The sequence below is a fragment of the Jaculus jaculus genome, chromosome 6 (assembly GCF_020740685.1).
Source record: "Jaculus jaculus isolate mJacJac1 chromosome 6, mJacJac1.mat.Y.cur, whole genome shotgun sequence".
In the NCBI taxonomy this organism is placed as follows: domain Eukaryota; kingdom Metazoa; phylum Chordata; class Mammalia; order Rodentia; family Dipodidae; genus Jaculus; species Jaculus jaculus.
The window spans coordinates 22,316,390-22,388,478 of NC_059107.1; the positions used below are offsets into that span (position 1 = coordinate 22,316,390).

At 36.4% G+C, this 72,089-nt stretch overlaps 1 pseudogene; it reads left to right on the top strand.

Moving 5' to 3' along the window:
• The first annotated feature begins 23,075 nt into the window (after positions 1–23,075).
• On the top strand, positions 23,076–51,878 carry LOC101610721 (annotated as a pseudogene).
• Positions 51,879–72,089: the final 20,211 nt, after the last annotated feature.

Sequence of the window (72,089 nt, forward strand, 5' to 3'; positions counted from 1 at the left end):
TTCCACACAAGCATGAGGACCTGAGTCTAGACCCCCAGACCCCATGGACAGTGTAGTATGCAAATAAGGTGGAGAGTAATCAAATAACACACTGGACCTCAGTCAATCTCAGGACTCCACACACACATGCTCATGCATATACATGCACATGTACCATACATATATTATTATACATGTACATATGCATGTACACCACATATACAAACATACCCCCCAGGGAAAAAAAAAAAAAAAACAACTGAAGAACAAACTCCAATCCATTTCTGAATGTCAAACATAAAAGGAGACAAATTAAGCGCATGGTTATGCTACAACAGGAAAGACATTGAGAGTTACTACCATTAGGAGGTTTGCATGAGGGACTCTCAATTCAAATAAAGGCGGAAATAAAAAAAAATTAGCTATAATGATAGGATAAAATATGAAATTACATTTCTTGATGACCAAAACAACATAAATAAAGGCAGATAGAGGTCACTACATGCTTTCATCATTCACGTTTTATGCTGCTATAGCAAGCTGGTTTTGTTCATCTCCACTGTATTACATTTGGGGTTGCTGACTAAATAGAGGGGTGCCGAGGCATTAAAAGTTTAAAATTTCACTTATTTTCTTAATTGGCCAGCAGAAACATACTTAAGATAACTATTAATTTAGATATTAAGCCCATTGGTGTCATTTCCATCTTCCCTCTCCAATAACTGTCCACATATTTTTAATGATAATTAGCTACCCATTGTTATTTATCAGTGTGCAATTACAAAAGAGCTTGCAGTGATCATGTAGTGATTCCTAACATCATTCCATGAAGTGATTGGATATCGATGCTTTGTCTGCTGTTGTGTAGTTATTTCCTGTGAATTGAAACATTCTTTCCCAGAAGGGAGGAAGAAGGGTGGTAATACTCAGGAAAGGGACTCTTACAAGTTGCAGGAAGCCCCGGAAATTACAAGACTCAGGAGGGCCTGCCTCAAGCTGTCATATGCAATAAACAATTTCTGGTACATAGGAGACCCATAGGTGCAGCAGCTGCCTATAAGTGGTACAAGTCTGGTGATGTCTTTTATTTCTTTTAAACTATCATGTGCATCTGGCTTTATGTGGGTACTGGAATTGAACTTGGAAGCTTAGGCTTTGCAGGCAAGCAATTTAACCACTGAGCCATCTCTCCACACCCTGGTGATATCTTTCATGTGTTGTTACCCATGTTGGGGTGGCCTTTCCAGTGACATAGTAACTAATAAATTCTGGCTTACTATACTATGCTCAAATGGAATTGTTTCTTTGGTCTGTTGTTGGTGATCTAACCTGGAATATCATACCTTCTCCAGGTAAAGACACACTACATATTTTATCTTAATAAAATACTGCATCGCTCCCATATTCTTATTGAATGTTCAAGTAATTTCTTGAACTGCAATTCCATCCCTGTACATGATACTCAAAATATACTTATTTGTATGCCAAAATACGTTTGTAGCCTGATATCTCATTAGAGGCACTGTTTTTAAATACCAAAGTTATTCCTTTATGGGAATTGAACTCAGGCCAGCAGGCTTTGCGAGCAAATGAATTTTTATTCCTGAGCCATCTATGCAGCCCTCCCATTGTTTAACTTTTTTTCTCATCCCTCATTATATCATTTCATAATACATGATGTGCCATAATTTAAGTAAAATTAAAAAATAGTTATACAGTGAAATCAATTGATATACCTGAAATTCACAGATATAATAATTATAATTGAAAATTAGACTGGAATAGTTTTGAAATTAATCACGCTTACTTAACTTTGTGTTAGCTTGGGTACATTTGAAGAAGGTGTGGTAATTCAGAATTAGGTTCTTTGAATCTCACATTTTCCATTTCCTACCCAATGCACTAGCTTTGTGACCTCCTCAGTGTTTTAATAAACACAACAGGATTAACTAGACTACTTTCTGGAGAAGGCCTCCATGAAAAGATTCATGTCTGTTGAAGAATGTTCCTTTTATGCTTTCAAAAATAAAATAGAGCTAGAGAGATGGCTCAGAAGTTAAGGTACTTGCTTGCAAAGCCAAATGACCCAGGTTTGATTCCCCAGTACCCACGTAAGCCAGATGCCCAAGGTGGCACATATGTCTAGAGTTTGTTTGCAGCTGCTGAAGGCCCTGGCATATCCATTCTCTATCTGCCTCTTTCTCTCTCTCAAATAAAAAAAAAATGTAAAATGAAATAAACAGATTAAAATACAGAAGAATAAAGGAAGACTTTTCCCCTAACATTAGGTTATACAGATGTATGACATATGCAGAATATATCTCAGTAATAAATGATCATGGTGAGGTGGTTTCTTGCTAAAATGGGTGGATGGTGCAGAGAATCTATGACAGTAGCAGCCTGGACAGCTAGCACTCTGCCCTTGAAAGCCAACACCCTTTTATGTATAACTATTCCCAAAGAAGGAAAAGATTTCAGAACAGAACCTTGCAGTTCACTGAGTCGCTTATGTCTCTATTGTATTCTTAGACCCTTGAAGCTCTTGGTAATAAGCCACTTCTGTGAGTCGACAACCTTGCTTTCTGTGTGCTGGCAGCGACCCCAAGTGAATTGGCCTGTCTGGAGATGGGAAGAAAGGAAGCCACCCAAAGGCCCTTTTTTGCCTATGCAAACTGATGGTTTCCAAGCAGTTTTCTGGTGTTTGGAAACACTGTGTAGTAACTGGGGGAAGAGGCAGCTGTGCTTTGGCCCACACGAGGTAATTTGCAGACACATTTTAATTGCCTTTTAGGGAGCATGAAGGAGTTCCAAATAGTCTAATGAGTTCCAGCAAACACCTGTGAAATGCTTTAGACGGCCATGCAATACTGAAATTAAGAATGTAATGCTGCAATTGGAGTCATGTTTTTTTTTTTTTCTTTCCCTTCACTGAAGAGGATATAAAAAGATATTTTTTAAAGACCCTTTTTGCTTGTAATATGTTTTTAATACTTGATTTCTCTGACTCAAATAATGTATTTCATTGAATAAATGAAATACATTGAATAAAACCTTCATGTCAAACCTTACACTAAAACATAGAGATGGTCAAACCAGTTAAAACAGGATGATCATCAGGTAGTTTTAAAGCTAAGGATGTACATTTGTTAAATCAAAAACAAAACCAAAGCACAATAGTACAATGATTAATGGAGGTACTGGGAGATACACTACACTTTCTTCTGTTCCTGTCTTCTTTCCTGTTTTCCTTTCTTACCACTCTACTTTCTTCTATACTTCCTTTCTCCCTTCCTTCCTTTTTTTCTTCCTTCCTTCTTCCATTCCCCTCTGCCTCCCTTCCTTCCTCCTTTCCTTCCTTCCCACCTTCCTTCCTTCCTGTCTTCCTCTCCTCCCTTTCTTCCTCTAGCCTTATTCCTTCCTACAGTTCTTCCTTTCTTCCTTCTTTCCTCCCTTCCATCCAGGGGCTTCTTGGTTATTTAAGATATTTAAAGTGATACACACTATTCCAATTTTTGAGTATGTACTTAGAAGACAATGATCTGTCCAAGAGGGAGGATAATTTGAAGGCTAAAAGAAAAGTTAAAAGTTCACTTCTACCCTAGTTCATCACTTCACAGTATTTTGGCAGGATCAGATCTCAAAATTATGCCCTTATTCCATCTCAAGTTGCACATGACTAGTCCATATGTGTATCTTATGGATTTACAACTATCTACAAGTATTACTATCCCTTCTAAGAATTATCACTTTTGACTCTATGTTCATCATTTTAAACACATTATACTTGACATATATATGATATATAATATTGTACATGTGCCCACCAACAAAATCAAATGCTTTTAAATAAAATCATGTAGCAACATTATTCTATAGAATTATTTTCTTAGTATAGTTAGAAGATACATTGAAATTTATGAATGCAAAATTGTTTTTCATCTTTCATGACTTCATGGAAACTTGATGTCTTTGATTTTTTTTATTTCTATTTGAATTCATCACATAATTATTTATATCAGTCTTCATTTCTAAATATTTTAGCATTCTGTTTTGACTTCCCACATTATCATGATGTAGTTAATATAATTATTGAACTTTTCAAATGCTTTTTAATGATTTTGATTTTGTATTCCTCCATTAAATCTGATTTTAATATATTTTTCATGTAACTTTGATAATTTTTAAATAATGATGATTATGTTTTTGAATGTATACATTTTTAATGTATAGGTTTAATGTGAATTTAAGCCACAATCTATTATATAATTTTTGACAACAGTGTTATACAATTTTTCTATGAGAATTAGCTAGGCAACTCAGTTGCTAAAATTTTCTTTTCCTTTGAGATTTTAGCTTTTCTTTTCCCTCTTCTGTTTGGAAATTTCTATACATGTTCTATTATACTTATAAGTTGTGCTTATATTTTGAAGCTATTAGATTAAAGCAATTTCATTTCTCTTTACTATCTAGTGAATTATCATATTTTCCTCATTAGACAGAACTCAGTATTTGCAGGAATGGTTTAACCTTATTATTGAATATGTTGACATAAAATTGCTACAGGATTCCTTTTGAGTACTATTTACATATTCAATTATTACTTGTTTTTCTATAATTATTCCACATTCCTCTATTGATTATACATACACACATATATATATAGTAATGTTACTAGAGATCCTGTGTGTTATTTCATTTTTAAAATCTCTGTATTTTAACTTGTAGTTTAAGTTTCATTCATAGTTATTATGCCTGTTTTAAAAGTTTGTTTTATTTTTACAATCACCTTTTATTTTGTCTTAAATTTTATTCTTTTTTTATATTTGTAATTGAATTAATTAATTCTCTGACATATGTTAAAGTAATTTAGGTAGCATAGCCTATTGGTGCAGTCTCTAATCTCAGCAACTTGACAGGCGAGACAAGAAGATCACAAGTTTAAGGCTTCCCTGGCCTACAGTGTGAGTTAATGTCCAACCTAAGATATGTAATGAGATTCTGTGTCAAAAGCGAAATAACAAAAAAGATTTGCAAGCCCAACACACTACTTATTGGAAAATCATTAATGAGCAAAGCACAGTGTCTGTCTTTAGAAAGCTTACTGGGCAAAAAGGATGTTTGACAGGCAGTGTATAAGGAATGACAATGGTGACACGCAAAGAAGAATATAACCTAGGATAGTTTATTCAGGAAAAAAAAATGAGGGTGGCCATCAAATTCAAGCTGTTGAGTACAGAATAGTCAGAGATTCTTTCCAGTAAAAATATCTGTTATAGGGCAAGTGCACAGATGTGGACTTGACAATTTCTTTTGCTATTGTGTGAGATTTCTATCCACATTTTCTCTAACCTTCCTCTTTTTAATGGCAACATGATAAAATCCTTTCATTCAGCCCTGTTGTTTTGAGCATTTTATATACAGCAAGGATGGCTGCCAACTGTCAGTACTCTTAAATAATGATCACAAAATCCCTGGATATCACTTTCTATCCTCAGTAGCTTCACAATTTACAAATTGGATTTCACAAAATATTTACTGAACACCTATTATAGGAAAGCCATAAGTGGTCATAAATTATACTGGCATACCTTTAATCAGTAATTGAAAAAAATATTTTTTGTTGATTTTATTTATATTTTATTTGAGAGAAAGAGAGAGGTGAGAGAGAGAGCAAGAGAGAATGGGTGTGCCAGGCCCTGCAGCCACTGCAAATGAACTCCAGGCACTTGTGCCACCCTGTACATTTGGCTTACATGGGTCCTAGGGAATCAAACGTGGGTCCTTTGGCTTTGCAGGCTAGTGCCTTAACCATTAAGCCACCTCTCTAGCCCTAATCAGTAATTTTTGACCTTAAAACATGGAAGTGTAATCTAGGCCAATCTTATCCAATATCTCATAATAAATATTTAGATTTATTTTATGCTAATATAGAGTTGATATTTTTTATCACTTGAAAAAATCTTAGTTTCATTTTTATAATGTCAATACCATGTTTTACTTTGTGTTTTCTGCCTTATTTGTGCCAACTGACGTTTTCCACATCAAACATCCAGAAGTATTGCTTGTTAGTAGGTTGGAAAAAAAAAATAAATATGGGCATTAAATATACCAAGAATGCTATCATTTTAACAGATGGAAGTGTAGGTTTGACATTTCATATTTGTCACTTGATCTACCTGGATTGATTTATGACAGACAATAACGTTGTCAAAGTTCTTTTGTTGCCGGCAATGTTTTAGTTTTCAAATTATGAGAATGCAAAGTTTTGCTATTAACGGAAAAAGATTTTTTTGACTGATGTGAATGAAATGGCAGTTCACCCTGAGAGTAAAACTTGCCACTGTGAAAGTAGGATGTCACTTTTTCCATAGCAATGAAAATTGCATTAAAAAACCCTCTATCATGTATTTGTACATAATATATAGTCAGTTTTGCTAAAGTGGCAAAACTATTTAGAAAATGTAGAAAGGATTAGTTCAGTATAGTTTCTACATAATAAAATCTATTTGACCTTGCAAAGGAAAGATTTAATACATCATATTTCTCTATTCTTTACAATCTAGTAACATGGTTTAACCATATTTCAGGTGGTTCTATCTCCAGGAATCTTAGTTACTTTGTTTTTCTTCTCTTGATACTAATTTTTGAGGAGAGAAGACACTTTCTTTTTTTTATTTATTTAATTTTTATTAACATTTTCCATGATTATAAAAAAAATCCCATGGTAATGCCCTTGACATTTTCTTAATTCCACTTACAATTAACAAATAAATGCTCTTAATTACACCTTTAGTTCCAGAACTCAGGAGGCCATGGTAATGGTATCACTGGATGTTTGAGTCCAGCCCGGGCTACAATGAACCCCAGCCTTAACTTAAAAACAAAACAACCCAAAATCTGTATGAATAAATAATAAAATCATACAAAACTACTATTTCTATTTGTTTTTTACTAAAAAATAAAGTTGCATTTACAGAGCACAAAATGACTACTGGATATTTAACAGCATGTTGCCGATTACATAAGGCATGTGGATAATTTTTTGTTTGTTTGTTTTTAAATATATATATATATATATATATATATATGTAATTATTTTTGTAATTAACAACTTCCATGATTGTAAACAATAAATATCCCATGGTAATTTTTAACACAGGGAAAAGGATTCTTTGGTAATGGCAAGTAACAGGAGGCTTAGAACCTACTATAGTGTTAAATTTGGTTAAAATTTATTCTTGTTATTATGAAAGTAAGCAATTTACTAGAAAATTTTCTATTTCTTGCCATAAAATTATGTACCCTCCAGTTTTCTGTTATATTAAAGCATTCCTCCCACTTCCAAAAAAAAAGTGACTAGGGAGTTTAAAGATAAGGTCATTTTTGGTTTTGTATGTAATGATTATAGTAAGGGTGGTAGTGATGACAGGAAGGAACTTTGTTATCCTAGAATAAAGTGGATCTTAATAATCTTAGACCAGGTCCATGATACTTTCCAAAATAAACAAAGTTGGGCATGGTTTTCTAATATTTCACCATACCTTCTTCATGAAGTATCCTCTGCCTTTACACATTTCTGTTTATAGTTTTCAAAGGTATGTTGTTTTCCCTCCCTGAAATCAAGCTGTGATGCTCTCTATAGACTGCCTTTTAATAAGACTGCCTTTTAATATTAATTACTTGTAATCACTTTGCAAAGCACAGGAGTGTAGAATAGAGTTGTGAGGGTGTTTATATGCCATCACTTTGCAAGCAAAACACTGTGCTCCTATGCTATCATAGCATGGGAAATTGACTCTAGTCTCAAGAAGTCAGTACTCTCCCCTGACTCAGAACTCATTATGTAAAGTTGGTAACATTTAAACATCAGGTGTGAGCATGTTACACATAATAATTATCCTCCATGATAAAGTACCTGTGTCTTTTGTTTATTTCTTTTATGAATGTGCATTTGCATTTCCTCTGTCATATATAAAAAACAAGTTGCTTGAATTTCTTTCCTCATCAACAAATCTTGTTTTTGTTTAACTTAAATATTTAGTTATTTATGCTTAACACAATCACTGATATATTTGTATCTAATTATCTTTTTATTCTGTGTTTCACTTTTTTTCTCTTTTTTTCTCCCATCTTGCCTTTTGGTAATATGCACACAGATTTTAATTAATTAACTTTTCTGTACCTTTTGAAACTATATACACTATAAATTTAAGCAGGATCATCCATCCTTGTATTTATAGTATTAGCCTTTAAATTATATGTTCAAAACTCCCTGTCTTGTGTGTACATGGGGAGTGTGGCTTCTGTTATACACTTCCTCTTGATTATTTTTATGTTTATAAATTCTCAAATAAAATGATGGGTTTACTTATGCATTTTCATACATACTTAAATTTGATTTATGTTCTTCACATAATTCTCCCTTCCCTTTCCACTTGTACTATTCGACTTTCTTTATTCTGCTTCCTTCTTGTTTTCACTTTCATGCCACATTTAGTCTATTACCTTCCTCATCCACTTCTTAAAATATATTTTGTCCCATCTCATGGGCCTCTTTCTAGCTTCCTCACCCTTATGTATATTGTTTCTCCATAAATACAACATGTTTTAAAACCTGGAATCAAGGATCCATATGACAGAAAACAGAATATGTGTCTTTCTGAGCATGAATTTCCTAACTGAAAATACTTTACAGTTCCATTCACTTTTGTTTAGTTTTCATAATTTCATTTTTTAATGAAAAGTCCATTGTACATATGTATTCCAATGTCATCATCTGTTCATCTGTTGGTGAACATATAAGGCTGATTCCATTTATTTGATCTTGGAAATACAATAGTAGTAAATGGATGTAAATTTCTCTATGGTATGATATAGCATTCTTTGATCATACGTCCAGGAGTGATATATCTAGGTCATATTGTAATTCTACTTTTAGTTATCTAAGAAATCTCCATAATGACTTCCACAGTGGATACTTAAATATACATTTCTACCAGAAATGAACAAGGTTTCTTCTTTCCTGAGAGCCTTGTCTGCATTTGTTGTCATTTGCTTTCTGAATGATAGCCATTCTAACTCCACATGAGATCAACTCTCAAAGTAAACTCAATTTGTATTTCCCTCATACGTAAGGATGTTGAGTACTTTTAAAAATATTTATTGACATATATGTTTCTTCTTTTGTGAACTGGCTATTCAATTAATTGATTTATTTACTGATTGAGAGTGTTGATGGTGTTTGTTTTAATGTTTAGACTTTTTCAATTCTATATATATTCTAAATATTAACCTTTTGGCATAAAAGATTTTCTCCTACTCTATTGGCTGTCATTCATTCTTATTATATTATCCTTTGCTATGAAGAAGCTTGTCAATTATTCATTACCCATTTGTCATTCCTGAGGAGATATATATATATATATATATATATATATATATATATTTTTTTTTTTTTTTTTTTGCACTATCTGAATTCTATACAGAAAGGTTTTGTTTCTTCTTATATGTTGAAGTATTTTTCCCATGTTTTCCTAGAATTTTCAGCATCTCAGGTTTTAGGTTAAGGTCTTTGTTTCATGTGCAATTTGTTTCTATGGGGGGGGGGGTCGGTGAGAGAAGTAGATCTAATTCCTTTCTTCTAGGAATGGATAGCCAGCTTAGCCAGCACCGTTTGTCAAGTAGGCTGTTTTTCCAATGTATATGTTTGACATTACTGGCACAAAATATGTGTCCATGGTTATGAGTATTTACTGCAAGTTCCTATAGCATGTTTCATTGAGCTACATGTCTGATTTTGTGAAAGTGCCTTGACTTTGCCATGGTAATCTGTAGTGTATGTTGAGTTTAGGTATTGTGATACCTCCCAAAGTGTTCCTTCTACTTCAATATTAGTTTGGCTATCTGTGGTCATTGTACTTTTATATGAATTTTGAGATTATTTCTTCTAGCTCTTTGAAGAGTGTCTTTGCAATTTTGATGAGAATCACATTGAATATGTGGATTATTTTTGTTAGTATAGCATTTTCATAATATTACTTATATCAATTGGCATCATGAAAGTTTTCTCCTACCGTCTAGTGTCTGCTTCAATTTCTTTTTTAAAATTTATTTGTTTGAATTTTTATGAGAAATAGAGAGAGAAAGAAAGGGAGAGAAGTGGCCCACCAGGGCCTCCAACCCCTGCAGTTTAACATGAGATGGTGCCCCACCTTGTGTGCATGTACAACCTCGTGTGCTTATGTCACCTTGTGCATTTGGCTTACGCGGGATTTGAAGAGTTGAACATGGGTCCTTAGACTTCATAGGCAAGTGCCTTAACTGCTAAACCATCTCTCCAGCCCTGCTTCAAATTCTTTTTTCAGTATCTTAAAATTTTCCTTATATACATCCTTCACCTACCTGATTATATTAATTCCTAATGTTTTTAAATCTATTGTGAATGGAATACTCTACCTAATTTATTTCTCAGCAGGTTCATATTTGGCATATATAAAAGCTTCTCATACATCCTCATGGACATTGGATTTATTTTATTGTTTTGGTTTTTCAAGGTAGGGTTTTACTCTAACCCAGGCTAATCTAGAATTCACTATGTAGTCTCAGACTGGCCTAAAACTCACAGCAATCCTTCTACCTCTGCCTTTCAAGTACTGGAATTCAAGGCACAAACCACCATGCCCGGTGGTTGTTGAATTTGTATTCTGCAACACTACTGGGTGTTTATGAGATCTAAAATTTCTAGTGAATTCTGCAGGTTTTAAATGTCCTCTAGAAAAATGGTAGACCTGGAAGACCATGGAAGAGCCATTATCTCACAATTTATTTCTAGAGAAGAAAGCTTGGGTGGGATTATGTTAGAAGTGAAGCAGGAAAGAAAATTTGCTAAGGTTATTAAGCAGTCCTTTAATCAGAGTTACCTTAAAGAGACTGTTCTCCTATAGAAGTGTAACTACCTTGGTAGTCATGCAGACTGTATTAGTCAGGGTTCTCTAGAGGAACAGAATTACTAGAATGAATTATTTTATGAAGGGAATTTATTGGATTAGCTTACAGTAGTCCAATAGCAGTTGCAGGCCTGAGAATCACCGAACCTGGTAGCTGCTCAGTCCACGTGGCCAGATGCCTCAGCAGTCCCAACCGGCACTGCAGATGGTGCCGGAAAACCTGGAGGCCTCCTGAGGAGCCAGAAAGCCTGGAGGCTTCCTGAGGAGCCGCTGGGTTTCGATCCACGTGGGTCTTCAGTTGATGTTGGTCTTTAGTCCGCACTGGTCTTCAATCCACGCTAGAAGGTAGGGAGCAGCTCTGGCAGCCAAGTGGAAGGAAGGAAGGAAAAGGGAACTCTTCTACCCAGAGCTTCCTTATATCAAGTCCCTCTCTGAGCGGGACCACCCACTCTGGGGGAAGGGCTCACCCTGGGAGAAAGACCTCCTCCTTTAGTTGATCCTTCCTAGAAGCAGCCTGTGGATTACTAAACAGATCAAGTTGACAACGCCTTAACTATCACACAGACATAGTAATTGAGATCATTCTATAGTTACTGTGGCCTTTGCACCAACAGTATAATATATGTCAGACAATGGTGGACCAATTATGCTTCTTGCAGTGAAAGACGTGACAGGAACACACGACTACAGTGTTACCTTTTCATATACTTCATATATTTCATTTTGTCTGTGATGGATAGCACTTAAGATGGTTCCCATTGACCTGTTTATTGGTATTGATAATATTGTATAATTTGGGTATGGGTAGTTCATGGTGGCTTTCTTTTAATAATTGGAATGTAGAAATAATGATGGGTGGGCATTTTGAAGATTAGATCACAGACTGTAGCTCTGGTATTGGCCACTTAGAACTTCACTCTCATGTCTTCCATTTCAGCTCTTCTTGTGTATTCTTTAACAAAAACAGCTACTATGGAAGGTGTTACTCTGAGAAACAACATATCCTAGGTTGAAAAAAATACTGAGCAAGGCTTTCAGCCAATAACCAGAAATAGATTCATTTAGTCCACAAGTCCATGAGGAATGGAATCTTGACAATAACCTTGACAATGAGTATGGAAACATTCTCCCTAGCCAGGTTTATAGATCACAGTGAAAATCTGGCTGTCACTAAGAGAGAAAATGAGTTAGAGACGTGAAATATCAGTACTCAAGTGATTCTTATGCAGATACTGATTCATAGAAATTGAGACATAATAAATTACTGTTGAATTAAGCCAGTAAGTATTAGAGCAGTGTGTTATACAGCAACACACCATTCTTTTGGGAGACTGCAGTTATATATATGGCCTTTCATTCATGGTCTATGTGTTCCTCTTTTTTAAATCATTTTTGGTTTTTCTTATGCATTTAACTGTGAATATTTTATTTTTATCCATATGTCAATTTACAATCCTCTCTTCTGCAGTGTGTAATCAAATGCTGGTTATATCAAATTTTAATTTTATAATTTCTGTTTAATTAATTTATATCAATTCTACTTACTCAAAATTTTGGTTACTTTTTTAGAAAATTTGAATTATCTCATGACCCCAATTTTGAGACCACTATGGTTTTGTTTCTGTTCATAATCTCCACAAGCAAAATTGATTATTTGTTTACATATATGATATGCTTGCTAATTCTTATAGGATGCTTCTTTCTCACGAATAGTTTTTTTTTCTTGATGTCATTATGTATATGTTCAAATATCACATAATAATGAGCCCTTCTCATATAGGCCATCTACTACTTTGAAAAAGCTTACCACTTTGTTTTGGATAACCAGAATCACACTGTGTGTAGGTGGGCATAAGTATATTAATCACTTCTTAATGATTAATCAAATGTTTTAACCCTAATGCACTGAAATTAAAATATAATTGGGACTTAAGAAAACTATAATGGGTAACACAAAATTATTCATAATAATAATAAAATATATTGTCTTTTAAGTGTTGTTCTTTTAAAAATTAAAATTTCCCACTGTAGTAGATATGTCTGATACTAAAAGATTCGCATCTTTAACATACCTGTCATATTATTTGTCAGTCAATATCTCTAACAGTGTGTCCTTAAACCTAAGATGCAATTTATTCTTTTTCCTTCTTTTAACCATCTATAATATTGCCTATCCTCTTGCATATCTTCCATAAATTTCAGTATAAGAAATTAACTTTACAAGAGAACACAAATTGAAAATTGTGCACTGGACTTAGATCAAGTTAAAAAGGCAATAACATGGTTATACAATGGGTTATGAGTTCCTCAGTTACTATTTCTTCCTGACATAGGGTCTCACTATGTAACCCAGATAGACTTCTCACTCACACGTCCCCTGGCTCAGGCTCCTGAGTGATTGGATTGCAGTCAGGCTTCATCATCCCAGCTTTTCTGTCAGTTTTCAATACTGATTTGCTGTATTGTGGCCTCTATTAGTTACTAAGAGTGACAAATGCTATAGTTTTCAAATGTCTATAATGGGAATAGCAAGTATATCTTTCAACTAGGAGTTTTGAGTTAATGAGATAACTCATGCAAATTAAGAATGTCTGAAGTATCAAACAACTCATTAATTTTAAAGAACAGTGATATTATTAATGGTATTACTATTAATATCATTAATATGTGCTCAAGAATTCCTTGGGCCTAGCAAATTCTTGAATACACTTAATTATTTTCATGAAAATATATTTTAAGAAGATCATTGCAGAATGTGAATATCTATACATTTTACATTGATTTCATCATTTCAAAGAATGCAAAAGAAGTCCTTGACCAGGCTGTAAAGAAAATGTAATTGAAGAGATATATTATATATCCTCAGTTTAACATAACTAGATGCTTGTCTACTTCTTAATCCTTCTATCTTGGGACAGTATGTTCTGCCATGGTTAATGATAACTATAGGCTTGACGTCAAGACAAGTCTCTTGAATAACTGCTGACTTGTCCATCATATACACTTTTCATTTTTAGAGTGAGATGTCCACAATAGCATGGTACCCATCATTGATTACCTAATTACACAATCATTGCATTAGTAAGTCAGCACAACATCTGTGACCCTAGATGTCACCACCACAACCCCCTCTGTGTATTGCCTGCTGCTGAGGCGGTTCTCCTGACATAATATATTCATTATCCATTAGATCTGGCACATGCTCTGCAGTGCTCAATTACGATACAATCGAGCGGAGGGTCTGGTGTCAGCCAATGTAATGACTTTCTGATTATCTGTCTTTAAATGATGAATGAAATGAAAATGTACTGCTCAAACCAAATATAAGATTGTTAGGATGCCAAATGAAAGTTGTACGTAGTCTTCTTTATGACAGAATGGCAGACACCTGCTTTTATTCAGTGATAGCTCTTTAAAGACACTTTTCCTAATAATTCCTATCTTTCAGTTACAAAATTACTGTGATTCCACCAAACCCATGATCTAAGCCAATATTTTGGGACCATGGAAATTGTCTTGACTGAAGATTAAATTCATAAGAATTTATAATACTTTCACATTATTAGTTCAGTATGTCTACTCTACTTATACAAACTGACCTCCAGGTAATAGATTTATTGCATCTCTTTTGTCACCTGTATCAAATTACTTTTTGAGCTGTTTTTGTCTCATGGAGAGCTGTAAAATAATTAAGTGGATTGATACATAGACAGGAATTTTTAAAAGCATGCCAGCATTCTGAATAAGTGGGAGACTCAAAAACAATTTGTTGTTCATATAATTATGAAGCAGGTGTTTGATAGTATAGTCATTTCTGTTTCTGTTTTGGTCTTTAGTTATTAGTTTGTTAATTGTAATTGAAAATCCAGTAAAACTTCATATTGAAACACTTACAAATCTGACTGAAATGACAGTTTATTGTTTTACTCTATCTCTCTCTCTGTATACCTATCTATCTATCTATCTATCTATCTATCTATCTATCTATCTATGAAACAGAGAGAAAAGAGGCAGATAGAAAAGGAGAGAGAGAGAGAGAGGGGTCCCACTGGGGTCTCTAGCCACTTCAAACAAAGTCCAGTTGCAATATCACCTTGTGCATCTACCTTTATGAGTATACTAGGTAACTGAACCTGGGTCCTTAGGCTTTGCCATCAAGCACCTTAATTACTGAAACCTGACATTTGACTTTTGTTTGTAAAATAATTTAAAAAATCCAATCCATTTTCTAATTCATTAAATCTTATATGGTAATTAAGTGTTTTGAAAGACTTAGAAAAGAAAGAGTAAGGAAGTGTTATTTCCCAGGAAAGCTTAGAGAATCCTGTTTGGATATTTGAGTTATCCAGGCAGCTGTCCCATCTGAGTGAATTCTTGCTGCACCAAGCATTCCACTGGTGTTAAAGAAGGTTGGAAAAATATCAGTTTTCCAAAATTAAAGTTGCTATAATTAATATTGATTTTCTTGCTTTCATTTCCCTTCTTCAAACACTTAGCCCAAATTTGCTATGAATGAAGTTTGTTTGGATCTCATTTCACTAGAATAATTTGAGAGTTGACACCCTGTTTTTTGTTTTTTTTTTTTCTTTTTCTTGGATGTTTGAAGTAGGGTTTCATTCTAGCATAGGCTGACCTGGAATTCACAGTCTCACACTGGCCTCAAACTCACAGATACTCTTACCTCTGCCTCCTGAGTGCTGGGATTAAAGGCATTGCACCACGTGCCTAGGCTACATTTGTTTTGTTATTTGCAACAGGATTGAATGCACCCCAGGGTGAGGAAATGTCCGTTTGTCTATGAGATGTTCTCATTACTAGGATGATGTCAACTTTCTTATCTTACTGTAAATGTGAATGCATGGAATATTGGTAAAATGTCCAGAGACCTTTTAGGTAAAGTAAAATGTAAAACTAGAAAAAAAAAAATGTCTCCAAGAGCAACATCCAAATGAGTTCACTAATTATTTAAGTGCATCTCAGCATTCTAGTTTTGCAAACTCTAACACGAGTTGTATAAGCTCCCATTTTCAAAACTAGTTCAGATAGATAAGTATGTTTTTTTATTTTCTTTTTGTTTCCAGCCAGATTAGAAATTATTTTAGTGGGGATATATTGAAAACCCTAGAGAAAAGTAGATTAAATAAAAGGCCATAGGCTGTCTTATTTTGATTTCAGACTTGTGTATTTAAGAATTAAATTTTAATTTGGAGGGTTTACTGATTTGGGTTTTGGAGGCAGGGTCTCACTCTAGCCCAGTCTGGCATGGGCATCTAGAGCCCAAGCTGTTTGTAAACTCACTGGGTTCCTTCTATCTGAAGAAGTTTAAATTTTTCTTTTACTTCATAATGACTGTTTTTGAGGCTAGGGTCTCATTCCAGCCTAGGATTACCTGGAGTTCACTTTGTAGTCTCAGGGTGTCTTCGAACTCCTAGCAATCCTCCTACCTCTGCCTCCAGAGTGCTGGGAATAAGGACATGTACCGTGCCCCACTCAGAGTTTTCTTGGCATGTTTTCAATAGGGTGTAAGTTTAAATGCAGGATCCGTTTTCCTGCTGTCCTCAGCCTCTTGTCAGCTAGGGAATACATACAAAACATATTAAGACCAAAATCTTGAATACTTATTTCTTTTAAGCCCAAGACTTGACTATATTAGAGGAAGATAATTTAACAATATCAATAAAATATCTAAGGCTATGTGAACCCTAGCTTTCTGTCTCTAGGCTAGACTATACCCCAATTATTCCAGAAAGTTATCTGTTTACTGTCAAGAAATGTCAGATTGGCCTTTGTGTACTTTAATAGAAGGCATGGACTCCTGAATAAGAGAAAGTATTTTTTTTTTTCCCTGTCATAGCCATACCAATAGTCAGAGCACCAGCTTTTCTTCAGTCGGTTATTCGTGCTGCACAACTTACTCAGCCCAGTAGACTCTTGTACCCAAAGGTTGTCACTGAGTGGGATACTGGTGTTAGGGGATCCCAAGTATTTTATAGTAAGAAGTAAGCATGCTTATCTTTACCACAAAGGGAGATAGTACATTCCTAGGGAATTTCCATCAGAAAACATCTTTTCTACAATCTCAAGGCTGTTTAGTTTAAAAATACCCTTGAATTGAGAATCAAAAACAAAAGTGTGCTCCAAGCTGAATGAGCCACTCATAATTTCTTCTTAATATATTGGCTTTATGCTGTACAAGATATACTAGAAATGCTTTATAGTGACTTAGAAGTTTTTGTTTACAGTTTAGATGGTGCATATTGATTTATTTATAACTGATTGTTTTAGTTTTCACTAAGAGGTAACTGCATATTTTTGGAACACAGTGTTTTGTTTTTATACATGTACTTACAATGTGTACTGATCAAATCAAGGTTGCAAGTATTTTCATCTCTATGCTTTCCTTGTGCCTGGAGACCTCATCTCTCTTCTTGTGTGGTGGTCACAAGAGCTCTTCTGTCCAGTTCAGTTTCTCCCTCTTGTCTACTTCTGGTCCTCCAGTAATTACTCTTCTGTATACCTCTACATTGAAGTGAACTATTTTAACTCTACATGTGTCTTCTTGTGTCAGCCTTACTCCACCTAATATGCTGTCTACTAGTTCATCCATGTGCTTCAAATGATAGGATTCCATCCTTTACACACACACACACACACACACACACACACACACCACTAGTTCTTTTAATCTAGTCACCTGCAGTAGGCATCTAGGTCAGTTCCTTATTTTGGCTGTTATGACTATTGCTGCAACAGCATGTAATGTACCCTTGTTTCTTTTGCATGGAGACCTAGAGCTGGTATCATTGAATCATACACTACATATCCTGTTAGTTCATAATAAAAACCTTCATAATGTACCACAAATGGTTCAACTTATTTACCTTTGTACCCCTTTGTGTAATAGGTGTGTGTGTGTGTGTGTGTGTGTGTGTGTGTGTGTGTGTGTGCATTTTTTTTTTCCTGCATTCTTGCCAGCAATTGTTACCTTTTTGTTACTTTCATAGTGATCTTTCTGACTGGTTCTGTCTGGTATAGAAGTATAGAATGACTCATTCTTATGGTTTCCATTTGCAGTTCTCTGTTTTCCAATGGCATTGAAATTTGGATTTCTTTTACAAAATGTTAAGTCAGATCCAGGTGTAGTAGCACATGTCTTTAATCTCAGTGTTTGGGAGGCAGAGGTAGGAGGATCACCATAAATTCGAGGCCACCCTGAGACTGCATAGTGAATTCCAGGTCAGCCTGAGCTAGAGTGAGACCCTACCTTGGGGGGGAAAAAAAAAAAAAAGAAATGTTAAGTTAAGTCAGGCCGTGTCCTCCCTTTTTAAATTGCTCTACTCACTTTTCATGATTTAATTTTTCTTTGCTATACGGATAGTTCTTAGTTGTTGTTGTTGTTGTTGTTGTTTTTTTTATAGTTTCACTTTCTGTTTTTTTTTTTTAATGTCATGTGTTTCATGGTCTATTTAAAAAAACTCATTAAATATATTTATGTAGTCATTTATGCTTAAGGAGAAAGCTTATACACAGAAACAAAGGCATGGCTTAGGGTGAGGAGGTGAGGAAGGGGGTACAGAAAGGGTAGTGGGTAGGGAATGATCAAGTTACATTCTATTCATGAATTAAAATTCTAAAAAAAAAAATTTAAAAAAAGAAGGCATGACAAAGGACTGAAAGTGTAGCTCAGCAGGAGAGTGATTTCCTAAAATGCCCGAAGACCTAAAACAAATCATCAGCACCTTAAAACAAGAGAACAAACCATCTAAATTAGCACATCCTAAATTTATGGGTGAAATTAAGAGTGTGGTTCTACTTTTTTTTAAAGCACATAATTAAAATATAAATTTGTTGTTTTATAAAGGAAAATAATGAATATATTTCTTGGCTTATAATGCATGCATATATAAAGTAAATTATTATAATAAAGAAATGTTTGATGGTATATGTACAGTAACAGTCTTATAAGCTTCACAGAGTACTTGATAGAGATTGGGTGTTCCAGAGCCTTCAGCTGCTGCAAACAAACTCCAGATGCATGTTCCCCCTTGTGTGTATGTTTGATACAACACACTTGTATCATCACATGTGGCTTAGGTGGGACCTGGAGATTTGAACATGAGTTCTTAGGCTTTGCAAGCAAGCTCCATAACTGCTAAGCTATCTCTCCAGCCCAAGTATCATCATATTAATATATAGCAATCCTACATACACTTATTATAACCCCTAGAGCAATCACTGAAAGTTAGAACTTAGGGTTGTAGCTAAAATTCCAATAGATGAGATATAATACCTTGTTAAATTTTTCAAAGCTACTCAGTTCCCATCTTGGGGAATAATGAGAAAGAAATAAGAATAGCAATGTGAACATCTCAAAGTACCTGTCTTGGGTTATAAGTTTCCTATTGTTTCTCTTTTGTTTCAGATATAAGGGTGGTTTACTTTAAGTGGTTTTACTATACTTATTTTTCATCTAACCTTATTTCTTTTTAGTTTTCTGCAGGATATGTGTTTTACAGAACTAATTTTACCACAATTCTAGATTCTATCCTTGGTAATGGACCAATCAGACTGTAGGAAGGGGAAGTTTTAGGATAAATGGATCAAATTCACAGCATGGATATATTCTTCAAATCCTGATCACATACTTCAATTTTAATTCAACCATTGTGCTAAACACAACTTAAATTTTATTTTTAAAGCTTTGCTATGACAAATAACACTACATATTTTCTTTCTTTAGATGATTAATGTGACCAGATGTCTCAACCATTTGTTTGTTCAATTGATGGACTAGATTTTGCCTCCTACAAAAAAAAAAAAAAAAAATTGCATGAGTCACCTGTGTGTTTATTTACTTGACTATAATTCCCCAGATGTGAAAATCAGCTATCTTTACCCTTTCATCCACTGAATCACATGTTCCTTCCATGCTTTTTTAATTTTTGTAAAAGTCTTCATATATATAATTTGCAAGTAGAGAGATACAGAGAGAGACAGAGCCAGAAACACACATGCACACACTTACTGAGAGATAGAGAGAGACAGAGAGAGTATGGGGAAGCTAGGGCCTGTGCATCTGACTTATATAGACACTGGGGAATTGAACTTGGGTTGTTAGACTTGGAAGGTAAGTGTCTTAACCATTGAGCCATCTCTCCAGCCCCTATTCTTTCTTTTTAACTAGAGGACATTTATGTTATCAGCAGTAATATATCATGCTAGATAACAACATTTAAATAATACAGGAACATTATAGTATGTGAAAGAAGACAGTGGCCCAGAAGCATAACTGTAGGGAAAACTTGTATATTGGCATGTGTTAAGCCAATATCCCTTTGTCATAATGGTTTACTCATCTTCAACATCTGAATAGGATGCAAGAAAGATTTCAGATTTCAGAAACTACAGATCTGAGGGAAAAAAGTCACCATGAAGATGTCATCTGGTTCTAGAGAGATTTGTACAATTATATGCCAAGGACCATTAATGAAATACTAAGGAACAAACAGTTAAAACCTTAGGGTTTTCCTAATCGGGTTGAATTACATGAGCACACTGTGAATCTTGACATTTCAAGACAGAGATGCCATTCCAACAGGGGAGATGGGAGGGTAATGATGAAGGAGTCAACAGGGAAATATCACTGCCTGGTAAAACACTGTCCCCTGAAGGAAGCAGGAGATTAGATCCAGAGTCTTAATCAGGGCTCCTGATTTCCCTTTGTTTCCACTGCACCGATCACCACAGCAGGAGGTCCCTCAAGTAGTAAACATCAAGAAAGTTAACTTTAGCTGGGCATGGTGGTGGGCGTCTTTAATCCCAGAACTAGGGAGGCAGAGGTAGAAGGATCACTGAGAGTTCGAGGCCACCCTGAGACTACATAGTGAGTTCCAGGTCAGCCTGAGCTAGAGTAATTTTCTGGGGCACTTTGACTATTACAGAAAGGAAGATACATGCACACACGCACACACACACACACACACACACACACACACACACATTTTTGTATAGGTCTTCTTGCCACTATACTAAGCCTTCTAGTCGTGCTGAATATAACTGATGAGATACTTAACACTTTTCACACTTTAGAAAATAAACTTATTTGTGTTCTCTCCTTCCTGTTCACTTAATTTCCCTGTCTTCACTTTTTCTCCTTCTTCCTAACGATCTTCTCTTCTGACCCTATCACTCTGCCAATGAGTTTAAATAAATCACATTATATAAATGTTTGAAAACTTATTGTTGGATTTGTTCTCATTCAGGTTATTAATTTTTAAAATACCTTCTTACCCTTCATTCCCTGACTGTTTTTGAAACCACATCACATAAAATGTACTTTAATTGTATGAGACTCTACAAATAAGGTATCATGAATCTTGGAATATAGTTAATTTTAGTTCCAAAGTGATAATACAATTTTAAAAGTACTATTTTTTTCCTAATTAATACTGAAACAATTTACTCTCACATTAAGTAGAAGAACCCTGAACAGGATTTTGAATCTGTCATTGTTGAATGACTACATGATATATATTTCTCCTTATGTGTTTTATGAAATTCATGCTTTTAGATTTTTCATACCATGTTTTTATACCCAATTGGATTTAGAATAAAATCTCAATTTTATACTTAATTAAATTCATAAAAAAACAATTGCATTTCATGGGCTGTTCTTTTACTTGGTCTTGTTGGAGTAAACTTAAGCTAAAAAAACTTCATAGGTTTGGGCTAAATTATCTGAGCCACATACCCTCAAAATACCATAGATAATTTTACATAAAGAAAAAAAAAATGTCAGTTCAGACTGACTTAAAGAATACAGGTGTTGGGCTGGAGAGATGGCTTAGCGGTTAAGCGCTTGCCTGTGAAGCCTAAGGACCCTGGTTCAAGGCTCGGTTCCCCAGGTCCCACGTTAGCCAGATGCACAAGGGGGCGCACGCGTCTGGAGTTCGTTTGCAGAGGCTGGAAGCCCTGGCACGCCCATTCTCTCTCTCTCCCTCTATCTGTCTTTCTCTCTGTGTCTGTCGCTCTCAAATAAATAAATAAAAAATTAAAAAAAAAAAAAGAATACAGGTGTTTATAGCTTAAGGATATAGAAAGGGAAAAAAGATGTTAATTCTAGGCCTAGTTTCTCAGCTATAAATAAACTCTGCTCTTCTATGATGGTATCTGGATATATATTTTTTGTTTGTTTGATGATATCATGCTTAGTTTATTAGTTAGATGAAATCTTAGTGCTAGTAATCACATTCAGACATGATCATGTCCAGAGGACTAGAAGAAGTCACCATTTGGGGGGTTTTCCTCTTCTATAGTCTATTCTCATTCTGACATTGCTGAACATTGTGTCTCATTGTCCAGAGTTAGTTCACATATCCATTCCTAAACCCTTCAGTATCAAAAGGAATGGGATCATAGTATGTGGTCTCTATAAGTCAGGGTTTTTCCCTGGGTCAATTGTCTTCTGAGTCTCATGGAAGGATGAATGCTTTAAAGATTAAAGTTTCACTTAAAAATTAGAAAAAGAAAGAGAGGTAATTTTAGGCAGACAAGTGTTCTCCTTTCAATTTCATTTTATAACACGCACACATAAGAATTGGGTTTGGCCCAAAATGTTCCAAGTTGGGGTGATTCTTATGATTTTTAGAGAGAGAGAGAGAGAGAGAGAGAGAGAGTGAGAGAGTGAGAGAGACAGCGGGAGAGAAAATGATGAGAGTCCATTTGCAATATGAACATAGTCAGGCCTGAAACCAGCTTTAAGTCTAGAGCATGAGACATGCTAAATGACAAATTAGCTTTTATGCTTAACCTTGCTGGAGCTGGGTTTCTGCCCTTTGTCACTGCCACACACGTGTGCATCCACGCACACTCGTTTCTCAGGTGTACAAGGATAAAATTAGAAGAAATTATAAAGTACTTTAGAGTACATCATAGTCTGAATTTCTAAAATCTTAAGAAAAAAAGTTATGATGAACTCTAGAGGACAAAGCCACATAATTGTAAAAAAACAGCAGGACCTGATGTTTATATCCTATCACCATCAGATCAAAAGGCATGATTGCCAGTGAACCAAAATAACAAACCCTGGAAAGATGTTGAGCGAGAATTCTCCTGCTGGCAGGCTACAGATCTGGAAGGTACAAATTCTAAATGGGAATATTCTGTGGACATGTGAAGAATCAGACTGCTCCAACAACAGGAAGTTGCCAATATGATTCCGAGTTGAGTTTTAAGAAGAATCATTTGGTAAAATTACTTCAGAATTTATTTCTTCAGGAAGAGTCTACAAATAGGGGAGCTGCATTATTCCCTGCAAGCTGACTAACATACTTTAAAAAGGAAGTAAATATTATCATAAGAGTTAATTTTGTAGAATTTATTATAATAGTAAATACATTAAAATTATGGCCTCATGATTTAGGTTTTCGTCTGTTTCTGGAATGAGCTGTCTGATCAAAATTACATGCATAGAGATAATAAACAGTTCATAAATATCCATTAAACTTCCCAAGTTTTGAATTCTTAGATTGAATTTTCCTTGCCTATTATGATCTTCTAATGAGAGGATAATTACTATATTTCTTACACAGAAAATATAGCAAGTAGCTCAAATATTATGGCCCAACCACTTCCATCTAAAGGAGAACAGCAAAACAATTAGAGCCATTTGATGTGAGAGTGGCAAGAGCAACTATTCAAATAACTTTCAGTGTACCAAGAATAAATCCTGCTAAAATAAAAATACTTAGAAGGAAAATATGCCATTAAGTGAATTCATTGGTACTGCCATATTAATTTACATCTGTCAAATCTGCAATCAGATGTATTCCACACAAGCCAAATGCAATGTAACTCCATGGAGACTGTTATTTTTAAAAAAATATTTATTGTTTTCCTTTTTGCTCAAATGTGAAGTGAACTAGCTGGCAAAAGGCAGCATCTCTGTAAAAATTAATCGAATACACATATGCGGAATATGGCTTTGGTTGGCTTCCTGTGAACTAAAACCTGCCATTACCTCTCTAGAAGGTTGGATATAATCAAATATGTGTTAGTAACTAGGGAGGGATGTATAGCAGAAGATTGAAAGTCTTAACAGACAGTAAAATAGAACATAATTAAAGGTTATAAGGAAGACAACAGAAAAATATAAGCAAGCCATTGGTTAAAGTACTGAGGTCATGACTAGAGAAGTGTTAAAGAAACCTGGGGTATTCAAAATATTAATATATTACCATTGTCTTCCTTAAATAGTAACACTTAGTCCAATGAAGTTACAATGTTCACATAAATTGGAAATTCTCTTTTTAAATGGCTTTAATGCCTTCATGATATTCTTTCTGATGGTTCAGGGATGGTAAGTGAACTAGATATCACTAAGGAGAAGCATCTCTGATATGAAGAAAGCAAAATTCAGCCATATGCTGTCTATAATACATGAACTGGGTAGCTTAAAAATGCCTGGTCTGTTAATATGGAGGCTAGCGGGACCAGATCAAGATGTTGGCAGAGCCACACTGCACTTGGTGACTGAAGGAGGAATCCCTTTTACTTCTAATTTTTTGGTACTTGCTGGAAATCTGTGAAGCTTTTGGAGTGCACACAAGTTATAGAGCCACTCAGATATCTTCTTCTCTAATTGTTAAGTCTTTCCTTTCTGTATGGTCATCCACATTTCTCCTTTTTATGATAACATCAGTTATGTTGGATCAGGGCACATGCTAATCACCTTCTCAATCTAGTTGCATTGGTGAACACCCTAACTCCCAGTCACTGGCAATTAAGAGTGACCTGTTTTTTTGGTATATTATTGGACCCACCATACTGCCTTTGTCCCCTGCACCAAAACCTACAGATAAACCAAGAGGAAACACTTTCTTTTTGTCTTGCTACACCTCTAAGAAGATACTCAGGACTTGAAATTTCAACTTTTGCATATCTGGGATTTGCCATTAACTTGGGTTATGACTGATGATATAGGCCCATGATGGAGCTCTTGCCTGCCCCATAGAAGGCTCTAGACTTATTGTCCATACCACACAAAAAAAAATATCAGATTATTTGGGTTCAAAAATCTGTGTCCATTGCTAGGTGTGACCCAGGCACATTGTGAAAAGGAGGGACAATGTAATATTCTTGATAGGGTTGCTCTGTGAGAAAGGACACACTACTGGCAAGAGCAAATGATTGCTGTGCTTGCAATAATTGTTAACAGTCAGAAAATTTACTGTGTGTCACTTCACCTCTAGCCCAACTTCCTTTATACCCTGTTTGCAGATTTCATTGCTATTTGCGTATAATTTATAGTGAACTTGTCTTCTTACCTGCATCTCTCCACATTCTAATCCAGTCTGCAGACATCTCCCAGATTCATCATCCTGTACCCTAGCTCTGTTCATTCTCCAGGGCACCATCCTTCACTGACTCCCTATTGTCTACAAAATAAAAGTAAAACTTCTTAGATTGAAATAAAAGGCCCTCTGGTCCCAAACCTCCTTTCCAACCTCATTTTCCAGAACTCACCATCATATATCAAATGCTTCGATGAAACAGAGCTACTTGACATTCTTCATACATGCTGCATATTTTGGCACCTGTGTGCTCTTGTTTATGCACAAACCCAATCTCATTCAAATCCTGACTAGCCTTGCAGGCCCAAGTGAAATGCTGCCTGCTGCAAAAAGCCCTCCTTAATCATCCTAGCTACAAGAAATCTTGCTCTACAGAAACAGAGTGATTCAGGAGTCTCTTTCACCCATGTCCCAAATAGTTACTGAATGCCAATTATATAAGTTGGCAGTAAAGTAGGAACTAGAAAGCAGTGGTCACAAAAATAGGACATGGTTCTAATCTTCATAATAGTTGTTATAGAAAAATATATTAAAATAAGTTTGGAAGAGACATTATAATTTTAACCTGTGAAGTATATTCACAGATAACCATATAAAGTATATGCTTATTTTATTGATCCATTTGTTTATCTTCTACCCAAATAATAGAATATTTTTCACTTTAATACAGAAAGACCATATATACTGGCAGTATCTAGATCAGAGAAAACCTTTTTCAGGGTATGTATGCATGTATGTGTGTCAAGGAACATAGAAAGTGATATTAGACCTATGTTTTGATCATTTCTACCAAAAGAGATTTTTTTTGGAAATTAAGTTACAAAGTGTATATATAGTAATATATAGGTAAATAAATAAAATTATATATATATGTATATATATATAAAACTTTCTGGTGTATTTATAGTTTATATAAATAAAGTAAAAAACAGTGACATTGGAATTCAATTAACAAAAAGAGAATGTGGTAGCTTTTCTCTGAATAACTATATTTTATAAAGAAAAAAGAATAAGAACAAACTATAATGACTTATATTTACAAAAATTACACTATGAACCCCATTAGTTTGTATACTAATTTCAAAAGTACTTTTTGAAGAGGTGGAGAGTTGGCTCAGTGGTTATAATGTGTCCTGCAAAGCCTATTCATATAGGTTCAATTTCCTATTATCACATAAGTGAGATGCATAGAGCAGTGTGTGCATCTGAAGTTCATTTGCAGTGGCTGGGGGCCTTAGTGTAACCGTAAACTAACTAAATCTCTCTCTCTCTGCCTCTATATCTCTCTGCTTGCAAATAAAAATATTTAGAAAAGACTTCAAAATTTTTTGAGGTTAGCAGGAATCAACAAAATCAATTGTACTGGAAAATGCTGTAAAATAATACAAAATAAAATGAAATAAATAACAGATCAATCAGCAAATTTATGCACTTAAATGTTTTATAGTTAATATTTTAATATTTTTGCATAACTTATATAACAAAAACAATATAATTCAGTCCTTTGTGTGATGATTTTCTCAACTGTAGCATGAGGTGAATTTAAGATTGGCCTTTCAATTGTATCACAAAATGAAGTTACCCATCTAACATCATAATAAAGTATCTTTATATGGTTATTTTCTTCTTTTAAAATCAGTTTAAAATAAATTTAAAAGATGTCTCTGGAACCTAGTCTTGAGTCACATTGACAGTTACAGTGTAGCAACTAACACCTAAATATTTTATTTATTTCAGATAAGGAAAGAGAGCCTAGTTATATAGATTTTGAGATTGCAAGTGACATAATCTAGCTCCAACTAGTTTAAGGGGGAAAGAAAAAGAAGTGTTTCAAACTGAGGCAAACCTTCAAGGTTATTCACATTCTCCAGGCTTCTCTAAACAGAATTCATCCTCTCATAGGGAGAGTTATCTCATATTCTTTTCATTCTCTTTAGCCTATGAAACCCCCTGAGAGGGACATCAAGCAGCCTTCAGTGGGTCTCATAATTGCAACCTCAACTGAGTCGTGGAGTGTTATGGTGATCTGGGTTGAATTCCCATGGATAGTTGTATGTTAACAACTGGGTAAAAATAAAATAATTGGGTTAGGTGAGAGACAGTTCCCCAAATAGAAACAGATGATATTTTTCGGAATGAGGGATGGTACACCGTGCTGTCAAGTTAAGTAGTTCGCTACAGCATCTACTCACTTTCCACTGTCTAGCTACACATGTCAAATACTTCAACCACAGTGTGACCTTTAGTATTCTTCATCTGTGCTTGTGGCTCTGGTGATTTTGGCCCCTGCTTATGCTGTTCCCATACAAGCATGGTTCTCTCTTTGATCATGCTTATTATTGTTATTATTATTATTATTAATGTATTATTTTAACATATCTATAGGGAAGAGAGGATGGAAAGTTTCCAAATATAATCACCCTTGTACTAGCAATGATTACTATCTGCATGGGCTAGGGGATTAGCGGGTGTTAGAAGACACCGGAAAGCTAAGGCCATGAGGCCCGACAAAGCTGAAATTCCAATATTTTCATGTCATTCTGTGTCACAGTCAGAGAAACAAAGGCCTTCTTGGAGGACGAAACAGTGACCAAGGCATGAGAGCTGAGAGGAAATTTCTTAGGACATCCAAGTGCACACGAAGTGTGACTTTGCGGCTTTACTCAGACAAGAGCTGCTCAAGCAACCTGAGGGGAAGCTTGCGAGTTTTGCACACATCCCACATTGTTTCAGAGCAGAAACTGGGGTAAAGTGAGGCATCCTCTCGAATGGAAAGTTAAGTGTGGAATAAAAGAAAACATGTATCAATTGTTTTACTGTGCCTGAAACCAAAAAGTAGGTGAAAATCTATTTAAGGCAGCAAAAATTTCAGATATAGCTCTCCTGAAAATTAAATGGGTCTGGGCCCCTTCACAATGTTCTGGGAGACTTGGCATGTCATGTTTTAAGAAGCATATGTAAATCTATACAAGTTTTTGTGTGTGGTTGTGGGGATAGAAACCAGGGTCTTGTGCATCCTAGGTGAGCATTCTGTTACTAAATTCCATTTCTAGCCTGTGGTGGTTTGAGTTGGTTGTAGCCCATAAACTCATGTGTGAATTCTGAATTTGTGGTTCCAAGATGATGGTAATTTGGGAGGTGGATTCTTGAAGAAAGAGATGCGTTGTTGGGGGATGAGCTTAGGGGCACTGTAGCCAGATTCCTCCTTGCCAGAGCATGGCTGTCTCCTGTGGCTACTTTCCACCTGCTGTCGCATAGTGGTGATATCTAGCCTCTGATCATACCATGTTTTCCCCTGCCATTATGAAGCTTCCCTTTGAGACAGTAAGCCAAATCAATTCTTTCCTCCCCATCAGCTGTTTTTGGATGGGTTCTTTGTCCAAACAATGAGAAGGTAATTGTAACATAATCCTTCTTTCCTCCTGTCTCTACTGTCCTTGTGGATACAGTAAGTGTTGTGCAAAACAAACATTATGAGACTGGCAAATATGTGGGAAACTACAAGTGATGTCTTGTCCAAAAAGGAAATCATCAATAGAAACAGACCCAGAAATGATGTGCATACTGAGCCTATCACACCCCAAAATTACAATCACTGAAATAAAGATTTAAAAGGCTCGACAAATGATAAGTACCTTAGAGGACAAAGTAAACATATAGTGGCAAGTAGGGAACTTCAGCAGAGAGACTGAAATTGTAATGAAGATCAAAATACTAATATTAGAAACCAGAAGTGAAAAATTTTCTGGTAGTCTTTCATGGAAGACTGGTAACAGAATAAAAATATATTCACTGAACATACAGGCACATCATATGAATCTCCACACTAAAACACAGAAACATCCTTGCATTTTGTATGGGTGGCTTCAGAAGCAGGCATGCGATGCCTCACAAGTTTTGGCACCTGGAAGTCCCAGTCTGAGTCAGTATGGCCTGTTTCTCTCTCTTTTAGCTCACAGGTGCCACTTTACATCCCTGTTTGCAGGTGATCATCCTGCTGTTTTCTGCATGCCGACCTCAACATCTCCTGCTCTTATTGGCAGGTTCAGAGTGTGCAATAGAGGAAGGAGACAGACAGGGTTTTGGTCCAAGGATTTATTTAACTCTAGGAGAGATCCTGGTGTGGTAAGCAGAGAGAAGGAAATCTCAGAAGCTCAAGTCAAGTGAAAGAAGACTGTGAGGGTTTTCAGCAAGGGGAAGGTGAAAGGGAGACATGTGCTGCAAAGGGCCGGGTGTTGAGCTCCTGTGACTCAAGTTTATATGACAGAGTCAGTGGGTGTGGGGGGGGTTGAATTTCTTTTCTGAGTCTGGATTTGGTGGTCACTTATTAGGGTTCTTTGTAGTGCCATCAGAAACTCTGTCAGGGCGATGAGTAATGGCTGTTCACGTCCTCACCCTGGGTCACCTGTGTTTCCTTCTCTGTGCATAGGGATTATTTAGCTCTGGGCATACCTGTTGGATGGTGTGGATAGCAGAAGCTGCTTTCTTGAAATATAAACTAAAGACCCCAGTCACATAGAATTAACACCTGTACTATGGACTTCATTTTAAGATCTATCTCCAAATACAGCTATGTTCTGAGATACCAGAGTGTAGGAGTTCAGCAAGACATTTGGTGCAAAACAGTTCAGGTCATAATAGACACATGGGAAAAATATCACATGGTTAATGCATATGGAGTTGTAGGCTTTAATACAGAGATTACAGTGGGGCAAAGATGATTAAGAGAAAGAATTTTTCACAATTGATTCAAGATCACAGGAGGGTGAACCTGGAGACAATGGCCAAGTAACATACATTCAGGCATATCACAGCCCATGTATTAAATGTGAAATGTAAGAGATCATTGTAAAAGCATTTATAAGCTAGAAGTAGGTAGAGGCAAGGAAGAAAAGAAAAATATATATATATATATAAAAGTGACTAGTGATGAGTAACTTATCAAAAACAAGAAGTGAGCCAGGGTGATGATTCATGCCTTTAATCCCAGGACTGTGGCAGAGGTAAGAGGATCACTGTGAGATCCAGCAGGGCTAGACTAGACTATGGAGCAATATTACTAAAAGGCTAAAAGTAAGGACAAGTAGTTAATTTAGAATCTTATATACAGCAAAATTAAAGGTAAAATAAAACATATTCAGATAAGGAGGAAGTTTGTCTCCTGAACCTTACACTATAAAAAGTATTATAAGAAATGTTTCCTGCCACAGAAAAATGATAAGCTAATGAGGCACAAGTCTGTAAATGTGAGTATAGATTCCTAAAGGCATAACTACATGGGTGGGGTAAAAGCATTGTAAATTAAAGCACAAAAGTGCTGCTGTAGGGTGAGTTTCTAACATAAGTAGTAATAAACTGGAAACAAATTATCTAACCTCAAGGAGGCTAAAGTGACTAGAACATAACCATCCTAGATTCTACAAGAAAATCCTCAGTGAAAACCCTGGCACGTGATTAAATGCTTCTCAAGAGAGAATTTTGTGGGCTGAAAAAATAAATTAGTGGTTAAGGTGCTTGCCTGTGAAGCCTAAGGTTTGATTACCCAGTAGCCACATAAGCCAGATGCACAAGGTGGCACATGTGTCTGGAGTTTTCGGCAGTGTCTGAAGGCCCTGGCACATCCATTCTCTCTCTCTCTCTCTCAAATAAATATAAAAAAAAAAATAAGAGAGTTTTTCTTCTTATAAATTATTCATGCAGGAAAAAGTTATTCATTTGATCTTCTTTAGTACTTTTGAAAAAATTTATTTACAAGAGAAAGAGAGGGTATGGATGTATGACAACCTTTTGTAGCAACAAAAGAACTTCAGACACATTGTGTCTCTACCTTTAAATGGGAAATGGGGAATTGAACCCAGGTCTTCAGGCTTGCAAGCAAGTGCCTTTCACTACTGAGCATCTCCCCAGCCTATTGTTAACTTTTCTTAAGTATTTATCTCCTATTTTCAGCCTTTCTTAAACTGTTTGTCAATAGTACATATATGCATAGGTTATATATGAGAATGTGTATGTATATAGACACAGGTAGTCCATGAGAACAAAATCATGATACAAAGTTTCCTGGTCAATAGGAATTTTAGAAAATAGGTATGGGAGCACCATGGACATCAGTGACAGAGTACAATTTGATGGCACAGTTTGTTTCAGGAGTCTCTTGGGTGTTAAATCTCTTTGGATTGATTATCAGTCCTTGAGCCATGGTCTTTGTCTTGACAAGGCTCCATCTTCATTCCTCTTTCATTGGTCCCTGATTATCAAATATACTCTGCTGTGAAGCTTGAACTACCATCCGATTCCCCTGCAGTCAATCTCAAGTAAGACTGAAAGGCTATGTTAAAAGAGCACCAACCTTCAAAGTTGCATGTGGAAAATATTCATTTTCGCACCCTGTGATTGAAGTCAGAGATGTCTTACTGTCAGAATTCTCAAATGTCACTCCTTCTATGAGAGAGTAGAGGCCATAGGAAGCGTGTGAAACTTTCCTTTTAAAAGAACTCCAAGTGAGTCCTTCCTGGCAACAGAAGGTGCCAGGTTGAAAAATGAAAGCATCGGGGCCTTGTGAAAACACAGAGCCTGAGGATCTCAGCTGGGTTGGTTCTCATAATGATGATATCACTGCATAATGTGACATTCATTTCCTGATCCCCTTTCCAAATTGGAGGTTAAAATGATGACCTGACTCAAGGGTCGGAGTTGAAAGACTTGATGGGAAAGCACATGAATTAGAGATGAAAACTGGCAGGGGTGCCAGGCGATTTGGCGGTGGGTCTTGCTTCTTTCATGATTGGTCTCTGTGCCTGGAGGTATTTTTACATCTCTCAGGTTTCATTCCCTTGTTTCAAAATGAAGGGGTTAGAATTGATAAAGTCCAAGACTCTTTTCAAGGCTGCAATTTTAGGAGTGTATGTTCAAAATTCTCTGCAACTATAGTGTCTTTTTTATGAGAGGTTTTGCATAAAACAAAAAATGTGTATGGTCAAAATTAACTGTGAAAAGTCCAGTTTGCATACTAATTTACCATCTATCATTTTCATTTAATTAAAGATGCTAATTTATGAGAGAAAGAGAGAAAATGGGTGCACCAGAGCCTCTAGCCACTGCAAATAAACTCCAGATGCATGCACCACCATGTGCATCTGGCTTATGTGGATTCTGGGGAATCAAACCTGGGTCCTTAGGTTTTGCAAGCAAGCACCTTAAACCATTCAAAAATCTCTCCAGCCCCATTTTTTACATAATTTAAACACAGCTAAATATGTTTTCAATGTTATTAGGAGGCCAAGCTGAGCTAATATAGCTCAGTTAATGACCTTGTCATATAAAAATGCATATGCATTGACAACATCAAAAATCTATACACAATTTACCAAAATATTCTGATTATTTATTTATCATTTATTCTATGACTTTCAAGTGCAGAAATAACTTTTTAGGTGTTTATGTAGTTTGAGTTAATAGCCAATGAACTACTAACAAATTTATAAATGTACTTCTTAACCTTTTTCAAGTCAGCATATAAAAGCATATAAAAATTATTCTTTTATGTGTCATACCTTTTAATGATTGCCTTTAAAGAAGCCTTTGATTATTGTTTGATCCATTTACAAATTCAGAAAATTAAAGAATGTCAAACTTTCAAGTTACATATGCAACTTCAATGTTTCTTTATTTATAATTATTTTAATCATTAGATAAACCATAATGAGGAGTTAAATAATACTTATGTGTTTTTTAAACATAGCTTATAAATATGTTTTTTAAACATATTTTATATGTTTATAGTGTGTGAAAATAATCATTTTAAAATTATTATGTTTTTCAGACCTATGTAGTAAGATTTCAACTGAAAACACACATCTGAGCTAATTTTTCAAGTTTATATTTAAATCTTGGATTTTGAGACTGTCCAGTTACTACATAAGGTCAAACATCTGTATATGCTACAAATAAAAATCCATTCATTTCAAAAAAATGTTTTATTGATTTATTTGCAAGGAGAGAGAGAGAGAGAGAGAGAGAGAGAGGGAGAGAGAATGGGTGTGCAAGGACCTTCAGGTGCTGCAAAGGGACTCCAGATGTGTGTGCCACTCTGTGCATCTGGTTTTACAGGAGTACTGGAGGCTCTAACTCAGTAGGCTCTGCAGGCCGGCATGTCATCTCTCAGGCCCCATTCATTTTCTATCACAAATGCATTATCATAATCTTCCTGTGGAGTATTAGGTTGCAGTTCTTGTGAATGTATATGACCTGGAGTAGAAAATACCCACTAAATTGCTTAATGGAATTTGGAGTATGCTTCTTAGCCAGTTGACACCAAGTAAAATGTATTAAGCAGTGAAGACACTGATGTGCAGAAGGACATCTGGATGTGTGAATCTCCTTCTAAATGTGTAAGTGTTAGGCTCTGTGGCCTATCTTTGAGCCTGTTGCTGGCCTGAGCCCTGACCTATAACCACTGTATGTTTATCATTGTGATTCAAAGCAGGAGATGAGTACAAATACTACTTCTTCTGCTTCAGACATTTCACTGCCTGTGGTTCACTTTGGGTGGCATTTGATGTCCTTTGCTTTATCATTCCCATTCAAATCAGGGAAACCCTTTCCACAATGTCATTTTTATGATAATCTCCTTTAGAGACCAGTCACCACACAACTTTTCCTACATAATAACTTTCTTTTCTCTCTCTTTGGTGGAGCCTTTTTAAAACTAATTCCAGGAAAGTTTTGTCTTTACAAACTTGTTAGATGTATTTAACTACTAAGCCATGTTTCTATAATTTGACAAAGCACACTGTTAGAACTATTTTCAACTGGGGTTGAAGAGATTGTCTAGTGGTTAAGGTGCTTGCCCACAAAACCTAATGACCCATGTTCAATTTCCCATTACCCATGTAAACCCAGATGCACGAAGTGGTAAATGAATCTTGAGTTTGTTTGCAGTGGCTGGAGGCCCTGGCATGCCCATTTCTAACTCTCTCTCACTCTGTATGTTTGCAAATAAAAAAAATTAAGTATGTATACATACATACACACACACATATATATATATATATATATATATATATATATATATATATATATATATATATGAACTACTTCCAGCTGACCAGCCCAATTCATTGGAAATAATTTTATGGTCCAACCTCTTCAAAAAATATACTTTATTTTTTTAATTTTTTATGAGAGAGAGGCAGATAGAATGGGCACACCAGAGCCTCTGGCCACTGCAAACAAATTCCAGATGTATGTATTACCTTGTACATCTGGTTTTATGTGGGTACTTGGAATCAAACCTAGGTCCTTTGGCTATATGAACAAGTACCATAACTGCTAAGCTGTCTCTCCAGCCCTACCCTCTTTTTAGCTAACTGATTATATAGTTAATTCTAGATGGTCTTTTAAATAACTTTAGAATATTTTACTATGCACACTTCCCAGGGTTCTACCTACACACCGTGTCTGATGCTTATAGTTCCTCCAGATGGCTTGCATTCTCTAGGTCCAGCATCACTCTGACAGTCTTGGGTCTGAAGGGAACTGTCATTACTCTTGGACACAAAGACTGCGATTTGGGATGTGAACATGTCAACAAAATAACTTAAAACATTTTGATAAGAAGCTGCTTGGTTGAGCTCATTCTAGGTTCTTATAGCATAGTTTGCTTTTCTTAAGAGAACAAGGTCTATTTTTCCTGAAAAAGGAAGGTCAGAAGACTTTGGAGTTCCATGCTTTTCAGATTAGCTTGCATGATCCAATCAGATCTTCATTTCAATGTTTAAGTTTTATTTTTGTTAAAAATGCTCTGATGTTTACAGATGTGCTAATGCTAAAACCTCATATTATAACTGTACAACTCAAAGGATCAGATCTGTGGTCTAATTTTCAGGTGCACAATTTTTTTTTTTTATCATGCTACTCCTATTTATTTAAACAGAGATAAGGGAGAGTAGAGAGAGAGAGATCTGAGAGAGAGAATGAATGAGTACGGATGCACCAGAGCTTCCTGCCACTGCAAACAAATTCTGGATGCAACTGCCACTTTGTGCATCTGGCTTTACATGGACACTGCAGATTTGAACACAGGCCATCAGCCTCTGCAAGCAAGCACCTTTTACTGCTGAACTATCTCTCTAGCCTATCATGATACTCACTAGAGGCCACTACAGAAACTTTCTGTTCATATTTTGAGCTGATACCATTTTTCTTTCTGTGAGCTCATGAATATAGTCAGAAGCTACTTAGCTTCCCTTCCAAACTTGTAAGCATGAAGTAGTCATATAACACCATCAAGCTTAGCACATCTCCTCAGACATAGATGGACTGATTTCACTTACTGTTTGGTCACTGCATGGAATATACTACTTTGCCCTTTTCACTGGCAATAGGACATTATACTGAATCAGGGTTTTATAAGGAAAGCTAAAAGGATACTAAATGTTTCAAGAGGACAAATGTTTTAATACAAGGAACTAAGGATGTTGAGGAATTACAGAGTAAAAAGAGAAGAAATGAGCTAGAGAATGAAAGGATGTATTGCTATTACTTAAAGTCCAGGAAGCTGTTGCATATCTGACTAGTGCCCAGAAGCCTGACATTGCTGCCAAGGTGCTGGAGCTGTGCTTGTTCTGCCGTTGAAGCTCCTTGGTTTGATGGCACTACATGCCATGACATTGCTGAATGTGCTCCCTATGCTGTTGCCTGGCCATGGGCACTAGTTGGATACATATAGAAGAGAATTTTCTTTTCTAGTTTAGTCCCTGAATCTCCCAACCGGTATGCCTGCTGGCATATCCTAAGCAGGAAACCAATGGGTAAGGGATCCTGCAGAGTTTTCAGGCTTCAAGCTCCAAGGACAGTCAGGATTGTGCAAGAGGTGAGAGTGGAGCAGGAGCCAGCAAACACATCTTGAATGATGCAAAATCTTTACAAGTTATAGGGATATTTCCTGGCTGCCTCAGTTGGTGGAACAGCCTGTACTGTTTTACATGTGTAACTGTTCCTAGATCCAGTTGTCCCAACATTTTTGCTTTCCACATGATATTACCAGTGAGTTTTGTTTTATATGTGAGAGCTAAACCTTTTGGCATTTCGTTTTTGTGGTAACTGAAGCAATGAATTCATTATACATACTCTAGTTGGCTTTGTGGAATTCATTTTCCTATTGTAGCCAATCACTACAAATCTCTGAATGACAGACTCTTTCACCATTTCAATCCCCTGAGTCATTTATTATGGCTGCAAATGAATAAATTGCTCCAGGCCCAATTCTGTTGGTGATATGTGAAAGAGTAGACTAGTGAATGTAAATCCCCTGCATATTGACTATAAAAAAAGGAAAAAAAAAGGAAAAAGAAAAAAGGAAGAAAGAAATGGATCCTGTTTTCCTTTAGCTCTTTGCACTGTTAATCAAAGCTAATTAAAATACAGTGTTTTTAAAAAACCAGCACAAGCAATAGAGAGTAGATCTGAATGAGGAGGACTTAGGTGCCTGTGGCCCTTGACACATAATCTTCTAGTCTGATATTCTCACTTAACTCCGAAATCACCAGTAGCCTACTATGTGCAAAAAAATCCCAGTTTTTAGTAATACTTTAAGATTTATAAAGTATGTTCTCTAACTCTGGAAGTCGATAATTTGTTTGAAGACATAAACTTAATAAAAATACAAAAAAAAAAAAACAACTTAACAACTTTGGGGCTGAAGAGATGGCTTAGCAGTTAAGGTCCTTGCCTGTGAAGCTTAAGCACCTAGGTTCAATTTCCCCATGACCCACATAAGCCAGATGCACAAGGTGGTTCCTGAATCTGGACTTCGTTTGCAGTGGCTAGAGGCCTTAGCGGGCCCATTTTCTTTCTTTCTATCTGCCTACTTCTCTCTTTCTCTCCCTCTCTATAATAAATAAATAAAAATAAACTACTTAATAAACCATTGCTTTCATGACAGGGTTATGAAAAGTTAATGTGTGTCCATCATACACTTGCATTCTTAAACTAAAGCACACATTAGAAGTAAGAACTCTCAGAAGGCCAAAGATGATAGTATCCAGGGGAAAAAACTCAAATGAAGAACAATTTTTTAGCGTATGTTATTGGACACATGGAATTCTTCTCCTGGTATTGCAAAAAAAAGTAATGATTTTTTTTCTTTTCTTTGAGTTTCTTTGTTATGAACTCAACCTTCAATTCAGGCTATTTAATTCCTCACTAAATCATTGACTTGGTTGTTAGGACTTCTGTAACAATGGGTCAGAAAATAAGTGGTTTAATGTGTATTCCCTTACACAAGTTTGGAGGCTGGGAGTCTGAAATTAAGGAGTTGTTAGGGACATGTTCTCTCTTGGTCTTAAGGATCCAGGCTTTCTTTTTTTTTTTAATTTTAATTTATTTTTATTTATATTTATTTATTTGAAAGTGACAGAGAGAAAAAGAAGCAGATAGATAGAGAGAGAAAGAATGGGTGAACCAGGGCCTCCAGCCACTGCAAATGAACTCCAGATGTGTGCCCTTTTATGCATATGGCTAAAATGGGTCCTGGGGAATTGAAACTCGAACCAAGGTCCTTAGGCTACACAGGCAAGAGCTTAACCACTAAGCCATCTCTCCAGCCCCAGGCTTTCTTGTTTTTTATATCTTCTAGTTTTTGCTGACAACCTCTGCCTTAACTTCTCTTAATTTGTGAATACCCTATTCCAATCATTGAACACCTCCTCCCTGGGTCTTCATATAGCTGTCTCTTTTGGCAAGAACATATAAACTGTGGATATTAATTGTTTCCCTTTTAATTAGAATATCAGTCATATTTGATTAGGCTTATCCTCAAGACCAAAGTTTAATTTGATTATCTCTAGAATGGCAATATTCTTAAATAAGGTCATGTTCCTAAGTACTAGAAGATAGTGCTTCAACATGTTACCTAGTACATTATGAGTTCAATCTATAATGTTTACCTGAAAAATAAAAGTGTACAGATATAATTTTCTCATGTTTTTCTTATATTGAATGCTTATTTCATCAATTAGAGAAAATTCTAGATTTCTTTAGGTGCTATTTTATTGGCAATTATTATAAAAGAGGCAAAGATTATAGTTAGTTGTCTTCCTCTTGTGTCTTCAAAGTAAAATAGTCTTTGAAACTCTAAAGTATCAAATGATGGAATTTTTTATGAGGTTGTATCCATCATAAACTTATGATAACAAAAACAGAAGGTAGAGGCTGGAGAAATGTCTCAGCAGTTAAGTGTGGAAGCATGAGGGACTGAGAGGGTCTGAAACCAACCATGTTCAAATCTTCAGAACCTACATTACACAGCTGGGTGTGGCCATGTAAGCCTGTAACTCCATTTCTTCAAATGGTAGCAAAGATCAGGGAATTACCCAAGACCATGAAAAGCAGTAAGACCCGTTATCAGGGAGAGATTTTGGCTTAAAACAAGAGCAGGCAAAAGAGCAATGGAGTGAGATTCATGATGTTTTGATCAAGCCATCACAAGTGAGTACCCTCTCCTGCCATATGCAAGCACATGGTTCACCACAGGGGCATATAGATGTGCGCATACCACACACACACACACACACACAAGCATAAAAATGTAAGATAACTTATAGAGAAAACATTGTTGTTCATGAATCACTATGAGTAGAACATACACAAAAAAAACAAAAGCACATTTAAATATTACTACAACTATTTTATTATTTTAATGTTTAAGCTGGATATTTATCCAAATTCTGAACATGACCTTTTTATGAACCCTCATTGACAAAGTAGCTGTTATTGATGTTAAATACCAGGAAAATCATAACAGCAAAGAGAAACCTCTAGTTTTCATTGAGGCAGCATTTTCTAATTACTTCAACTACTAGCACACAACTCAAACTTATAGGAGTATCTGTGAGAAGGAGCTTTTCCAACTTGTAACTCAGAATTTCTTCTGTAGGAGTAATGACAATGATTAAGACAAGTAAAGGAATAGATTTATACATGTGAATGCAGTCAGTTAATTGAAAAACCAAGTTCATGTCATATAATCCTAACACTATAGTGTCTCAATTTTCATTTAAATTGCTCAGTGGGATTGTTTCTTCCTAGCATTTCTGTGAAAACTTAGTCACACACCATAACTGCTTAGCCTTTTTTTATTAATAGAAGACTTTGTGGTAACTAAAAGTTACAAAACATAAGCTTCATTTAATAATACAAAATGTATCCCATTACTACAAAAAGTGCTATACTTGACTAAAGTTAAATCTTTTCTCCTATATTCCAAGAAGAGACATTTATGGGTGGGAAAAGTTTTAACCAGAGATCAGAGAGAGGGAGATAGAGAGAGAGAATAAATGAGGATTGAAAAAAGATGAATCCAATAAAATTCTTACTCTACAAACACTTTTATGAGGTGGCTTTGTGGTTCTGGAAGAAATGTGAAGTATGTTTTTCACTAATGAGGTGTTATGTGGAAACTTTACAAAAACTGTTTCGACTATCACTTGCCTATTTCCCTTTCTAACTTGAAGATCCCTCACTGTTAGATATAGTCTCTTGATGTTGAAAATCCATTCTGTTTCTTTACAGCTGTCTCTCTGGCCCCCGGGAATACATGATTCCAACAGCTTTTATTATTGATTGGTCAATGCTTGCCCTTCTTGATGGCCCTGGCCACCTACACTGGTCCTGATGCACACAGATTACTTTTGTTCTGTAGGACAAATCACATGCTGTATTTCAACAGTCCAAGGGTAGACTGTGCCATGACATCCTCTCTGTTTGACTTATCATTTGGTTGTAGTCATTTCCACTTCTCAGTCTATAGATTTCTCATATCCGAGCATGGTCCCAGTCCTATATCCCTGAAATGGTCTTAGTGAGACATCTCTACACCAAGCATAAAGGAAGTCATTCACACACATTCTCACTGATGGAAGCAGCCCTCATCAAGTATCAATTGCTTGGCAAAAGCTCAAGTCAAAATAACTTCTGTCACTTTAAGTTCTTGTTAGTCTCATGGATTCATAAAATTGTATTTTGGAAATGTCCATATTTAGCACCTTATGGTAGAACATGCTGTTTATTGTTTTTAGTGTCTGCATTGAAATGTTCTTCTTAATATTCTCCTATACAATAATACTATAATGTACACTGTAGATACTAAACTAGAAGGTTTCAAGACAATAGAGGGTAGAACCAGTGAGGAAGGACAATGCGCAAAGAGGTCAAATGTTTCCTGAATTTATAAGTACCAAATGTCCTTTCCATTTGTGACTTTATGCTTTGTCTCCAACTCACAGTCTCCCCTCTCTACCATAATATACAGGTAACAAGAATGAATGTCTTTCTACAACTGGCTGCTATAAACGTTTGTTTGTTTGCGTGTGGAAATGTGCCACTTAATATCCCTTTAACATGACTTAGCAGAAAGCAATGTACTGGACCTCTTTCTTTCTTATAAATATTTTTATTTATTTAATTGCAAGCAGAGATAGTTAGAAAAGAGACAGAGAGAATAGGCATGACAGATGCATGTTTCACTTTGTGCATCTGACTTTATATGGGTATGAGGAATCAAATTTGGATTGCTAGGCATTGCAGGCAAGTTCCTTAACTGCAAAACCATCTCTCCAGCCCACTGACCACTTTATTTACTCCAGACATTTAGCTCTCTGTCTTTGACTAATTCTATTTTTATTATCACAAGTATTATAATTACCATATATTAACCATAGATGGTACATGAATCAAAACTTTATTATCCCAAAGATAGTTCAAGTCAACAACATTGATACTCAACAATGTGACCATATTTAGCCAGTGGATTGTTATGTCGTTAGTTTATATGATGTCAAGCTGAAGCAGAGTAAGACAGTAATCCACTAGGAGTATCAGTCTTTGATGTCTGTGGAGATATGGGACACAGGGCCAATGCTACATGAAGATGGACGCAAAGATGAGAGTAAATTTCAAAAGTTAGAGAATTCCAAGGAATGCCAGTTAGACCTCAGAAAGTGCCAACTTGTCTACAGCAGCATGATTTCAGACTTTCAGCCTTTAGAACTGATATCAAATATATTTTCGATGTTTTTAACTGACCAATTTGTGCTAAATTCTTATAGCAACCCCAGGAAGTTAATCCAAATGCCAGTAAAATACTATTCACTGTTTCTGAAAATCACTTTTTGCAAGATTTTAAACAACAGTAGCAGCAAGAAAGTACTAATTTTTGTTTAGTTCTCCAGGCAAATATAGATTATTTCTGAACATAATTGATTTTGTTTCAGATTGAAAATTTACCTTAGATTTGTATAGGAAGATAAACATAAGAGATTTGTATGGGAAGATAAACATAAGTGAGGAAGTTAAATCAAAAATTAATGAATAGACTCATGGAAAGCCATGCTTTGGTGATGCTTAATTGTATGTTCTAACAGTGCCCACCCTGATATTTACAGAATAATATCCCATCACGACCAGCCACAACCATCATACAGATATCTGTATCATATCGTGTTGCCCAAGTTTTCCTTTGTGTTATTGAATCAGTCTACCTTTTGTGATTGTATGAGAAATACTTGTGGAAATCTGTTTCAATGGAGGAAAAGTTTATTTTGGCTGACTTTTCAGTGTGTAGTGGGTTGGTCCTGCTGGTGTGGGCAAGCATCTCACGGGTTAGGGACTGTGTGGTTGCAGCATTCCTTTCTCCCACATCTGCAACACTTTATATCCATCAGTTGGGTGACTGTTCTTCAAGTTTTAATTTCCTCCCAGCAGTACCACAGTTAGAGGAATATGTGTTTAACTCATGGACTTTAAAAGTCATGCCAGATGTAAATTATAGCAGGTATCATCCCTTTTTTTACCATCACTTTGTACCCATATCTCCCTTCCTGAATTACATAGAGTCCAGCTTTTAGCTGAAATTGCCATCTCCTTGTCAGAGAATCTATGCTTTCATAGAAGAAAGTCATCAGGTCCCACAATGTCAGAGCAAATATTTTCTACATATTTCTAAAACATATATATTGCTAGCTTTTGAAATTAAATAAAGGGGACAATTAACAAAAATAAAAAGCTGGAACAATAAATAAATTTTTATTTTTTTCTAGGTTCTGCCTTTTATTCCATTGGCTAGTATTGACCAGCAAATACCACTTGCCCCATAATTTTCCCCAGACTTGAAATACCTAGACTGGATATTGTGCATTCTCAGCCTGTCAAGCTTTGGCTGAATTACAGAGTGCTCAATTATACGCTAATCGAATAGCTGCCCAATGCAGGCCACGTAATGACTTCCTGATTATCTGCCTTTAAATGATGAATGAAATGAATATGTAACATTCTGTTCAAATATAGCATACTTAGCATGCCAAATGAAAACTGATTTTGTGTTCCTCTCTCTGAAAAACGTATATTTTATTGTAATTCAGTTCAATGGTTATTTGGTTGCTTGTGTCCCAGTTATCAGGATCAACATTCAATGAGCTATCTAGGAGAACATTAGTCTTCATTTTGCCTCCCAACAGATACTAAAGGTGTTAAATATTGTGTAGATGACTCGAGTTCTTCTCTTTATATCATTTGGAGAACAGTGAGGAAGGTCAAATTTTTATGAACACTTCTGCTGGTAATGTTCCAATTATTGGTTTAAAACATCCTAACAAATAATAATAATAAGCAACAAATAACCAGACTTCAATGTGCCTATTCCAAAGAGAACAATATTAAAATAAAAATCAATTAATTATTGTCTGAAGTACTTTATATAAAACAGAACATTTTTATATTAGAACCAATAAACTATAGAATTTGATACCTGATTTTGTGTTGGGTCCATAAAAAAGTATTCATAAAAATTATGGTATGTTATGTACTCTCTTTTTTACCCAGTGTCATTGTCTACACACTAATTTCCAAAAACTCAAGAAATTATATGAGAAAATTCTTGTATGTAATACTCACATTTAAGAAATAAACTTTCTGAATCATTGTAGAGAGAAAATAAGCTGACAGGTAGGGGATGAAAAAAGAACTGTGGAAGGAAGGAAGGAAGGATTTCTGTCACTCTGGTTACCCTGTGTTGAATATTACAAAATTAGATATACCACATCTTTGTTATCCATTCTTCTTTTTCACTTAGGCTGTGATTTTAGGCATTTTTTTCTACAATATATTTCTGAATCAATTTTTGATAAAAAGGCTGTCCAATACACAAAAATGAGAACATCAATAATATCTATTGAAAAAATTCATTTTTGTTACTTTCCTAAAAGAAAATTCTTAAACAAAATAGGGCAAAATTTAAAGTTTTAAAAATGTATTTGTGTATTTATTTGCAAGCAGAGCAAGAGACAGAGAGAAAAAGAGAGAGGAGAAGTGAAGAGAAAGAGAGAGAAAAAGAGAGAGGGAGAAAAAGAGAGAGAGAATGGGCATGCCAGGATTTCTAGCCACTGCAAACAAACTCCATATACATGTGCTACATTATGCATCTGGCTTTATTGTGGGTACTGAGGAATTGAACATGTGTTGTTAGGCTTTGTAGGCAAGTGATTTAACTGAGTCATCTTTCCATATGGTATTTATTTCAAGAAGGTAGTTAATTTCATGCTCACCTTAAAATTAGTTCTTGTTTTTTTTTTTGTTTTTTTTTTGACATAGAGTCTCATTCTAGTGCAGGCAGACCTCGAATTCACTATGTAGTCTTAGGGTGGCCTTGAACTCACAGTGATCCTCCTACCTCTGCCACTTTGCTGGGATTAAATGTGTGCACTACCATGCCCAGCTCTATAATTAGTTCTTTTCCCTCATGTATCTCTTTTCTTTACACTCATCTTCCCTTTTCCTTCTGTATACCTTCCTCTATCCTTTCTTTTTCTCCTTCTCATAGTCTTATCTCTAAATTTTCTTCTGTTTCTTTCTTCTACTTATATGCTATAAAAACAAATGGGCCACCCATGGATGCACCTATACACACAATGCATTCACATATACACAAATCCAAACTTAAGTGCAGAGAGTCATTGAACTTGCATTCATATCTGAATATGAAATTTCATTTGTAAAAGGTTTAAAAATGATCCCCTCCTTATATTTTTCAAGCACAAACTCAAACCTTTCAAATAATTCATGGGTTGTTTAAAGATGTTCTTGTTATTAGAAAATAATACAATATTTCACTTATTTTATTTGATATGTGCATATGTGCATTCATTTTGCAAAGTATCTTTTAATAATTATGTTAATATTGAAATCTAAATTAAAATTAAAATCTCTTACTAACAAGCAGTGAAAGTGTTGAATTATAGTTGTATTATACTGTTATGTTATTAAAATGTACATTTTAATACCAATGAACTACATTCAACTAGATTTTTATCTTGAAAATTATTTTGTCTCGTTGGTTGCAAAGTGTATGTATAAATGTTTCTGAAATTATAATGTATTTTATAATTGATGGGTGGCATGTGAAGTCGAATATGTTTTCTTCCAAAAAAGTGTGTGCACAACTTATACTTATTAAAATACTAATGCTATTATATACAGTGACTTCCTGGTTCAAGAAAAGGAAAAGCTCTGTTTCAGTGAATCCTTCAGAAGAACCAGAGAAAAGGACAATCAACTCCTTCTCTGCCTTTGTCATGTGTACTTCCCTCACATTTACACATCTGCATATGCAGGTGTATACCTCCCCACACACACCTAAAAAAGAAAATTTTCTAATGTCAACATATCTACATGCTGGAAAAAGAATGGGAAAATCTTACATTTTCTCTGACATTTTGACATTAGTTGTATGTTATCTGAATAGCTTGCTAATGAAATCTATAGATATATAATTTGTAATCAACAAAGATCCCCTGACAGTCTGCTTCCTGATGGGAGTCAGCAGAATAAATGGTGATGGGTTTCCTCCAACCTGTTTTTGCAAGGAGAGGGCAATTTGAAGTTGCTCAGCAATAATGTTTCTTACCTCAAATTAGGTCCTGTGTGTCTTTCTTTATTTCTCAGTAATCAGTATTCTCCTCTGTGAGAATACACACCTTTGACTTGAAGCTTTTTTTTTTTTTTTTTTTTTACTTTTTGAGGGGTTAGACACATTGTCACCCACTGTTTATCAGGACTAAATGGAGAGGGAAATGAAAGAAAACATTTCTGAGCTGTTTCCAACACTACACTTACAGCTGAAACCGGGCCGTCATACCTGCAGACCAACCTGTATTGTGCCAGCAGTAGTTGTTCAGGGACTTTGTTCCTACTCAGCATTTCAAAACCCAGCAAGCACAGCTGGTTCACTTGGCCTATCTGAAGGTCCATCCTCATTCCTGCTCTGACCCTACGATCTAGTTTTCCCAAGGGCAGGTGCCTGGGCTGGCCGTTCGAAAGCTTCAATTATCGTCAATAGCATTTCATTTCTATTGTTATGAAAATCCACAAACTGCAATGTCTCTAGTCTTTTCACACTTCATTCCTAGCACCTCAGTGATGTTCTGCAGAAGTCTCAGTGGATTCATTGAGACTTCCAAAGCCCCATCTGAATTATGCCCTTTTATGAGATTGGTGGAAATGCTACTTGCCCCCTTTATTGTGATTCTACTTCCTCCACTGCTGAAGGGGGGGGGGCTTACAATGAAGCAAGAAATTAAACTGAAAACAATTATGAAGTTGAAAAAACTTTAAGAAACTTTTAGCAAGTAGAATATATCCTATAAGGGGAACCCTACCTTGTACTTGACACTTTCTTTGCTAAGTGCTTTATCATTATTAATGCGAAGTGTTGTCATTATGCTCTGTAGGTATGCATGAGTGTCATTCTGCTCACACAGTATTTTAAACCATATATAGAAGTTTTCTTATGCTGATATGTATAATTTAATGTCATCATCATCAGAATTTTCTTTTTAGTAAATACTGAGATTAGTGTCTGTTGAAGGTGTCTTGCACCCCAAGACCTACCTAAAGATAGCTGTGATAACAACACCTTTGTTTTCATGGTTCTATTACTCATGCTCAATAAATGAGGAATGGTAGAGTCATAGGCATAGGAATTAACGTGTTTAAAAAGCCTCCTTCAGCTCAGAGTTCCATTAAGAGATGAATGGATAAAGTATGGCATAAAAACACAATGAGTTTATATTCAACTGTGACGAAAAATACAACAATGGTATTTTCAGGAAAATGGATAGCACTGGGAAACATTAGGTTACGGGAATTAAACCAAATTCAGAAACACAGATGCCATAATGTATTTTCTCATACATAGAATCTAGATTTAAAATTGTGTGTGTGTGTGTGTGTGTGTGTGTGTGTGTGTGTGTGTGTCTTGAAATTGGTAGGATATCATAAGAGAAGACAGGGATATCATTTTTTTAAAAAAAATTATTTATTTAAGAGAGACAGACAGAGAAAGAAGCAGAGAGAAGAGAGAGATTGGGGACACCAGGACCTCCAGCTATTGCAAATGAACTCCAGACCCATGTGCCCCCTTGTGCATCTGGCTAATGTGGGTCCTGGGGAATTGAGCCTTGAACTAGGGTTCTTAGCCTTCACAGGCAAGCACTTAACTGCTAATTCATCTCTCCAGCCCAAGACAGGGATATCTTAAGGGAACTGATAAAGAGAGAGAAAGAGAGAGCAATGTAATACGTATGATGTGAATGTGGGGATCAGGACAATTTAGGGGAACAAGGGAACCAGTCAGAAGACCAGGAGTTAGTATGGGTCAGGACAGTGGGAGAGGGAGAAATTAGAATAAAATATAATGACTCATATGTATGAAACTATTATAATACAAGTCACTAATTTTCAGGTTAGCTTGAGATATAACTAAAGAAAATGAAGAGAAAGAAAGCTCTTAAGACAACAGGGCTCATGTATGACTCAAACACTAAAATACTAGTTTGAATAACCATTTCTCTTTGCCTTACATATGGGTATTTTGAGTGTTTGGTGTCTGTGTCACTAAGTGGCAAACTCTGATTACATCTCTTGATGTATGCATACAATGCTTCTGTTTATTTTTCTTCCATATTCTATGTATTTCTTTCCCAGACTTTGCTTCTCACAGTTTCCCTTTAAGGGTGGGGATGAGGTTAAGAATCTACCATTCTCTCCTTTTACCTCATTTCTTACATCCTCTGTACATCTTAGGACTTTGCCATTATTTTCCCTTAAATATGTCAAAATACATGTTCATATTTAAGCTGAAACCATGAGAAGCATATCTTCTCATAATTCCAGCAAGTATGTGAATGATCTTTTAAAAATATTTTATTAACAGTGTTTCTCCAAAAAATAAAAAAAAAAACAAAAAACACTGAAGTCAAATGCTTGTGAACCCTGGGCCAGAAGAGAAATAATTAAATAAAATCTCTCAACCAGATCTGTAGGAGGCCTGTCCTTACCATCTTGTGTGAGCAGGGCCACAGGGCTCAGGAAATGTTGCATAAAATTTTCTATCATGGGAGGTCCCTCTGTTTTACACTGGCTTGGGCAGCAGCAGGATTCCCCTCATCTTTCATTTATTTTTCCCTAGTCTTGGAGCTTTGTTCTATTATTCTTAGATTCAGAGGGAGGATACTGTTATTCTGCCTCTTTTTTTTCCCCTCAATAAATGGACTCCACTGGTGGTACTATTGGATTTACTATGGCATGACGACAAGTTAAAAATCAGACAACGTTCAAGTAGTGGCCAGGTGTTCAAAGTATAGTAAACAGCTCCCTAAAGATTAGAAAATGAATATTTAACTAGATGACTACATTTGATTTCCTTCATTCATTTTTTATTATTTCAGTGAAAACCTTCTTGACGGAAATCACATTGACAGGGTTTTAATATCTTCTGGTAAAGCAAAGCTGTCATTCTAGCGGGGTTAGCATTTCTTTACAGTGACATTTGGTAAACTCTGGTGACCAGCAATTTTATTCCTACTTACGTCTTAGGCAATTGCATGCAGATTATACATCAGGAGGACACAATTTGTCCTAAGAGGTTGTTAATTATAATGGTACTAGTTATCTTCATTAGGTTCTGTTTACAATGAGCTTGATGATTATTTTTTTAAGAAGGAGAAAAATGGCCTCATCTGTAGATGCCTTAAGTGCATAATTATTGTTATTTCCCTTTCAGAGAGGAAGGGGACCATGATGCTCATCAAAATGGAATTCTATTCAGAGATCTTGGTCCCTTCTTGAAAAGTCAGACACCAAAAAGCAAAGCCCTGCGGGGCTGAAAGTTGTTTAAACTTAATAGTGAGTACAGTTGCTTTGCAAACAGAGGCTGGAACATCTGCCTTTACATTTCCACTGTAACTTTAGACTCTGGTTCCAGACACAGAGATGCAGGGAATAGAAACAATTAAGAGCTTTGACATCAGATCTTGCTAAGCAGGTATTTTTCAATTATCACAATTGACAGTTTTCATCTGATTACCTGTTGGAACTCAGAGAACAGTCCCAGAGCTGTTGAAGAACCTGAGAAAATCGTTGGGCTCCCTCCAGCCTGGGTAGAAGTCTAAACAATGCTTTGTCATCTCTGTCCTCTTCTCCTGGCGAGGCATGGAGAGGACACATGTGTGTCATGTGTCCCTGTTATTGTTTCTGACCTATGTTGCTAAGGTTTAAGGACATTCACAAATGTGCTACTGTTGGGAGTTTTAAAGTCTCTGAGATTCTCATGGAAGGCCTAACTCAATAAAAACAAGTACACAAGACAGTTAATAGAGTATATGATGCCCTGATTTGCAGGCTTCATGATGCTTTCACTGAATTTAATTAGGCCCGTGGAGCTAGAGAGATGGCTTAGTAGTTAAGGGGCTTGCCTGCAAAGCCAAAGGACCAAAGTTCAATTCCCCAGTACCCACATAACACCAAATGTACCTGGTGGTGCATGTGTCTGGAATTGGTTTGCAGTCGCTAGAGGTCAGAGTGCACTCATTTTTTTCTTTTTCTATCTTCCTGTTTTTCTCTCTCTCTTGTTCTCAAATAAATAAATAAACAAACTGCCTAAAAATGTAGGCCCATACTTAAGACAATGACTTCTGGTGATCTCTCTCTCAATGGTGAAATGAAATGACAACTTCCCCCATACAGAAACAATAGATGGCTTGTGTGACTTGTGGGCAGGGCAGGGGAGCAAAATTACTCAGCGAAGAAGCAGTTCTTTGGAGGGAGGGGAGGGCAATGGTTTTGTTTTGTTTCTAAACATTTCATCTTCCTTTAGGTAGTATCACGTGTTAATGCCTCTGGTGAGAGGCATTTCATTTCTGAATGCACTGAAACCCTCAAGGAAGCAGCAGCTGAGACTGAAGAAAACTGGCTGTTTGGGGTTAATCTAGGATTTGCAAACTGGGTTTAGATCAAAAAAGAAACTCAAGGTTTTCCAGTGTATGGGGATCTAGGATTATTCGTAGAAAGCTTTACCATCACCCTCTCCGGCCTGATGCTTGTGAAAGGCACAAGCCTGACACTTCCAAGATAAACACACTAAACCCTCCCTGTCTTTGGCATGCTATGGGTGCTGTGGGCAGATCTGTTCTGTGTGGATATTTCCTGTCAGTTACACTCAGTGCTACCTCTGAGTCACGAGCTGATAGCCTTACCCAAATGCTTTTCGTGTCTTCCAGATCCAGCAGAGACATCCAGACAGCCTCGCCTGGCGTTTTGGAGAGCAGATCTCAGGTGAAGCGCTTCTGCAGGTAATTCCCAGGAATGGGGGTGCACGTGTGTCATCAACCTGAAGAATGGCTCCTGTGTTTCCCTAATCCAAGCAGCTGTGATTCTTCCTCCTAAGTAACTTTGCAGATCAACAGTAGCTTCCTGTGGGTTTTTATTTTTATTTTTTCTAGCTCTTAACATTCTAACCTTTCCTGCTGTTCACATCCATGAAAAAAGAAAACATAGGCTTTCAATAGAAATACAAAAAATATATATAAATAAAAATTTTAAAAAGGAAAGAAAGAAAATCCTAACTGCCGTTCCTTCTTCCTTCTAGTCCATACTAGTTTTCTGGATTCCTCAGCATGTTCTTAAAAATATATTTTATATATTTATTTGAGATAAAGAGATAGCTAGAGGGAGAGAGGGAGAGAGAGAGAGCCTCATTATATTCTTAATTCATCACCACTGACAATTTCCCTTGTTTGAAAATTTTGACTTTTGATTCAAAAGATACTTGCTGGTAGAGACATGCCTGTCACAGAGTTCATTCAGGCAAGTTGTTGGCATGACTAAGTGAACTAATCATAACAGACAAACCTTAAACATTAAGTTAAGATCAACCGTGCAGGCGGTGGGAGTGATGAGGGGACTGAGTCGTTGGTAGCAGCAGTGTGAAGGTGGAGTTTTCCGGAGGAAACGACAACTACCTGATGATCACCTCGCACCCCTTCCTGACAGGGGCCAAGACATTCCATACACCAAACTTGGTTGATGAGGAATTTGAAATCCCACCCATCTCCTTAGATTCTGATCCCTCACTGGCTGTCTCCAATGTGGTTGGCCACTTTGATGACCTGGCAGATCCTACTTCTTCACAGGATGGCAGTTTTTCAGCCCAGTAAGGGGGACAGACATTGGACATGCCTGTGGGCATGAGTCATGGCTTGATGGAGCAGGGCATGGGTCTCCTGAGTGGGGGCTTGACCATGGACTTGGACCATTCTATAGGAACTCAGTATGGTGCCAAGCCACCTGTTACAATTGATGTTCCAATGACAGACATGACATCTGGCTTGAGGGGGCATAGCCAGTTGACTACCATTGATCAGTCAGAACTGAGTTCTCAACTTGGTTTGTGATTAGGAGGTTGTACCATCTTGCCACCTGCCCAAGTCACCTGAGGATCGCCTTTCAACTACCCCTTCACCTACTAGTTCACTTCATGATGATGGTGTTGAGGACTTCCGGAGGCAACTTCCAAGCCAGAAAACAGTGGTGTTGGAAGCAGGGGAAAAGCAGAAGTCCCCAAAGAAGACAAAAAAAGAAAGATCCTAATGAACCTCAAAAAACAGTTTCTGCGTATGCTTTATTCTTCCGTGATGCACAGGATGCCATCAAGGGACAGAATCCTAATGCTACCTTTGGAGAGGTTTCAAAGATTGTGGCTTCAGTGTGGGACAGTCTTGGAGAAGAGCAAGAGCAGGTGTATAAGCAGAACACTGAAGCTGCCAAGAAAGAGTATCTCAAGGCTCTAGCTGCTTATAAAGACAACCATCAATGCCAGACTATTGTTGAAACAGTCAAATTGGATCCAGTACTGCCATCACAGACTCCTCCTCTACCACCTGTAGCTACTGTTGACCCAGTGTCTCCAGCACCGGCTTCAACAGAGTCCCCTGCTTTGTCCCCTTGCATTATTGTTAACTCTACTCTTTCATCCTATGTGGCAAACCAAGCATCTTCTGGTGCTGGGGATCAACCTAACATTACCAAGTTGATTATTACCAAACAGATGCTGCCCTCTTCTATCACCATGTCTCAAGGAGGGGTAGCTACTGTTATCCCAGCCACAGTGGTGACCTCCCGTGGGCTTCAACTAGGCCAAACGAGTACAGCTACCTCCACCCACCCTGAAGATGCAGACAACCTTGGTCCCTCCAGCTGGAGAAGACAGTCCTGAGTGGCCTATGCATAACAGCCCGGAGGCCCACACTGTAGACTGTCCTGAGACAGTCTTTGAAATGATCACAGATATAGTTCCTGAGGTTGAGTCTCCTTCTCAGATGGATGCTGAATTGGTGAGTGGGTCCCCTGTGACACTCTCACCCCAGCCTCGCTGTGTGAGGTCTGGTTGTGAGAACCCTCCGGTTGTGAGCGAAGACTGGGACAATGAATACTCAGCAATGAATGTGTGAAGCACTGCAGGGATGAGTGCTTGGCCTATGTGGCCTCTAGGAATCCAAACACCATGGTATTTGTGAAATAGACTTCCTTCTTCTCCAAGACTCTGAAGATTTATCTGCTGAAAACACGTCCAAAAGCCTGTTTGTCAAACACAAGCTGGGCTTCTGATAGTGCCTGAACACAACCTGTGGTATTCATGCACCCCCTGCCCCGCTTCCTTCGGTGGAGGACAAGGGGATACGTGAAGCAGGGGCAGAGTGTACTGTACTTGGGATTGCTTTTTACTTTCAACTTCAAGCAAAATTACCAGGATAGTAGCGAATGAAAGGGTGAAGAGAACGGACAAGTAAACCATAGGAATGATAGGGGTGGTGAAGGTGGTGGTGGGGTGGGGTTTGAAGAAACTTGATGTAATTGTTATAGGATTTGCCTAAAATGTTATTAAAATGAGAAAAAAAAAAAAGAGATCAACCAATAGTGTTGAATATACGAGTTCACCATCTGTGAATTCAGCAAGTTTCACTTTTACATGTTCACATTTGTAATAGTGTGTTCTGTTTCCATGATCTTTATTCAAATACCCTCATAACTAGGCACTTCTGTTCAATAAGCACCTGGGGACGTTCCCTTTTCTTGGCTGTATACATCCCACTCCTGAGGAAGAAAGTTCATACTGGAAGGAGATGAGATGCTTGTAAACAGGCTGCCTGTACCCAAGTTGGTGGCTCTCACCCTAAGAGTTTTTGCTATCACACATGCTCCATCCTAACTGTCAGCCAGTTGGAGTAACAGCTTTTGGAAGGGTTCCAAGTATAGTTAATTATGTGCTTCTTTGATGCTCTGCTGTCTTTGCCATCTTCCCAGTTGCCTTTTCTCTATTTAGTAAGCAGTTTTGTTTTTCTTTCTTTTTTTTTGTATATTTGACCTTATTTACAATTTTCTCCCATAAAATAGAAACATGACATACACAAAAGCAGATTACCCATTGTGTTTAATTTGTTAAACAGTTTTAAGGAGGCAACAAAGAAATACACATAACACTTTGAAAATTAAAAAAAAATCCTGCAGCCAAAAGTAATTTATAATTTTTATTATCATTCATTTATTTAGTCTTTAGTTAAAACACGAAATATATAACTTTTAGAAAAAGAAAAATCTAACTTGTAGACTTGTTATGTGAAGTATTTGTCTATTTTTGAGAAGTTAGGGGGAAACTTAAATTATATTTTTCTTTGCAATACAATATACAATGTTTATGAATGTGAGGTTTCTACGATGTATAGCTTTTGTGTGTGTTTTCTTGTTCCTTTCTCTTTATTTGCTTTTGCATGTCTAGACCTATGAGAATAAACTGTATGATAACACCTATACATCAACTTTAAAAATGACAAGTCGATGAGAGTTTTGGTGGCGGGGGTGGATATACAGAAAAAAAAGAACAAGCAGAGAAAAGAAATTAAATAGTTCCCAAAGAACATTTTACTTCCTGAAATATAATCCCAAAGGACATTTCTCTAATGTGAAAGACTTACGATAAGAACTCTTGATATTAGTTACGTGTTAGCAGTGGTCAGAGGGCCTCAGAAATTGATGACTTGCAGGTATTGACTGCCTTGTTTGAAGACAATTCATGAGTGAATTCTGAAGTAGAGCCCTCTGTTGCATAGATTCCTTGCAGCTTTAGTATTATTGATCTATTGAAGACAAAGACGAAAACATCCTGATCGGTATGCTAAGTTTGTTTCTTGGGGAAAGTGGTCTCATGCTTCCTAACTTTTCATGGCTGTTGTGAGCTACATGTAGGAAGACAGAGGTTTGAATTATTAAAGAAACTAAGTTTTCTAGACTTGAAGCCAAATATTTGCAATATTTAAAAAATTTTACAACATCTTGTTTGGAAATACACATTTTTCTCTTCCTATTAGAGTTGGAAAATGAGAGAGAGAGAGAGTAAGAAATGCTCCCAGGAGTGAGAAAAAGTTGGTCATTATGCTGAAATTTGATTGAGTGTATTTTCGTAGAAATTGGGTTTTAGACAACTCTTAAGAATGGGAGTTTTAAACTTGGATAGCTGGCCTGTTGTTTGGTATTATCTCAATACCAAAACAATCTGTTAATAAATAATGTTGTTGTTCATATTTTGAACTATGTTGTCTAGATGAACTGGGGTAATAATGCTTTTTCAGCTAATACGTTAAGCCTTTTTGTTCTGGGAATGACACAGACCTGAGCTCAATTCTGACGTTACTATGTTCACATGTAATTGTGGCAAGCTAATACTTTCAGATTTTGATTTTCTTGCCTATAAAATGGGAATGATAGAACCCATCTGGTAATTTTCTTATAAAGATCAATGCAGAAGATATGAAAAGCATATAGAATTCTCAGGTAAATGTCCAAATATGTAAGTATAATATTGTTCAAATAATTTTGGAAACAATACAGAGAAAGAAAAGAAATACAACTGATTCAAATTCTATAGGGTCTTGTGTAGCTGGCAAGGCGTGTCTTGAGTAGAGCCTTTTTTATGTGACATATTCCTATTTTTCTTCAGGTTGGTAAGCTGGCTTGGTGGCACATAAATTCCAATAGCTACAGTTGTGACAAAGTGTTTTTGTTTATTTTTTTTTCTACTTTAACTCAAGGGCTCATTAATTATTGTTAATGAGGAGAACAAGTCAGAAGTCAGAATCCACATAGAGGGCACCCTTGGGAGAGAAATGGAGGGATAAAGGTAAAAAAAAAAAAAAGTAAAAAGAAAAAAACAGTAACAAAAAACCAAAAAACAGGGTTCATCCAACATCACAACAGTAAATAATAATGATGTGAATCAGGTGGCCAAAGGAAAGGGTCTGCCAACTTGGAGAATAAGGTGTAATCTGCTTCAGCTGGCAGGATTTAAAATAGTGAGTTTATTGATAATCAGCATATTATTAGAAGAGTATGTTTTCAGGCATAAAACTTAAGACACCAACATTTTTTTGAAATTTATTTGATTATTTATTTATTTATTAGAGACAGAGAGATAGGTGTGGGGGTAGGGGAGAGCGAGAATGGGCACATCAGGGCCTCTAGCCACTGCAAACAAACTCAAGACCCATATGCCACCATGTGTATCTGCCTTATATGGTACCTGGATAATTAAACTTGGGTCCTTAAGCTTCACAGGCAAGTGCCTTAACTATTAAGCCACCTCACCAGCCAGAGACATCCACATTTTTGAGGCCAGTTATGGAAAACTGCTGCCTTCACAAAAGCATGGCTGGGACTCAGGAGAGGACTCAGTCAGGGAAGTACGTGCAGTGCAATCATCAGGACTGGAGCTTGGATCTCTTGATCAAAGCCTGGCACAGCAGGGAGCTACTGTAATCTCCGTGCTGGGGAGGCAGAATAGATTTCCTGGGCTTGTTGGCTAACTATCCTGCTGAATTGGTGAGTTCCAGGTTTAGTAAGGGATCCTGAATCAAAAAATTAGGAGAGTGATTGAGGATGATACCAGACTTGGATCTCTAGGTTTAATACACACAGTATCCGCACCTACACACACACACGTGTCCACACACATATAAGCATACATAGATATGTACATACTTTATACATACATGTACTCACATGCAAAGCAAGCAGTATAGAAATAACATGAAAACGTTCGTCTGATGGGATGAGAAAGGAAGATTGGCTAATGGTAAAAGTAATTATAATTTTATATTTAAAATATTTTTAAATTTTATTTTTTAATTATTTTTAATTTATTTGTCAGAGAGAGAGAGACTATGGGCACGCTAGGGCCTCTAGCCATTGTAAATGAATTCTAGATGCCTGAACATCCATGTGTATCTGGCTTTATGTGGGTACTGGAGAATCAACCCTGGGTCTTTAGGCTTCACAGGCAAGTGCCTTAACCACTAATCAATCTCTGCACCTCGTCTCCCCAAAATTATAATTTAAATCAAAGTTCTTTATAAATTTTTATTGATAAAAATAGCACACAAAGATACTGTAATTTGTTCATAATCCCCTCCCATCACCCCCATTTTGTGGCAAACCCCATTCCAGTGAACCCTTTCCTCTTTCTAAGTAGTTCTGCTATCTTGATCTCTTATCCTTTTATTTATTTTTTTCTTTTTTAGTTTTTCTCTTTTTTGAGGTAGGGTCTCACTGTAACCCAGGCTGACCTCGAATTCACTCTGTAGTCTCAGGGTGGCCGCAAAGTCTCAGTGATCTTTCTACCTCTGCCTACCAAGTGCTGGGGTTAAAGGTGTGCGCCACCTCGCCTGGGTGATCTCATCCTCCATGCTCTCAGTATGGGATTTTCTCGTTTGATTGTAACTATCTCCAGGGTTTCAACAGCATGCTTGGCTGTTAGAAGGTGCTTGCTCATTTTTTGTTAAATGAGTGATGAATGAACAATTATCTTGTGCTGCTGCTTCTTTCTTTCCTGCTCCTCCCCCTCCTTTTTCTTCCCCTTCTTTCCGGCTCTGTGTGAGTCTCAGGTTCCTGACGACCCAGCACGTGATAGGATGAGTGGAAGTTCTTCACAGATAGCAGACATGGCTGCTTCCCCTGCTGTGTTCCTGGTGTAGTAAGAAGGGAAAGATGTTGGAGCTCATGAAAGGCTGCTAACCGCCCCCCCCCCACCCTGCAAAAACAAACAAACAAAAGATGAGAAACCACATATCTCATGGGCCTGTTACCTCTTACTTCTGATTAATCTTTCTAAAGACATATACTTCCAGAAAACTTCTTTTGGCACTCTGTAAATTCCTTCTATAGACCGTGCTGTTTTTAGTCAGAGAACTTTTGCTTCCTCCTCTCTTACCACCTTCTCTCCCCCTTCCCTCCATATCTGCCTTGCGGAATGCTCACCCCTCGTCTTTTGCTAACAGCGTCTTCTCCAGAGCTTCCTCCCTTGGCTCCATCTGCACCTTCCGCACAGTGTATTCTTCCTCACACCATACCCCCTTCCCGGCTTGTTGGGCTGCCCCTCACAGAACTTGACATTACTATCATTGAGCATGTACCCAAGCCAGTAGCTAATGAGCATCTCTTTATCTGGATTGGGACCTCGGTAAGAATGAGTCTGCTTTTGTTTCCACCCACTCATTTCCAGTACCAGCTGTTTGGGATGCTGCTGTGTCCCTTGCTGACTCTCTGTTTGTTTAACATAATCATTAACCCAAAGTACCAAATGTATTTGCAGGACATAACTTTTTAACCATTCTCCTTGATCGTGGAGGTACATTGTCACTGTTGGATTTTGTGTTATCTTGTAGAGATGATAATTTCCTCAAGTAAATACTGTTCTAATCTACCACTGTGACTTATTGTGAAGAATTAAACAAGATATTTGTACCATATAGCAACAAGTGAAACTCAGCATGTTTCTACCTGTTGATAGAAAATGTTGGAAGTACTGTCCAAATAATTTAGCTTACAGCATTCAGTACTGTTTTCTCATTTGCTTTACATGTTATATAACACAGATAGTAGCCATGAAAATGTTCCATATTTGATAAAAACCATATCATAAATAGTCTTTTTATATTCTCAGGTTTACTTATGTCTCTGCCTCCCCAAGATGCATTAGGTATAAAGATACTTCTCAATTGATATTCTTTACTTAGCTGATGTTGTTCTAATTTTTTTCAATAGACTCCAAACCCGCTTCCCACTTTTTAAAACGTGAATATGCGGGTAAGAACAAGTTCCTTCCATGTTCAGAGCCAGCTACTTATAGTTATAACCTTGAGGTTGCCTTTGATCCTAAATCAGCTTTTAATTACCACTGTAGCTACATTGGGTGAAAAAATGATTGTATTATTTCCAGAACACAGCAAGGATATGACCAATACTATCTCTTGAGTACAGTTATTTTAAGGCTTTTATTACTAATTATAGTTGGTTTATTATAATTCATTGTTCACTGGCCTTCTAGGCTATTTACTTAAGGTTCTATTTAGCATTACAGCTGCTTCTGCAGCTCTTATTCCTCTGAGATTTCACAACTTCATGAGAGTAATGGGCTTCTATTTGGAAGAGGGTATAATTGGGCTCAAAGCAGACACTTAACTTGTGTCCCCTGGAAGGTGTTACAAAAGGAACATTATTCCTAACATTAAGAGGTTAAGAATGTAACAATAATGGTAGATGAACACCTTAAGCACTATAAAAAGACATCACAACAATTAATTCATTTATTTATCTATCTACCCACCTCACTAACTGGCTATATTCACTTTCCCTTTTGTATTAGATCCCCATTATACAAATAAAATTTCCTGATTGCTCTATTCCAAGTAAGGCTTCATTTCCTACATTGCAAATAAGAAATAGTATGTCTTAAAGGTGTCTATGGAATTTATTTCACAAGTACTACCGAGCACCAATGGTATACTTCACACCATCATCTGACACTTTTATTATTTACCAAAGGATAGAAAGAGAAAGCGGTCAACCTCTTTTTCTTTAAAGTCAGAGATATTTGTAATGTCTGACCATCAGTCAATTTTGGAAGTGACTGTGAAATGCTACAAAAATATTCTAGTAGAAAGAACAGAAGCCAACTTTATAGCAAAACCATCCAATATGTTTGGGATATAGGTTTTCAGAGAAGGTAAGAGTGACGGTAGCATGCCATGGAATAAAGATAGCTATCAAAATATTTGCATGTGTTTAGGCTTGGCACCCAATGTGTACAGGAACAAAAATTATAACCACCTCCAAACTCTAATTCTGTGTGTTTGTATGTGCACATTTGTGCATATTTCATATGTATGTAGGTGCCTTTGTGTGTGCTGGTGCACATGCACATGTGTATACATATTTGTGTAGAGTCCAGAGACAACTGGCAACCTTAGGGAGAGAGCTTGGTATGCCACAGCCTCCTGTAGCTACCAAAAACAATTTCAGATGCATGCACCACTTTGTGTATCTGGCTTTATGTGGGTACTAGGGAAACAAACCCAGGTTATTAGGCATCACAGGCAAGCACCTTAACCCCTGAGCCATCTCCACAGCCCCTCTAGGTGCTATTCTCAGGAAAAGTGCCCACTTCTTTTTAGGATATTGTCTCTACTGGGCTGGAGTTCACCAATTTGGATAGCTTGGTTGACCAATGAGTTCCAGGAATCCTCTTCTGTATACTTACCCACCTCTGGGATTACTGATACAAGCTTCCAATTTCTCAGGGTACTGGAGACTGAACTCAGGTTCTCCTGCTTACAAGGTAACTACTGTACCCATTGAGTTATCTCATAAGCCCCATGCCGAAATTTTAAGCTTTGCCCTTTATAAAACTGAAAAATTATTTCATGTATCTTTTCCTGGACTAGATAAAAATTCAAATCAACATTTACAAGAGCATGCATTTGGTGCGCAGATCATAATCCACCCAACGCTATCTAGACCAATGACATTTAGAGTAATAGACAACATTAAAGGGCACCTTTTATTCCCCCCACACACTGTCCAGATATGCACTGAACAACAAACTTGCTGGTATTGCTGCAGAGCTGTAACCAGAGCAGAGCCTCCCTATTGTAGGGATGCAGACCTTGGGAGACAATGTCACATGTGGGAACCACACACCTCCAGACAAGATCAAGCCAGGGAAGACAGCAAGGAGATACAAGAAACATGATCTCACCAGCATCCACTGAATTGTTCCATTAACAAACCCTGATAACTCAAGCATTCCCTCTAGAGTTTAACCTTAGAGAAATAGAACAAGAGAAGAGGATAGGAGAGTCAGAAAGAAAACGATTGTCCAATAACAACAAACACAGCTTTTCTGTTTCAACTCACAAGCACCCACTTTAGAACCTAAATTTGAGGCTTGCTTAGTAACAAAGAGTAGATGATTCAGAGTTACACTGGTCCAAAGTGATTTTTAGCTGCTTATAAGATTTTCATTTGTTTATTTATAAATTTGTTTATTTGTGAGGAGAGAGAGAGAATGAGAATGAGTATTCCAGAGCTTCTTGCCACTGCAAATGCACTTCAGAGGTATATGCCACTTGTGCATTTTGCTTTGTATGGGTACTGGGGATTTGAACCTGGGATGAACCAAGGCTGGCACACTCTTGTAAGCAAGTCCCTTTAACCTCTGAGCCATCTCCCCAACACGCCTTTGCTTATTTTATTGAGGTTTTACATGATTCTCTGAGGAAATGTTAAGAAACTTCTATTTATTTATTTTTATTTCTTTCTTTATTTATTATTATGGAAAAAATTCAATATAAGTCCAAGTTGAGGTAGGTAGATCACTGTGAGTTCAAAGCAAGCTTGAGACTAGATAGTGAATTCCAGGTCAACCTGGGCTACAGTGAGACCCTACCTCAAAAAAAAACAAACAAATAAAATGTGGTATAAATATTATACAAATTTCCAAATAAGAATCTGAAGAGAGTAATGAACTTTATTTTAAAGAAGAGAAACAAGCAAAGTTTTTGGACAAAGTATCATGCCCTTTTTACCTGGTGTGACCAACCCTGTATTAGGAGTAAGCACACAGTAAGTGAGTAAGGGTAAGAAAGCTGGTCCAAGGGCATGGGACACTATTCCTTGCCAGATGCCCCAAAATGTTTCAGTGGCATGGGAGAGAATTGCATTTATTACAAAAGTATGCTAGGAAAAGGTATATACAACCAATTAATAGAGTAAAGTAAACACTTATATTTGATCTTCAGCATTATAAGAAATTCACAAAGTACAAACTCATATCAAAGTAAGATAAAGTTAGATTACAGACACCGATGTGGTGAAAGACCCACCGCCTGAGCAGACATTCCTTACTGGTTGTTTTAGATACATTTTTTTTTTTATTTTACAAGTTATTTTAGTTAGATGACAGACTTTGACTTGGAGAGATACCCACTATATCAGCAGGTATGTCTGTTGCTGGTTATTTCAGTTATATTTGATCATTTTTTATTTTTTCCTGCTGTTGTTTTTGTCTTTTTTCACCAATTCTTTGTGTGCTTAGTATATTTTGAGTGAAGGAATAAGGGTAATAAATAACTTTACTGATTAAGACATGCTCTTATTAATTAAACTACATAAAACATCTTATGTGCTAAATTCTTCACATTTTCTTTCATGAAAACAAATTTACAATAGCTTCATCTAAAGTTTTATAATTGAGCTTAAATACTTTAATATGAAGATGGTTCTCTGGCCATTTCTTTTGCTCTCTGCAGATTTATTTGGATTCAGAATAAGATATAAGTGTTTTAACACTTATTATGAAAATAATATGATGAAATAGAATAAGATGGTCTGAATGATTAATTTCATATGGCCAGAACACTGTGCAAATTTAAATGATATTAATGCTTTCATTTTTTCTTAGTCAATATTTGCATTTCTTAATAGTGAAAATCTGCTTAAAATCAAATGAATTATGATCCCACTGCCATGAGCAACTGCTGACTTTAAAAGAGAATTTCTGGCTTAGCTGTACCTTTGTTAGTCAAGGTCAAATTCTGCGTACTGGGGTGTGAGAGGTCCAACTTTGGCTGTCCACTCCTCATAAAATGTCTGAGTGTTCGCAGTCACCATTCTCGGAACCAATAAGCACCTAGATTGTTCTTCATTTAGAATTGCCTTTCATCTGAAATGGAGAAACAGAAGCTTGTGATAAGCTTTTAACCAGGTTATTTTTGTGATGTGAATTATTTACATGGCAATGCTTTCTGAACCGGTATTCTTCTACGTTATCTGGGGGGAAAAATTCCCTTAAAAAAAAAATCCATTAGCTAGAAATAGAAACTCTTCTAATCATTAAACCTTGAACAAAAGCTTATTAAAAACATCAAAACTGTAATTTGTCGAGGTGGTCATGATTGTCAAATTCTTTATAGAACCATTCTTTTTCTAGTTATTAAGGGGCAAGGTATTATCTGCAAAGCTGTGCCCTGGGCAGGAACTGCAATTCAAAACAACTAGTTAAGATTTTTCTGCATGTTGAAAATGCATTGCAAAATTCATATCAGAATAAAAAGAGATTTTTTTTTAAATGAGCCTCTCTCTGGACCATAGGGTGAACATCCCACTATCTAATCCTTTCTTTTTTCCTCCCAGTATACATGCAAAACCTTTCAAAAATGATTTCACTTAATTTTATAGAAACAATAGGGTGCTTCTAACCTTCCCTAGTTTATAAAAAGAATCAACAAAGCCTATTAGAATTGAATCTAAAACAAGGAGTGTCTAAGAACAGACCAGTAGGGTAAAGTATAAGGTGTTTATTTTTCCCTTGTTTCTGTGGGTATTGTTTCTTTCCCTTCGCAGACTGGACTCTAGGCTGGAATGTTTTAGAACACTGTTTTTGACAGTGGAAGTTAGGGCAATCCTTTCGAAAATTGCATAAAGCAAAAATAGGCTCCTCCCCCTCAGATGTTTATCATTTCCTTCTACTTGGCAAACTAACATTTTCTACTTAGGTTGTACCTTAGAGAATAACTAAAGCAATGAGACTAATTCTTCATCTCTTCCTACCTGTACCCATATAGACCTTAATTGACTTGTAACTAAAAAATCTTCCCTGAAAAACTCATTGTGCCAATTTCATAGAATTCGATTTATATTTCAAGGACCTGATTTTCTATAACACTACTGCATTTAAAACATTAAAAAATTAGTAATTTTCATTGCCTCAGGGACCAGATTTCTGATCAAGGCCTTAAAGTCTACCATAAGTTCCCTTGCCAGATTTTCCATACCAGGAGACAGTCTACAGATCCCTCATACCCACAGACTGATCTTCCTATGATTTCCACAATCCTTATAAATGTCTTTAGTAGACTCCATCACTTTCTATCCTTGGGTCTGATAATATAAGTGCATGCCTGCCATGGAGTATGTATGTGTTTGCGAAGTTTTATTTTACCAGTAGATATTACAGTCATTCAAATTATCGTCTATATAATGTTCATCTTTCTTTTTTTTTCTAGAAATACATTGATTTATTCTACACAGTGAAATTTACTCAAATTTTTGATTATATTGGCTGTTATATTGAGTGCTGGGATTAAAGGTGTGTGCCACCATGCCTGTCTCCAAGGAAAATTTTTTTTTAAATGAGCAAGCAAATTGATAACTAACAAGATGAGACATAAATACTGGTTATGTAACTAAGATGAGATTTCTGATGAGAAAATGCTTTAATTCAAAAGAATTCAACTCTATTTATAGATATTCTGCCATCATTGTGAAGATTGCTTTAGGATAGTGGTGTAATTTTTTGAAATGAGTGCGTTACTCATAGTTATTTGACATGCTCTCAACCAAGTTAATTTGACCAGTATTCTTACAATAAGAATTTTTTCTATTAGTTTTCGACCTCTGCAGAGCAAGTGACCATACATTTAGTGCCTTTACCAAGATTTTCTTCTCTCCTTGTTTTCACGGTTAGAGATGGAAGCTCTGGCAGGGTTTCACAGGATATTATAAAGGTGTAGACTTGTTCTGGGTTTTCTCATGTTTGCATTCTGTGAAGCTTACGTGGTGGGTGCAGGATCGTTGCAGAATGCATGCAATGTACCATTTTCATGACCAGCAGAAAAGTCTGCAAGATTTTTCTTTTACTTCTAGACATTTTTTTGTTTTTTCTAGATAGGGCCTCACTCTATCCTAGGCTGACCTGGAATTCACTCTATTTCCTCAGGGTGGCCTCGAACTCACGTTGATCCTCCTACCTTTGCTGGGATTAAAGGTGTGCACCACCATGCCCGGTTTCTTCTAGACATTTTTAAGGGATCAGTTGCTTAGTCCATGCTCACTCAGGAGAATATATCTTTTAATTAACATAAATTTGCATGCTTTGGGGTTAGGTTCATTAACCATATGTGAAAAGTCCTTTCATTTTTTTCATATTATATAATATGAAACAACTACATTGCTTATATATTTCATATTATATAACATGAAGCATGTTATATAACATGGACCTGTCATAACTGTGGTATTTCCCCCAAATTAGTGAGGAGGCAAATTATACCAAAAACTTCTTGGTAATTATTTTAGAATCTGTCTACCACAAAAAGGTAGGAAATGTATTACTTCATCAAGTTTTTGTTTTTATATCATGTATATGAAGCTGTTACATAAAAATATCTGTCCATGTATCAATGTGAGGCACAATGCTAAGTATCTTTTGTACTTTGAATTATAATTAAAATAAATTAGAAAATTTGTGGGCTCATGGACAAATTACAGTGTTGCCTATGTTCTTGAAGTAAGGAAATTCTTACTTCAATAATGGACAATGCCAAGGAACTTTATAAATTAATTTTGTGGTATTTTTTTTGCTAGCTATAGAATGTTTTACATTTTTTATTCCAATTAGTGAAGGACTATTGAACAGACATTACATGCAAGGCTTTGTATTAAGCAACAAAGACTATTAATTCCCTGAAGTAAGAAGTTATCATAGAGGATACTTTGTATACATTAAATAAATTAGCATAATGCCAAATAGAAATTGGGGAGAATATCTTCAGGAATTTTGAAAAGAAAACAAAGGCAAGAGTTCACCATTTTAAGATATTTTAATATTAATACATTTATCCGGACCACATTTCCTTTCTAGTTTTCTAAAACATAGATATTTATACCAAATAAGAGGTGTAATAAGAAATAACTAAAAGGAAAGAAAGGAAAAGGATTAAACACAAACTTCTAAAGTATCCATTGTCTGAACTGTGCTTCTTATATTTTCAAAATAAATAAATTCACAGTGCCAAACAAGTAAATAGAAACATTAAAGTATTTGCAAATATCTTGTGCTTTATTTTCTACAGTTTTATTATTTGCCTTCAATGAATCAAACTCTCTGAATTGTGGACTGTCACCCCCTTCATGCTGGTTTTGTTAAGGCTTGAGAGCCATTGCATGTCCTGGGTTGGCAACTGGTTTAGAACATCCATGTATATCCCCAAAACAAGTAGAAATTCACCTGTCACTGCTGCCATGCAGAAACCAGTGGCAAAGAGGAGATCATAAACATTATGGTTTTATTATTATTTGACCTACATACTTCCCAAACTTCTCATAATTCAATGCCTGTTTGCTTCAACCAAAGCATATTCTAGTGAGCCGTTTACACTGTGACACATGACCCATTCATTTCTTTTAATATATTTTTTTAATTCTTTGTTATTTATTTGAGAGTGACAGAGAGAGAAAGAGGCAGATAGATAGAGTGAGAGGGAATGAATGGGCATGCCAGGGCCTCCAGCCACTGCAAACAAACTCCAGACACATGCGGCCCCTTGTGCATCTGGCTAACGTGGGACCTGGGGAGTCGAGCCTCAAACCGGGGTCCTCAGGCTTCACAGGCAAACGCTGAACTGCTAAGCCATCTCTCCAGCCCTCTTTTAATATTATTTTATTTTATTTTTTGGTATACAAAGATTTAGATATCATTCATTCTGACATTTTCAAATACAAATTGTGTTTGTTGATTTTCATCCCCTCCCTCCTATTCCCAATCCCCTTCTACCCTTACAATGTCCCTCCCTGCCTCTGGTAACTTCTCTACGTGAGGCACTTTCCCCTTCCTTTCATTCCTGTTGACAAGTCATCTCCTTATGCTAGCTCTTGGTTACAATTCTACCTTAAAAGTTTTAATCCATCTTTGCCCCTATGTACATGGATACCTATATTTTTATAGCATAGAATTTACAAGCCAAGATGCAAATATCAGGGAAAGCATGTGGTTCCACTTTGGTTTTTTTTTTTTTTTTTTTTCCCTGAGTTTTGGTTATTTCACTTACTGTGATTTTTCCCAAGTCCATCCATTTTCCTTCAACTTTCATTGTTTCATATTTCCCTACTGCTAAACAGAATTCCATAATGTATATGTATCAGCTCTTCATTGTCCATAACCTCTAACTGGGCATCTGAGCTGATTCCAATTCTTAATAATTGTCAATGGAGTTAGCAGGAAACATGGATGAGCAAGTATTCTGTGATAGAGTGTGAATCTTTGGGTTTATACCCAGGAGTGACAACTCACTTTTAATGTGCTGGGCTTGCACTGTACTTCAAAGTTCAGGTTGAAATTTCAGTACTTTATGTCCCCTCTTCTAATGTCCAAGGTGCTCAGCTTGATCTATTGATGTATTGTCATTAACATCAAGGCATTGTTTGCAACTTAAAGCTCATTTTCTTAGCATCTTGAAAGTTTCTATTTTCAAATAAGCTTACACTTAATAATAACTTCTTAAAAGACAGAAGGATAATATAGTTAATATTTTTGAGCCCGTTGTCAAAGGACTGGCTATCTGTGTTAGCCATCAAGTGTCCTCATTTCCTTAATTGACTATGAACATTTTACCATTTTTATCTTCTATTATCCATTGATTTCACTCACCATATTTTGATAATATTTTTCTTCTAAAGATATCAAGGAATTTAATGAACTTGTCTCCATTTCTCCTCTATTTATGTCCCTGATTAGACTTATGGTCTTATAGATTCATAATTTGGGCTTGTGAAAGATTTGTTCCAATTGAGATAGAAAGCTCAAGAGATTCATTAAACTCTCTTCTTCACTCTCTGTTAACATTCTACCTTTACTAGCAAAAACAAGCACAGAATGTAGAACAAAAGAAGGAATTACAGTTGTTCCTAGTTGATTGTTGTTTTTTTTGACAATGATGTGCAGTGTGTAATTATCCCAAATTATTTTAAAATCCATAATTTTATATCAGATGAAACAGCAGGTAGAAATGTCACCTATAAAGCAATCTAAATATTATAAACTCTATGCAACCTGAGAGAGTGAGTAGGTTGACAACCTTGAAATAGTTGAATCAACACCTTTATCGCCTGCCCATGAGTTCTGTGAAGATAGCTAAAAAATAAATTGTTTACTCATTTTTCTGTAATAGAGATTCCCGTGCTCTATTTGTGCAGCCTTTCTTGGTGATGTTACAGCTATTTCCACTTCTCTGTGTATTAATGCAAAAAGAGTTCAAGGGTAGATGTCCTTCAGATAATTCAAAATACATGTTATAGTTGCAAAAGTTCAGCTTCAAATGAATAAACTGCACTTAGAACACAGTGACATTTAATTTCAATGCTCAGTAGTATAGATTATTGGTTCTGGGGGTTATACCTTGGCCAGTAATGAGTGCGAAAGTGACATATGACTGATGTTATTGTTTGCAAATTATTATACTGCCAGTGAAGGAAGGCAACTATTAAAGCCAATCAAATAGAGCGTGGTGTATAGTGAAATCATTACTTTCTGCAAATATCTTGTGATTTATTCAAAAGCTTTTGCATTATGGAGGGCTGAAGAATTTGAGAAACTACCCACTATAATCCAGGGAGGTTGAGACCTCATAGATTAAGTGGAATGATGAGTTTCTGTTTTCATACTGCCACTGCCTTGAAAACATAGGCTTGGCCATTATAAGGTCAATTCTGTGGGATTAATGCAAGGATTGGATTTACATAACATTTGAAGTATTGGTATGTGATTTTCTTTGTCAAATAAAATATTGACTTAGATTGATTTGCTGTTGAAAATACTCATTTCTAAAATTCTGAAAAGCATTTATCCTATTAATAGCTCCTATTCTCCAAATATTTTTAAGGGCATTTTCTATTTGACTGGGCTAAAGTTCCATCCATTTCTGGGTTTGTAGTACAATCAGACTTTCATAATACTCCCATACCTGGCCCCCTTTCCTCTCTGAGATACAAGGCCTTCCGAAGCACAAGTTAGAAAGAGTAGGGAAAGAAACCAGTGACCAGAGATTCTCAGATCTCTATTACTGGAATAATTGAGCTCTTATCCAGGGTTTATCAAGACTGAGTAGCTTGACTCATCAAAATAGTAAATAAACAAATAACTTCAATTCTCCTGTCTCTATTTCATGAGAATTATTAGTGGCATATTTAAATTTTCAGCTTTCCAACAGTGCTCTTTCATTGTTCCCATCCTACCATGGTGCTGAGTTAGTATTTAAATGGTTTCATTTTGTGCATTTCAAACTGTCAGGCTGAAGAAATACCAATAAGTGTGTTAGGTTTAGATAATCGAAAATTCCCTTTACTCAGCTTCTTCGTCTATATTTATCTGTCTGGCTGTGAAATCTATTCCAAGAGTATTCATCTACCACCCAAATCTATTCACCGAGCATCAAGACTCATCAGTGAGATGGAATAATGCCATTTAATTAGTCTTTGATATACAGCTTAATTAGGTCTTAATAAGGGGTAGTGCATCCTAAAATCAATTATCTTGCTCTTTTTAATAAGAGCAACTAATTAGTAGGAAAATCACCACAGTTCTCTTTTTATCCTGAAGCTTTCTCTGGTGCTAAGAAGAAGGTTATGAAGAAGAAGAAAAAAATATCCTCCAAAATATTTGGAAGAAATGTCAAATTGAATCTAAAAGCATGTATTCAAAATAGTTGCAATAGGTTAGGAATATTTTAGATAAAATGCATCATTACCAATTCTGCATCTTTGGATAATTCTTAGTTTTGTAGTACAAGCAGTAAAGAAAGATCAAGAACACCTTCTCTGCATGGTTCTTTCTTGGCAGTGCTGGTAAGTGCGTTAGGCCCTGGTCTACTGTGTTGTCTATATCCACAGCCATGAGCGGGTCACATTCCCTCGGTATGTTAGTTGATGACTTTCTCATGACTAGGAAGCACCATCCTGAACTGCTGAGTTCATTTGTGTCTGGATATATAATACAGGTCACTGGAGTTCTGATTATATTTTACTTGGGTCCTCCAACATACCAGACTCTCTTTGACTATAGGGTCACAATAACTACAAGCTTACTAGACATATTCATTCATATTTTACTAGGAACTGGTTTCTACTTAAGCCATTGGGATGTGGACAGGGTTAAAACAGATGAAGTGCTAGCTCTCCTAGTGTTACCATTTTCAGAAAATGAGAAACCGTGCCAAAGAGCACACACACAAAAATGTAAGGGAACTTTAGAGAGCAGTAGGTCTAGAGTCATAATCACATATGGTATAATGATGAGAGAGGATGTACATTTTATATATATATATATATATATATATATATATATATATATATATATATATACACATACACACACACATACACATACATATACACATACATACATACATATATATATATATACACATGCATATATATATCATATATATATACATATATGGTATATACATGATACATATATATACGTATATATATATATGATGTTTTTTGTTTATTATTTATTTATTTGAGAGTGACAGACAGAAAAAGAGGGAAAGAGAGAGATAGAGAATGGGCGTGCCAAGGCTTCCAGCCACTGCAAATGAACTCCAGACGTGTATGCCCACTTGTGCACCTGGCTATCGTGAGTCCTGGGGAATCGAGCCTCGAACTGGGGTCCTTAGGTTTCACAGGCAAGTGCTTAACCACTAAGCAATCTCTCCAGCCCCAAAATATATTTTTGATCAGAATTTGAAGGAAAATTTTTTAACAATGGGTATTTGTGATGAGACTAGCAGAGCTCTATATGGTCAGAGTTTGATCTTGTAGAACAAAAGTAACAGCCCCGTGTCACCAAAACCTTTATGTATTTGAAGAGTGTGAGAATAGTCATGTAACTGAATATTAGTACTACAGGGAAAGGAAGAGAGAGAAATGAAGCTGTGTGTTACCTTGAAATGTAACGGGCTAAACCCAATGCTATGTGGCAATGAATGTGAATTCTTTTTTAGACTTCAGTAAGAAAGTGTTTGCTGGAGGAAGATTGTGGTTCCACTAATTTGCGAATTTTTCAAAAATCAGCATGAATATCATCAAATTCCAGTAGTGCATATAAAAATTATTATGGCAAGCTTTTCTCAAGTTTTATGTTTGTCTTAAGTTTTGGGTGGTTGTGGATGTAACTCATTTGGTATAAGGCTTGCCCAACATGCAAGACACCCCAGGTTCTATCCTACCAATGCATAAACCAGGCATGGTAGATGAAGGAGGATGGGAAGTTCAGTATCATCTTTGGCAACCTAGTGAAATGAGTTCAAGCTGGCCAGCCTATGATATATGAGTGCCTGGCTCAAAAAATAGAAACAACAAGAAAATGTTCATAAAATAGAAGGGGAAGAATTGATATCCATCACAATGGCAGTAATATCAACAGGGAAGGTCCACAAATAGAGGGCTGTAGTCTAAATAGGCATTTTATTGTGAGAAATGGACAGAGGCTCTTTTCCAAATTAAAAGATTGTGTGAAAAATTGAAGTTACATTGCACTGTTCCTCTAACCAACACAAATTCTGTCATGATTATCTTACCGAGTTGCAAGTTGCATGGAAATGTTTCCCATGGTCTAGGACCATCCAGCACCACAACAACACTCATTGACAGCTTCCTGTGGAGCATGTCAGGTCGTGGAGAAGCATTCCATGGGGTAAGATTGGTCTGTGCAGTGCACTGTGAACCATGCTCCTTTACTTAGAAATGAAGCAGCCCTCATTATCTTCCCAGCTGTAGATGACTCATTTTAACTCAGGCATTCTTAAGGATACAGCAAGGAATGTGCAAGCTTGGCTTGTACTTAGCATTGTCCCACTGGGACAGTTAGTCACCCCAGCAGGTGACTGGCTTCCAGGAAAACCCTTCAAAGAGTAGATTAATAACAGCTGCTTGATGCTAACTACTTCCTGGGAGCAGACACTTCAGAGAAGGGACAACAAATGAGGAACATTTTTGAAGAGCCTGGTAATCAGGCTCAAGAAGGTAGAGGTCATGGGCTTGGTGCTTGGCCCCAAACACATTCCTGTAATTGGTACTTAGTAAAAACAACTGTGCGAGGATAAGAGCACCTGTCTCAGGAACAGTGAACATGTTTAGAAGTTTCATTGGCATTAAAAGCTCTAAGCTTCCTCTCTCCCTTTCTTGACTCAGCACTATGCAATCAAACGATGCATTAATACACACATGACTTGAGTACCTATTACATGTGAATAGGCTAAGTGCCAATGAATAACATACATATTTTATCTGGAGCCATTTAAGTAAGCATTATGATTGCCTCTATGGAGCCCATTTGATCTTGCCGAGACTATTTAAGGAAACAAAACACCAAGAAGAGGTGTGGTAAACCATGAAAGATGTATTGTAGTTCTGCGTTGTCCCTAAGTTCTGGAGAGTGTTGTGGAGATAAGCCAATGCGTAATCGCTTCAGCTGCCATCACTTGATGCCACACATTTTTTTTTCTGGTTATCCCATAATAGGGATTGATCTTGATACAGAATTACTATTTAAAAAGTGTAACTTGGGGCTGGAGAGATGGCTCAGTTGTTAAAGGCACTTGCTTGCAATGCCTGATGGCCAGGTTTCAATTATTCAATACCCATGTAAAGTCATATGCAAAAAGAGGAACACATGTCTGGAGTGTTTTTCAATGGCAAGAGGCTCTAGCAACTTTATATTCTCTCTCTCTCATAAACATAAATATTTTAAAAATAAAATAAAATTCTGACTTCCTCTGTGCATCTTTGTTTTGCCTGTGCAACGTATGAGTCATGTTCCTTTGAGGAAAGCATTATTCTGAAATCAGTACCCCTCATGAGGTTCAGTATATGAATGCTTCCCTTTGATAGCAAATCCTCATTCCAGTGCTGACTCCTGCAGTCCAAGTCAAAACACGCTTGTAAGCAGCAACTTGGGTGGGAAAAGAAATCGAAATAACATGAAACAGACTCCTTTGGAGATGTCACAGAGTGGGAGATCAAATAGTCTAGCCTCATTTAATCCAAACCCATTGACATATGAAGGAGGAAGTAAGGAGTTTCACATGGATGTGTGTGTGTGTGTGTGTGTGTGTGTGTGTGTGTGTGTGTGTGTGTGAAGGGGTATATCCATAATAGAAAAACATGAGTAAATAGCTTTGCATCATTCAAAGGAAATAATCAAAGGGAACATGGAATTCATGCTTTTAGAAGGAGCTAGATATTGAACCTAAATACAAGC